The following is a 72,089-nucleotide window of genomic DNA, read 5'->3' on the forward strand; positions in this document are numbered from 1 at the left end:
CAATTTTCTCTTCTTCTAGTTTAGTTCTTGATTTTGGTTCAAGTGCTCATTTGTGTACTTTAATACAGGATCTTAAAGAAGTTAGGAGGCTAAGGGAAGACAAGATCACTCTTCGAGTTTATAATGGAGCAAGGGCTGCTGCTGTGGCCGTCGAAACCTATCCTATGCGACTACCATTAGAATTTAATTTATTTTTAAAAAACTGTTACTATGTACCTGTAGCCAGTAGAAATTTGATTTCTATCTCTGTACTGGCACAGGATAATTATAATTTTTATTTCAATAAAGACATATGTTCTATTTATTTTGAAAATAATCTTGTAACATGTGCTTTCTTGATTGACGATCTTTACCATTTGCATATCGATACAAGTATAAACATTAACGAATAAATAGTGAATGCCATAGGGTCTAAGAGACCTAGAGATAGGATCAGCCAAAAGTATCTATGGCATCTTAAGCTAGGCTATATTGGAGAAGACAAACTCAACAAACTGAAGAAAGATGATCTTCTTGGACCATTGACTTCCGAGTCTTATCTAGTCTATGAATCATGTCTTCAAAAAAAAAAGCCAAGCTACTCTTTGTGAGACAAGGAGAAAGAGCCACTGAGATATTAGCTCTGGTACATACTGATGAGTGTGGTCTATTCAATATACAAGCCAGGGGTGGCTATATCTACTTCATAACTTTTATCGATGATTTTTCATAATATGGATTTGTATATTTGATGCATCGAAAGTCTGAAGCCTTTGAAAAATTCATAGAATTCAGATATGAAGTAGAAAAATAGATCAAAAAATTTATAAAGATTTTTCGATCAGATCGAGGAAGAAAATACCTTAGTGAAGAATTTCGGACCTATCTCAAAGATAATGGCATAGTCTCATAATGGACACCTCTAGAGATACCTCAGCTTAACGAAATATCCGAAATGAGGAATCAGATCCTATTAGATATGATCCGATCTATGATGAGCTTTACAGATCTTTCTAGCTTCCTTTGGGACATGCTTTGCTTACTGTGATTCATCTTTTGAATCGAATTTTCTCTAAATTTGTTTCTACCATACCATATGAATTATGGTACGATAAAAAATCAACTCTTGGATATCTCAAGATTTGGGGATGTTCAGCCCATGTCAAGTAACAGCAGGCGGACAAGTTAGAGGATAGGTCCTTTAGGATTCGTTTTATAGGGTATCCAAAGGAAATCATGAGATACTACTTATATCTTTCTAAAGATCACAATATGATTGTGAGCCATCATGCCATATTCTTGAAAAAAAAGTTTATCCAAGATAGAGGCAGTTGGAGGAAGATTGAGCTCGAAGAGAAAGTCTCTAAAGAGCATCAAGTTCAAGAACCTAAACCCAGTAATGAGCCAATAGATGCGATACCTCCTCCACCTCATAGATCAAATAGGGTCTTCCGTCCTCCTAAAAGATACTTAGGTATTCTTACAGAGGATTTAGAGGAAGCATTCTTTGTGGGAGATATGGACATTAAGAATGATTCCAAAATCTACGATGAGACAATGTTAGATGTAGACTCCGAGAAATGAATAGAAGTGATGAAGTTAGAAATTGACTCCATACATTCTAATCAGATTTGGTCTTTAGTAGATCCACCTGAAGGTATTGTACCTATTGGGTGTAAATAGATTTACAAAAAGAAGATTGGGTCGGATGGTAAGGTACAGACTTATAAGGTAAAGCTAGTCGTGAAAGATTATAGTCCATGCGAAGGCATCGACTATCATAAAATTTTTTCGTCCGTAGCCATACTGAAATCCATCCATACTCTGCTTGTCATAGCAGCATTTCATTCATGATTATAAAATTTGGCAGATGAATGTAAAAACTATCTTCCTAAATGGATATCTTAAGGAAGATATCTATATGGAGTAGCCTCTGAATTTCACGTTCAGTGATAGTGATCACAAGGTCTGTAAGCTACAAAGATCCATATATGGACTTAAGCAAGCATCTTGAAGTTGGAACACTCACTTCAATGATGTAATCAAAATATTTAATTTCATCAAAAATAAGGAGGAGTCATGTGTGTATAAAAAGATCAATGAGAGCGCTGTCACATTTCTCGTATTATACATGGATGACATCCTCCTGATTAAGAATGATATTTCCATGCTGATGTCGATCAAAGTATGGTTGTCGAAAGAGTTTGCCATGAAAGATCTAGGAGAAGCTTTCTACATTCTTGGTATAAAAGTCTATAGAGATAGATCTAAGAGAATTATAGGACTCTCACAGCATATGTATATAGAAGAGGTGCTGAAAGGATCAACATGAAAAACTCCAAGAGGGGTCTTTTGCCCCTTAGACATGACATTCATCTCTCCAAGAAGATGTGCCCTGACACACCTGAGGAGATCCAGCTCATAAGCAAGATCCTTTATGCTTCGGTAATAGGAAGCCTCATGTATGCTATCTTGTACACACATCCTGATATAGCACTTGCCGTGAGTGTCACGTGTGCCCTGATATACACATCCTGATTATTGTTAAAAATATCCTTAAGTACTTAAGAAGGACTAAAGATTTGATGTTAGTCTTTGATGGAGGATCAGAGTTGAAAGTTGAGAGATATACTGATTCAGACTTTATGACTGATGTTGATGATAGAAAGTCTACATCAAGGTATATCTTCTTATATGATGGTGGTACAATTAGCTGAAAAAATTTTAACCAGCCGATCATTGCAGACTCGACCATAGAAGCTGAGTACATCACTGCCTCTAAAGCTATTAAGAAAGCTTTTTGATTCAAAAAGTTCATTGCGGAGCTGGATGTGATGCCATCAGAAGCCATTGCACTATACTGCGACAACAACAGCACCATAGCCCTCGCTAAGGAGTCAAGGTCTCATCAGAAGTCCAAGCACATAGAGTGATGGTTTCACATCAAATGCGAATACCTCAAGAAGAAGTTCGTTGAGGTGCAAAGAGTCGACTCCGCGTTGAATGTGGCGGACCCGCTGACTAAGCCTCTGAGCTCGCAGAAGATCGAAGCTTATCTTGAGAAGATAGGTCTTAGGTATATGGCTAATTGACTTTAGATCAAATGGGAGTTTATTGGATTTATGCCTTAGAAGCTAATTGTTGGCTGACACACTATGTAATTATAAGGCCTAAACTTGTACTTGTAATCTTTTTATTATCAATAAAGGGCTTTTTCATTTCAATTATGTTTGTGTCCATGATTTATCTTAGAAATTAACTAAGAAGATTTTTATATATTCTTAAAGAGTTAAGAATTTGAGACATACATTAATTAATGGTTAATTTCTAAATGCTCCCAATCAAAAAATCATCACGGAGGACAGTGATCAATCAATTTGAGATCGGTGCACGGTTCACCTCTCTTGTGGGCAGATAAGTCTCAGGTCTGCGGTGTAGAGATACTGGGATGAAGGTGCAGGTAGTTGTTAGAGAACAACTTACACTGAGCGTGACCAACATGAGAACCATATGGATGTCTACTCACTCATCAGTGGTTTTCTCGATGCTGCAGTAGTGTGAGTGATCTTTTGACCTGCGGTGCTATTGACTATTCGCAGCGAGGCTACTGGGTTTGACTACATATTTTCTTAGTCCCTAGCCATTCGGATCCTTACTGTGTATGTTAGCTTTAGTAGGTTCAAGGTTGTTGTTTGAAGTAGGATGCATCTAGATGGAATCCATCGATCTTGGTAGAAAAGAAGAAGTCCTATATGATTTGCAAGACTGTGTTCAGAAGTCTTTGGTCAAAGCAAGTATGAATACTGAAAAAAATTTTCACGAAATTCATAAATGAACTCGAGTCGAGCCAATCTAGCATATGATTGACAATGGAGTTTGATGAGTTCTCCATAACCTCTATCAAGTTGGGACTCACGATAGAAGGACTAAATCATACGATAACTATACTTAGGAGTTCGTATTTTTATTCTACTGGATTACCACTACATACTGCTAGATGTCATTGATGAATTTTGAGACTCATCGGATGTCATCTTGATGATCGATGACTCTCGAAGGATAGAATTAGAAATATTCTAATCCATCAAAATAAATTTCGATGATATTGTGATGGAGATCATAATATATCTCACTACCAGATAGAATGAAATATATGGGATCACATATTAAGAAATTTAATCTCGAATTTGTCAATTGGGCTTATGAAGTTTCAATTGGGTTAGGATTTATTGAAATCCTATTAGATTTATGAGAATCATGCTAGCACGTGGTTAAACCTAGTTCTTCTCGAGACTTTGATTTGATCAAGTCTATAGTCTTGAACCTAACCTAAATCCATTTAGGTTTAATTGGACTCTTAATTATGAAACCATGAGGATTTGATTAAGTCAATTAGTTGACATAATTATCCTAATATTATCTCTTCTTTATCTCCTAATTATCTCTAAGTGTACATGTGGAATAGATGGAAGATTGGGTAGTGCCTTCCATCTCTTTTGGCAAGAATTGGGCATCAAATCCTAAAGGGGCCTGTCCCCTCTCATGTGGCATGGTGTGGAGGAGAGAGAGGTGGGGCCACATCTCTTCTTATTTGGATAGAAACCTTATTATGGGGTGCCAAGAGATGGCGCCCCAACTACCTGACATGTAATCCTAGTGTGCCTCTTGTATATGCTTAAAGGGGCTGATCATATATCATTTATATCTGATTTTAATTAAAATAAATCATATTAAAAAGGTAGAAGATTTTTATTAGATAAGGATCTACCTTTTTAAGATAATTAGGTTCCTATTATATGTCAGGATAGTGCCTATATAAAGGGTATATCTCTAGAATTTCTAGGTAATTGATTTTTGATGAAAAATCTCTCTCTCTTCCTTCTCTACGCCTTCTCTCCTCCCTCTTTTCTCTTCCATGCCCAAGAGTTGGGCATCCCCTTTTTCACACGCCAAGAAGTGCTGCTTTGTCTTCAAGATTGAAGATCAAGGAGAAGAAGAAAGCTACTGTCAAGGAGTTGATCCTGCAGTCCAGATCAAGGTGTTGATCAAAGTGTTCAAGGTTAAAATTCTTCTTGAAAAGAAGAATCTTCTACGAGAAAAAATCAGTTTGAGGTCGATTCCAATGGATACCCATAGAGGCCGGATGCATGTGTGGCTCGAGCATCTACGAATCCGTGATCATCAAAAGCGGTGAACATCTACCTGTGCCAAGATAAAAGATCTAATTTCATATTTATTTCTAAATTTCAGATTGTATATATGTGTTTTCTCTTGGGCTTGGGTAGGATTAGATTTGATCTATTGCATGTGGAGGTTAAAGGGTTTAACCCATTTGTTTCCACTACAGTTTTCAAAGTTTTTGAAATCTACACATGCTACCTATCCAATTTTCTAACATTATTTCAGATCTGAAATAATTTTAAATCCAAAACAATCCATGATGAGGTTTGATGATTCATCCATGACCTGTCATATGGTCGGGACTCACGATAGAGGGACTATATTATATGTTAACTGCACCAAGAGATTTATCATATTTTATTCTACTGAGTTGTCACTACATACTGCTAGATGTCACTGGTAGATTGTGAGACCCATGAGCATCATCTCGATGATTGATGATCCTTGATGGGCAAAGTTGGAATTATTCCAATCCATTGAAAAGAGTTTGGATGATATTGTGATAGGAATCATAATATATCTCACTAACAGATAGAATAAAACCTATGGAGACACACACAAAGAGATTTTTGATTATCAGATGATTGAATTATGATTATGAATCATGATAGAATTTAATTATCAATTTGATTAATGATTAATTTAATGCAAAAGTTACAATTAAGTAACTTACTAAAGAGTTAGTGAGTTATAGGAGGATTAATTAGCAATTTGAGTACTAATTGGCTCAATTTGATTGAGCAATGGAGCTTGTATCAAGTCTAATTAAATTAGATTTAATTGGACTTGACATTGGTTTGATTCGATCAAGCTTAATTAGGTTATGAGATAACCAAATCGCATAGGACAATAATTTCTTGTTTGATTAGGATTTGGGTTTGGCTTAATTTCTAATTAGATTAAGATCTAATAAAGAGTGTTTGAGTTTCTATTTGGACTAAAAAATTTTTTCTTCATGGGTGCACTAAATCCTAATTAGATTATGATTAAATTGAGTTTGACTCAAGCACCAAGAGAGAGTCCAAAAAGACTAGGACTCCTTCTCTAATTAGGTGATATCTAATCTAAATAGTTTGAGCTCCTAATTAGATTTTGATTCTAATCTATTTGGGTCTAATCAATTTTTAATATGATTAGAATTGATTAGAATTTAAATTGATTTAAATCAGCCATCAAAAGAGGAGTCCCATATGGATTAAACTCTCCCACCATGCACCATAAATCAGCCCATGCCTAATCAGATTTTGCATGCCAACAAATATGCCATGCCCCACTCCTTTTTGCATGAGTTACTAGCATGTAAGAAGCTCTCCTAAACTCCTATTTCCATGAGAAACATGGGTGCAAAAGGAGAAGATATTGAGTGGCATAAAAAATATAGAGTTCAAGAGAGTTTGAACTCTTATCTTCTCACCTAAACCCTCTCCTCTCTTCCTATTTAAACAAGGGATCTTATGAGGTGTTAGATGGCTGATGATGATGAGATTTTGATGCCAAAAAATTAGAGGATGTATGTGTGAAAAAATCATAGGGAGAGGGCGCGGCATGGAGGTGGAGGGCATGAGGTAAGGTGGTTGCTTCTATCCCTTCTTTCTTACCAACAACCAAAGGTTGGTTGTTAGCTCCTCTTCTCTCTCTTTTGTCCTAATTTGGATATGAGTTTTTTCTTTCCACTTTGTCCAAAAGTTGGACAAAAATTCCTATATCTCTAGCATAGAGATTTGATGCATGGGTTTTAGGAAGAAAAGAAAAGAAATGATTCTTCTCATGATCTCTAGCATAGAGATCATCATCCTCCTATTTTTTTCTTCTTCTCTAAGATTATCTTGAGAGAAAAAAAAAAAATTCAACCATCAAGATGTGATCTCTGCAAGAGAGCTAACACCCCAATGAGATCAAGAAGCTTCTGATCAGATCGAAATCTCATGTGGATACCCATAAAGGTCAAATACTGTGCAGTTTCAAGAGACCTTCGAAAGACATCCATGATCATCAGTTCATGGTGTAGATTAATCCACGCCAAGGTATGAAGTTTACTTATTTTTTCTCTATTTGATTTATGTATCTAAATCTTATCTTATATATATAAATTTGTTTATGATTTTAAGATTTGATCTTATGCATGTTTAGATTAAATTAGATTTAATCTAAAATTTTTAAAATTTCTACTGCATACTTGTTTTAAAAAATTTTACATGCATGAAATCATAAAATTTCAACAGTGATATTAGAGCCACGTCATATGCATGAAATTAAGATTTAGATTTGAAATCTATAGAGAAAAATTTCAGATCTAAAAATTTTTAATATCGTTCTGACATAAAGTTGTCCTGGTATAACTTATTATGCTGAATGATTATCCTAAAATGATATTAAAATTTTTAATTAAATAAAATTTTAGATCTAATTTTTAGCATATAAAGATGTTTTATTGTTTAGATCTAAAAAAAAATTTGAGATCTATTTTGATTTGTATATATAATATATGAAAGCATGTTTACAACTAAAATTAGTTTCTATGACATGAATTTTATTCATGTATATGATATATATTTGTATGTATGATCTGAAAATTATTTTGAGATCAAAATTTATTTTTCATGCAAAAAATTTAGATCTAAAAATTTAAATTTAAAACCTGAAATTAGTGTTGGTGTATGAGGGATTGGTCATGGGTAGATCAAATTAGGTCATATAATTGGATTACATCTAGGATTTCTGAATTGATCATAATGGTCTAAATTGATTTAGCAGTTGATCAAATCGAGTCAAATATTGATTAGGATTGGATCAATAGAGCTTAAGATCATTCAATTGTTGTTGATCGAATCGATTGATACCCATATGTAGAATCGATTAACCTAAAGACCTAATTCGGCTCTATAGCTCAAATCTGATTCACCTAAGCTAACCTATTCGAACCAATTAACCAATTAATGTCTAAGATAAGTAATTGAAATATGATTATTTAATTGATTTCGTTCACTGATCTAGTCAATTTATTGGTGTCTAAAAAAAGCAACAAGGGGACCCCCATCAATCTGTACTTATCTGATCAATTTGAAAGATTGAGTCTCAAATATGGTTGCTTGACGATTTGGTTTAGTCCATGCCAATTAGATCAATTATGTGATGATTGATTAGATGAGATTTAAACTCAAATCTCTCCATAAATATTAAGTCCAATAGTCTTCCGCCGTTGTAGATGTGTGGGAGTGCTATCGATGTTGATTGTTTTCGACTGATCACAGTGGTTCAGTTGCATCAGAAACATGCAACCACTCTATTAGCAAAGAGTTGCTTCAATGTAAAGATGGGATTGGACCCAATAATTATTGGGTGAGGGACCCAATGATGACTTTGCACTTATTTGTGAATGATGGGTCTGACTTAACTAAAGAATGTAGACAATAACTATTAGGTGAGCCCACATGACTTAAAGATCAAGTAGCTGCAACATACTTAGAGAAGCATCTGAGCAAAAAGTTGCCCACGCATCGATGTTCATATTATCAATAACTATTAGGTAAGGTGCATGGCATTGGTGGGACTGCAGCACCCACTAAAAATCTAGTTGTCATGTTAGAATTTTTGTTTCTCCATTCGGAGAGCATGGGAGATCTGATAAAATAGTGAGAGTCTTTTTACATCTAAAAATTTTTAGAATAAATTATAAAAAAAAGTACAAACATCTAATTACAATCTTTGCTCTCTGATGTTTATTGTGTCAGCTTTCAATCCTCTAGCTTAAATCTTAGATATCAACCATTTAACCAAAACTAATTACATAGACTGGCTCACAAACCTAAAAATTATTTTTAATTTTAAAAAATTAAGCAATATTCTCTATCAGGTTATTCTAATGTTAACAAACTATCCAACACAAGTCAATGAGCTATACTTGATGAGTGGATGGACAATGACAATAAAGATACGTGATATATGTTGAAGTCCATGAACTTCAACGTATGCATGAAATATATATTTACTGCCAACGATATATTGATTCATCTACAAGTGTTGTGAGGTGATTAGAGTTGCACAGCGCATGAGATGCATGATGGACAGTCAATCTATGATCGTTATTTGATAATGATCAAAGATATTAAGGAGCTTAAAAGGCTCGACATGACCATGTATGATGAATTACTCATGAATTTGATCGTGCAATCCTTGTTTAGTTTATATAGATAGTTTATGGTAAACTACCATATGAATAATCATCATGGCACCTTATCTAAATTGATTAAAATATTGACAACTAAGGAACCTAGAAAGAGTTCAGAGGTAAATACCTGGAGAGCCTAAAAAAATAAAGACACGCCTTGAGTAGGCATGTCGAAATTGCTCAATACTATCCTTACAATTTTTTCTTCTTCCAATTGAGTTTTAGACTCTAATATTTTTATATAGAATCTATGAGAAGATAGAGGACTAAAGAAGTAATCTTTAAAATTGGTAATAGGACAAGAGTTGCTGCTGTGGCCATAGACATCTATCCTTTGTGATTATCGTTTAGATTTAGTTCTTAGAGACAATCTCTATCATTTGCATGATGATGCATCTGTAAACTTAATTGAGCAAGCAGTGAATACCATTGGATCTGAGAGATCCAGAATTGAGATAAACCATAAGTATATGTGAAACTTTAGGCTAAGTCATATAGGAGAAGAAATGATTAACAAACTGAAGAAATATGAGCTTTTGAGCTCATTGACTACTGAGTCATATCTAGTTTGTGCATCATCTCTTGGATAAAATATAACCAAGCAATTCTTGTAAGACAAGAGGAAAGGGACCACTGAGATACTTATCTTGGTACATATTTGATGTGTATAGCCCATTTGATGTGCTAACAAAAGAATTTATCTCTACTTCGTTACCTTTATCGATGATCGATCATGGTATGGATAAGTATATGAGATATAAATTTAAAAATTTGAAAGGTTCAAATAATTCAGATGTAAAGTAGAAAAGTAAATCGAAAAATTTTTAAAGGTACTTTGATTAGATCGAGGATGCAATATCTAAGAAAAAAAATTTTTGGTTACCTCATAAAATGATATAGATTCATATTGGACCCCTCTTAGTATATCTCAGCTCAACGAGATAATTAAGAAGAGTCATGAGACTGTATGAGATATAGTCTGATCCATGATGGATTTCATTGATTTATCTTGTTTCTTTAGGGACATGCTTTATTTTTATAGAATTGGATTCTCTCTAAATCTGTTCCTACCACACTGTATGAGATATGGCATAGTGAGAACTGAATCTTGGTTATTTCAAGATTCAATGATGTCCAACTTGTGTCAAGGATAGCAGGTGGATATGTTAGAGGATAAATCTATAAAGCTCATCCTAAAAGAGTTTGGAATACTATTTTTTTCTGAAAAGATCACAATGTGATTGTGACCCGACATGCTACCTTCTTGAAAAATTATTTAACCAAGTGAAGCAATGGGAGAAAAGTTAAGCTCGAAAAGAGTATCTCTGAAGAGCAGCGAGCCATAAGACCTAAAGAACCTATTTATGATGAGCCAGTATAGTATGTTCCTCCTCCACTTCATACATACAGTAGAATCTCCCATCCTCTCGAAAGGTACTTGGGTATGCTTAACAGAGGATGTAGAGAAAAATCATTTCTCATGAAAGATAGGAAACATAGAGATGATCCCAAAACCTACAATGAGGCGATGTTAGACATCGACTCCAAGAAAGAGATGTGAAATAGCTTTCCTGATTAGATATCTTTTGAAAATTTCTATTTGGAGTAGCTTATGAATTTTATTTCTTGTGATCGGAGATCACAAAGTCTATAATAATCTTAGAGTTGAAACTTTCATTTTGATGATATGATCAAATTGTTTGATCAGAAATAAGGAATTATATATTTTCAAAAAAATTAGTGGGAGTATCCAATACTGACATCAGTTAAAATATGGTTGTATATAAAATTCTCCATGAAAGACATAAAGCAAACGTCCTATGTTCTGACAATATAAAGATCTAAAGAAGAACTAAAGATTTGTTCTTATTTTTGAAGAAAGATCATAGCTAGGAGTGAGAGGATACACCAATTCAGATTAATATCTGATGTTAAATGATAGAATGTCTACATCATCGGTGTATTCCTGTGTAATCATGGTTCGATATCTTGAAAGAATTCCAAGCAATCGATCGATGGAAGCTGAGTACACTGTAGATGTGTAGGATGCATTCTGATTCTAATATTAGTTACAAAACTAAATGTCATACCATCAGATACCATGATACTATATTGTAAAGACAATGACACCATAGTCCTTGCTAAAGAGCCTAGATCTCATCAGATATCCAAGCATATAGAGCAATAGAATATGTGACTACCTTAAGTAGAAACACATAGAGGTGCAGAGAGCAATCTCTACATAAGATGTGGTTAATACACTGGTAAGTCACTTAGCTAGCCAAAGACTAAAGTCTATCTTGTGAAGATGGGGCTTAGTACATAACAGATTGACTTTAGTGTAAGTGAAAGATTGTTGGATGTATGTCCTAAAAGTTAATCTTGACTGATGCATATCATATTACTGGGACATGATTTTATACTTTATGGATATTTATATTACTATTCATGTTTTATATGTCCATGAATCATCCAAGAGATTAATAAAATGATGACACATATTCTCAAAGAGTTGAGAATTTGAGACATGTGTCATTGATGGTTAATTCCTAAATTGCTCATGATCACGGGATTATTATGGAGATGATGATTGATCCAGATAGACCAGTGCATGAATTGCTTCCTTCAGACTGATGAGTCTCGAATTTGTGATGTAGTGATACTGGAGTGAGAGTGCAGGTGGTTGTCAGAGAATAACTAGCACTGAGCGTGACCAACACGAGAAGTCACATGGATGTCTGCTCACTCGTTAGTGACTTCCTCGATACTGCAGTGATGTGACTGGTCCTTTGATCTACAGTGCTACAACTACTCGCAGTGTGGCTGTTGGAGTTTGACTACATATAAATATTGACTCAATGAATCTTTGTAGTGGATGTTGGCGACAGTTGGTCCACTGTAATAGGATGTGCACTTAGATAGAATCTATCGATCCTAGCAGAAGGGAGTAGTCCTATGAGATTTAAGAAGCTGAGTCCTTAAGTCTATGGCCATAGCAGTATGATTAATAAAAAAATTTTATAAGAATCATATATGGACTTGAGCTGATTGAATCTATCATATGATCGATGATAAAGTTTGAAGATTCATCCATGACTTACCATATAGTCAGCACTCACGATAAAGGGACTGTATCATATGTTAACTACACCTAAAGGTTCATCACTTTTTATTCTACTGGATTGCCACTATATACTGCTAGGTGTCACTGATGAATTGTGAGATCCATAAGCATAATCTCGATGATCGATGATCCTTGATGGGCAGAGTTAGAATTATTCCAACCCATTGAAAGGAGTTTTGATGATATTGTGATAGGGATCACAATATATCTCACTACCAGATAGAATAGAACCTATGGGATCACACATAAAGAGACTTTTGACTGATCAGATAGTTGAATTACGATTATGAATCATGATAGGATTTAATTATCAATTTGATTAATGATTAATCTAATGCAAAAGTTGCAATTAAGTAACTCGCTAAAGAGTTAGTGAGTTATAGAAGGTTTATTTAGCAATTGAATTGTTAATTAGATTGAGCAATGAGACTTGCATCAAGTCTAATTAAATTAGATTTAATTTGAGTTGACATAGGCTTGGTTCAATTTATAAGCCTAATTGGGTTATGAGATAACCAAATCGTATGGGAGAATTATTTCTTGTTTGATTAGGATTTAGGTTTGACTTAATTTTTAATTAGATTAGGATCTAATAAAGAGTGTTTGAGTTCCTATTTGGACTAAGAATTCTCCTCTTCAGGATTAGGATTAAATTAAGTTTGACTCAAGCACCAAGAGAGTCCAAAAAAACTAGGACTCCTCTAATTAGGTGACATCTAATCTAAATAGTTTGGGTTCCTAATCAGATTTGAATTCTAATCTACTTAGATCTAATCAATTTCTAATATGATTAAAATTGATTAGAGTTTAAATTGATTTAAATTAGCCACCTAAAGAGGAGTCCCATATAGATTAAACTCTCTCACCATGCGCCATAAATCAGCTCATGCCCAACCAGATTTTGGACGCCAACAAATATGCCACACCCCATTCTTTTTTACATGAGTTATTAGTGTGTAAGAAGCTCTCCTAAACTCCTATTTCCATGAGAAACCTGGGTGAAAAAGGAGAAGATATTGGGCGGCATAAAAAATATAGAGTCCAAGGGAGTTTGGACTCTTATCTTCTCACCTAAACCCTATCCTCTCTTTCTATTTAAACAAGGGACCTTATGAGGCATTAGATGGCTGATGATGATCAAATTTTGATGCTAAAAAATTAGAGGATGTATGCATGAAAAAATTAAAGGGAGAGGGCGCGGCATGGAGGTGGAGGGCATGAGGTAAGGTGGTTGCTTCTATCCCTTCTTTCTTACCAACAACCAAAGGTTGGTTGTTAGGTCCTCTTCTTTCTCTTTTGTTATAGTTTGGACATGAATTTTTTCTCTTCTCTTTATCTAAAAGTTGGACAAAAATTTTTACATCTCTAGCGTAGAGATTTGGTGCATAAATTTTAGGAAGAAAAGAGAAAGGGTTCTTCTTATGATCTCTAACGTAGAGATCATCATCCTCCTATTTTTTTTTCTTCTCTAAGATTGTCTTGAGAGAAAAGAAGATTTTTCAACCGTCAAGATATGATCTCTGCAAGGGAGCTAGCACCCCAGTGAAATCAAAAAGCTTCTGATCAGATCGAAGTCTCATGTGGATATCCATAGAGATCGGACACTTATACTATTTCAAGAGACCTTCAGAAGATATCCATGATCATCAATTCACAGTGTAGATCGGCCCATGCCAAGGTATGAAGTTTATTTATTTTTTTTTTATTTGATTTCTGTATCTGAATCCTATCTCACGTATGTAGATCCTATTTATGATTTTAAGATTTGATCTTAAGCATGCTTAGATTAAATTAGATTTAATCTAAAATTTTTAAAATTTCTGTTGTGTACTTATTTTGAAAAATTTTGCATACATGAAATCCTGAAATCCCAATATGAGGAATGGAGAGAAACCTAAAAGGACCTTAGGAAGGCTAATCTATAGGACCCTCAACCCACCATACAATGACCTTTGATCGGCTGGTCAGTTGAAAACCATATGACGGCCTTTGATCAGTCGGTCAATTGAAGACCATACGATGACCTTTGATCGACCAATCAGTTGAAGACCATACGACGGCCTTTGATCGGCCAATCAGTTGAAGACCATATGACGACCTTTGATTGGCCCTGTCATTGAAGACTTCGATGACTAAGAGGTGGGGGTTAACCTACGGGACCCCCGAAGGTCGAACTCCACTCTTCAGCGAGTCAACGCCCTTTAAGACCTTAGCCATACAAGATGCGGGGGAAAGCCTAAAAGGGCCTCCAGAGGGCTAACCTACAAGACCCTTAGCTTACAATACGACAGCCTTCGATCAGCCAAGTCAGTTGGAAAGAAGACAGCCTATGATCGGCCAGTCACTAAAGACAATGATGATCTCTGATCGGCCAAAAAAAAAGAAATTGATAAATCCAAAAGTATGCATCCATGATACACAGAGATACTAGAAAAAGAAAGATAACCTTTTTCATTCAAGTATTTACAAGAAAAAAGGTAATGCCTAAAGCATCACCTTACAAAAAAAAAGAAAAAGAAGAAAAAAGAAGAAGCAAAAGAAAGGATGAGGGAGCTCAGTCCTCATCTGACGAGAAGGCCTCCACCTCCTCATCGCTGTTTCCCAGCTGAAGGTGGTGGAGATCCAACTGCAGCATCATCTGCTATAAGCGGGCCTTACAATCCTCGAAGTCAAGGATAAAGGCAATGGTGGCGATATCGGTGGCCTCCCTTTCGAATGCTACAGAGGCCCAAAAGTCCTAGATGCAGCATGCCCAGACTCCGAGAGGAATCCACTCAAATTGGAGGGCACCCTCACCCCTAGAGGATGGTGAGGACAGAGAGGTGGAGGGTGCCTTGTGAGAGGATGGATCGACATGCTTGACCCTCTTTTAAGCCGCTTTTTTGATGGCCCTCCTCTCCTTCACCTTGTCTTTGATGGCTTTCAGAGTTGGCATCATAGAGGCAGAGGGGAGAAGAAGTTTTTTGTAGAAATAGAGGGAAGAAAGGCAAAAGATGGAGTTCAACCAACCTTTGATCTCTATTTATATGCACTAGCACCCATACTAACCGCCAATTACCAGCCTAAAAAATGCAACCGCCCATCGAGCCATAAATAGCATATCTTTCCAACTCTAGAAATTAATTCAAATGATGCTTTGTGAATAAGAATATGACCATGTGGTGTGCTCTCACAAGTCTGACATTCTTCCCCAAGCATTATTCCATCGGATGGGACAATAGCCGTCATTCCCCATAGCCACCATGTGCTCTAGTCAAATCCAACTTAAATACATAGGAATCACGAAACATCAGAAGGTCGTCCACAATTAATGCATAAAAGACCCAATGAAAAAGGAATCGAGGAGTCCTTGTCCCAAAATGGAAGGTCTTCCGAGCAAAAGAACGTCGACCTCAAAAATTTTTATATTCAATCGCGATCAGCTCCAGTCTCCAAAGTTTCATCGGGAGCCTCCTCACAGACTTTCTCACCAATAGGACCAAGTTCGCGGGTCTCTACACCTCCGAACCTATCTCGAGTGGTAGGGGGCTCGGTGTCGTTCAGGAGAAATATTGGAGAGATTGAGTCTCAAAACACCATCCTAATCTGATTCTGGCACATCCAAAAGCCCGTCATATACCCCGCATCAAACATATGCCTGACGGTGTTGTTTGGAGACATGAGATCGGGTGATTCATGCCCGACCAGACCTCGGTATCTTCTGGTTGTTCGCAGACTCTTTCATGGATCATATTCGATGACCGCATTCCGCAAATGCTCAAGTTTTGAAATTTTCTCCTGGGCAGTGTGGAGGTCCTTCGGAAGCTATGCCACATGATCGGTAGAATGTCTCCTTGCCCTGCTGGTAGCAGCCTCCAACGACTTCAACTCCAAAATTCTATTTTCAGACTAACGAAGTCAAACACAAAGATCTTGTTCCTGAATAGCGGTGTCCCCAGTGGCATCCTCGACAAGTTTTGATAGTTGTGCAGATTGAGTGGCAAGTCAGACCTTCTCGATGGAGTATGCCACGATGCTTTGGTGATTGATCGTCCTTAGTCGATCGGCTTCTACCAAGACCTTGTCTAGAACTTTTCTAGTCTTTGACAGCTCCTTCTGAGCAGAAGCTTTTTTATTTAGCTTCTTAACAGTATTTTCAAGGTCACCCATATGAAACCTGATCCTTGCTGCAAATGCCACCGATAAAGGATCCATCGATAAAGGCTCAGCAATAGGAGTTGCAGGAGTATATTCAATGAGAGTGCATGGATAAAACAAGACAAGCAAAGGGAAGCATAAAAAGGATGAAATATCATTTCATTAATATAACTTCTGCACAAAATAAAGAAGAAGAAAGTACATGCCTTATTTTCTGACCTCATTTTGAAAATCGAAGGAATCAGACATGACTTCTGGGGGACCCGAAGATGCTCCTGATGGACCGACCACAGAAGGGGGAGGAGCTGCCTCCTCCACAATCTCCTCGTCATCCTCATCCTCATCCAAGAAGGAGAGATCGATATCAGAAAATCGGACGACAACCTGACGGCGACAATCTTCAAACCCGATCTCATGTCCCTCATTGAAGGAATCCTGACCGAATGCAATCTGGGCATCGTAATACTCTTCTAATACCATGAAGCTGTCAATTGCTTGAGCTAGATCCAGCTTGAAATCCTTCGAAGCCTTGAAAGATTCCATGATAAAGCGGTGGGCCTCATCAATCTTTTTATTGGCCTCCCACCTAACCTCAATGATCTGATCCCTAACCTCCGTCACTCACTCTTCAGTCTCCTGCTCGGCCTCGACAAGCTTCGCATTGGCCAACTAAAGCTCCTCCCCTCATCGTGTGAGATTCGTAGAAGTCTTTTTGAGGGACTCCCTCAGCCTATCGGCCTCTGCCTTGGCCGCTTTGGATTGTTTGTGCACCCCCGTCGTGCCAGATTTGGCTTCTTTGAGCAAAACCCTATTCATCTCCTCCCTATGCGAACGGTCCAAGACATCGATCGAAAAATGGAGAACCTACGGAGAAGTTATTATCAGCAAGAGGATGAGAAGAGAAATCTAGGAAGGAGACTAAAGATAAAAATGGCACCTGATGAACGGCAGTCATGGAGAATCACTGTCGAGTGCTAAACAACATATGGTCGATGACACTCAGCTCCACAGAAAGCATCACCCTTTCAATCAACTCCTTGACAACTCTCTAGTCATCAAAGGTCATATTCTCAGGAATAGAGATGAGGCAAGCATCTGAATCCATCTCATCGGGAGGAGAAGCACGCTGCTTGGGCCAGCAACAGTGGAAGGCTAAGCGGGAGAAGCCTCACCCCCAATCTTTTGAGGGGGCGTCGGAGCAGCAAATGAAGAAACTATGGGTGGAAGAGATGTCAGTGATTGGGAGATTGTAGAAATCAGAGCCGCAACTAAAGGAGTCGATCTTGTAGGAGTTGCCAAGATGTTAGTGGCCTCGCTCGATGAGCCATGCTCGTCTGCATCTTTTTCTTGGTGGGTCACCGACTTCTTGGAGGCACCTTCGACTGCGGGAGTCTTCCTTTTCTTTGAAAGGTTCTGCTTCATCTTAACAATATCTTCCGACCTCATTTCTGCAATCAGCTAACCTTAGTCAGTAGCACTAAACTTAGAGACAGTAAAAAGGATAGATACAACACTCACCCCTGGGATCAGCCTAGCTAAGTTCAGTGTTGAAAAGTATCTCATTGAATATCAATTCATCGATCAAGGGAGCCTCGAAGTCTCTAAAGACCTTGAAGCGACCTTCTTCCTTGGCCCCTAGCTTTGGGATCTTAAATGCTGAAGCCTGTGGCTGATCCTAGCTTGGCAAGTTTCACTCCTCGATCGTGGAGCTAGAAACAAACAAAAATTGCTCCTTCCAATCATGAATGGAAGATGAAGTACTCTTAATCAAAGAAGAAATTCCCCTCTGGGATGAAAAATATCATAAATCCTTAGAGTGAGGATGCCTTTTGATAGTGAAGGAGCGGAAGAGATCGACAAATGGTTGGATGCTAGCCATAAAACAAAGAACCAAAAAGCTTATGATAAATCTAAAAGAGTTTGGGGCAATAGCACAAAAAGATAAACCATAAAAATGAAAAAGATCAAAGATAAAATAGATGAATAGAAAACCTTAAACCTATCCGAAGCGCTTCCTTGTATACGACAAACTGACCGAGGGGTGGGTTGTTGACATGCTTATCGACCCCAAAAAGTCTAATATCGAAAGCTGAGGGGATCCCATATCTGATCGAATTCGACTCAAGTCATCTAGGTTCAGTATGGAGTGATAGTCACCGAGACCTAGCTCGCTCTGCTCATTCATTTTCAAGAAAAAAGACTGGAAGGATACTTAAAGAAAAAATGGAAGAATGGAGGAATAGATGAGTGAAAAAGAAAACCCACCTGGAAGCAAAGGAAGGAGACAGAAAAAATGAAGCAATCACTAAAAAGCCTTCGAAAAACCTTCGGAAAGGGTTGCATCACGGAAGAAGAAGCACCCTTTGCTTCAAAAAGCTACCATAATGGACAAGAGAAAGAGAGAATAGAAGACTCTAGCAACAATCAGAGAAATCAAGGACAAGCTCTTCTTCTATTTATAGCCAGAAGAAGATAATCTTCAGATATCGAATCATTTCTTATCCAACAAGTCGAAGAATGTGACATATATGCCATTCTCCTATTCGGTCAGTCACTGTCGTCAGTTATGCTAATCGGTGCCACAATTCAAAAGCAGATAGTGAAGTGACGGACATTTAATTCCATCATGATGACTTAAATCGTGCCGCCTCAAGACTGCCTCGAAAAGTCATGCACGTCCCATCAATCATAAAGCCCTTTTCACATCATCGGCCTAAAAAATGACAGGTGTACTCTCTTCGCCCAACTGAAGTCGGACTCAAGAGTAGAGGGTATATGTTGAAGAAAATTTTGTATGGATCAAATTTATGAAAAGATCCAGAGCCCCAAATAACTATATCCAGTAGGCCCATCAATAGAGATCTCCGATGATCCAAGGTTGGCCACCATCTTCTCTGATGATTCAAGATTGGCAACTACTTTCATCGATTAGTCCTCTGCAATCGTTTGACTAGAAGCTTTACTCATCGACAGCGGCTTGGCGACCTTTGCACATCATCACTGATGACTCCTCGTCGGCCGACAACTCATGCATTATGGAGGATGATGGCACAAGGTGATCAAACTCTAATCATCACCGATCAGTCCACACCTCTACAGTACTCAGATTAGTAGTTTCACTTAAAATATGGCACTCGCCAGGCAACAGCTATCGTTGAACTGATAAGGCAACCATAAATGCCACATCCTAAAAATATCAAATGACAATCTTGTATCCAACGAATCACATTCTGATCGTGCAGGATCGTGCCAACTAACTTACCAACTGAAGCTCCAACTCTCCACCATAAAAGATGACCCTTGAAAAAGGTACGCAAGAATTCTGCCTCTCATGCTCCTTCTATTGAACAAGATTTTGACTTGAACATCGGAGGATCTTCGTCAGAGCCATCTCCGATTTGGACTTTCTTGTAGGTCGCACGCCCAAGAGGCCCACCTTATCATCAACTTCAGTGCCCCGACATCGATCGATTTCTCATATCAATAGGTACTGTTATGGATAGAAAATTCTTTCCTCAGATAAAGTCAATGCATATGGAAGCTAGGCTCGATTCAATCTTGATGATGGTCGATGTCTGCTAATATTTTAAAAAAATATTGTATCTAATTTACTCTAGCTGGAGAAAATCTTAGAATCTGCGTGACAACCTATCGTGAACAAATAAAAAAGAAGATAACAAGAATATCTTATCCAATAAAGCAGGGCTAACCATCAATTCTCCTTTCCAAGCCAGCATTCCTGATGAGATAGGAAATTACAAATATCGCTACTACAGGACAGGACTACGGCAGTGGTTCGAAATCGTTGCTATAGCTCAAAAAATCATTGCCATAGCCTACGACAGCGATTTCACAATCATTGCCACTATCGCCGTCACTGTAAGTCTATGGCAGTGGTTGTTGCAATGGTTACTGCAATCACTATCGTATATGGGTACAACAGTGTTATTAAACCACTACTAAAATCGATCTATCGCAATGGTATATAGCAGCGGTTGGTAAACCGCTGCTATAGCATCTATAGCAGCGGTTCCTAAACCGCTGCTATAGCTTTTATTAAACTACTGCTAAAATCAATCTATCATAGTGGTATATAGCAGCAGTTGGTAAACCGCTGCTATAGCTTCTAAACCGCTACTATAGCTTCTTTAGTAGCAGTTAGAAAATTGCTACTATATCTTCTACAATAGTGATTTTGTAATTGCTATCATAGATTATGGCAGCAGTTATTAAACCGCCGCCATAGATTATAGCAGCGATTGGCACGGATATATGTCGGCGATTGACACGGATATAGCAGTGGTTCGCAACCACTGCCATGAACTGTTGGACAGCAAAAAATATATAATTTATCTTTTTTTTGCCTTTTCTTTGTCTGATAAAAGCAGTTCAATATATAATTGCTCAAGTTAAAACTTGAAAGAACCAAAAGTTTCATATAAAACTCAATAATAATGCAGGAATATGTCTCAAATACTCAAATTTTATTACTGAGCAAATTATATTATAATATTTTTTAAATAAAAATAAAATATATCAAAAATCTGCTAAATCTAAATCTTCCTCTCCAAGTATCTCGTCATCACTAGGAGTAGAGATGACAAAATCGATCTAACCCGATGCGTATGCACCCTACCCAAACTCAGTCAAATCTGAAAAATAAGATTTGACTGGGTTTGGATTTGGGTTTGGATTTGGGTAAAACTCGAAAACTATAGCACGGATATGGATAGGGTATGGGTAGTGTTGTTTTCTACCCAAACTCGAATCCGAATCCAAACCTACGGATATGAGTAATATCCCAACCCTGAATATATATATTTATAATTCTGATAATTTTGTTTTAATTGATAATATGCATAAAATTATTTTGATTATTTATATGTTCTACATTGAATTGTAATTCTATTTCTATGTTTGATTTCTATAAATCTGAACTTATAAATTATATTCTATGTTGAATTGATAATTTTGTTTTGATTGATAATATGCATAAAATTATTTTGATTATTTATTTTTTTTGGATATGGGATAGGCATGAGGTGAGTATGGATTGGGTATGAAAAAATGGGTTATTCGTAAGTATCTCTAAACCCGTTAAGTATGAGGATGGGTATCTCTTTTCTTATCCAATCAGATATCGAGTAGGATTTCGATATAGGATATTAAGTTCGAATTTGAGGATGGGTAGTACAATATCCGATCCAAATCCTACCCATTGCCATCCCTAATCGAGAGGTGCTAGAGCAAGAGCTGGAGGGGCTGGAGTTGAAATACTGGTCAACATATCCTGAATGCTCGAAAAATCAACATCAAGATGAGCAGAGGGCTGTGTCACCATAGTAGACATGACGCTCTGTAGCTGAGATGCGCGCTCCTCAGCCTGAGCTGCTTGCACCAAAATCTCGTCAAGCTGCTTTCGACTGACGACCCTGGAAGCGTGTGAGAAGATGCTTGCCTCAGACCAATAGCTCATCGATGTATGTCCGAGCCTGCAACAAATCCTCTCAGAGTACTCAAGTCCCAAGACCTAAGACAGATGGTCATGAAGGTCAGAGGTGTCCGAGCCCTCGCTCGCAAGCGCGTCTAACTACTCCTGTAATTATAAATTCAAATAAAATCTCTAAGAAATGCTATAATACTAATTATACTAATCATACTCTTGTTATTACTTACAAAAATCTTTTCGATCACAGCACTCATCAGTCTGCCCTTCTTGTCCGTACGACTGGATTGGAAGATGGCACTATGAGTGGGCATCATCCCCTCTCATCAGCTATAACAATCGATCAGTTTGTTAAAAACACATAAAAAAATAACAATTCAATAACTTATAAACTAAGAGTCAGAATTCATTATCTCTCTATGCACTAGACTGGCCATAGACTCATGGCCGAGAGTATGCGTATACTCCTGAGCAGCCTGATTCTTCCAGTTCTGATGAGAGACAGCCTAAAAAATATTTAAATCACATAAGTTAAAATTAAATATAATTATCAGTGTAATGAAAAAGTCATAAGTTACAAATTAAACCTAAAACTCCTAGCTCCTCCAATGCTTGACCATCCCCTCCCATTGACTCAAGGGACAGTCCTAGATCTAAGGAACAAGCTCCTCCTCAATATCCCTACAATGCTCTAGCCACCTTTTATGGAGCTTGATCTTATAGTTCCGATACAACTTCTCAATCTTCTACAGTCGGACATCTCGAGCCCTCTCATGATTTGAAAAGTCATACTCCTCTACACAAAGTTATCAAAAGTCAGTTATGAAATTATTCTAATCAAATATAGTGTAAACATATCACATGCATATATATAATTAAGATACACTTATCTAAATCTCTTCCCACATACGGTCCTTAACACCAGCGTCCATCTATCGTCAGTCTACAGGCAGTACGGGAATAATGTCGGACTGCCTCACAAGCACTCTGAAAAAGGAAAGCATTTCCCATATGGTCTCTCCTACTGACCTCCTCTCCTTATCGTACTCCACCATGACCTGATGCTGGCAGTTCCACACAGGCGGCATTCGTGTAGGACCATAAAATATTCTATTAGATGATGCATCTACAATGAAAATATATTACGAGTATATAAGTGTGTAATAACTATACAAATAAATAAATAAATAAATAATTGACACAATAAAAATCTACTCTCATTGGGATCATGCAATGTAGATGTCGATGAAGCCTCATCGATAGGTGGAGTATGTGCCGGAGATATGGTTACCAGTGGAGACTCAGATGCCGGTGGTGCCTACAAAACTGAAGCCAATATGGAGGTGGATGGAGTATACTCTGACAGTGGCTCAGATGCAGAGCTCTGCATAGCCCACCGAGGGGCAGGGGTGAAAGCTAGTTGGCATTTTGGTGCCATCATGACCTGCAACATTAATGAACATTAATCAATATAACATGTTTTTGAACAATAATATTAGTAAAGCATTAATAAATAAATACTGACATTTATACTAGGATATTGAACTCATCGCCTAATGGCATTTATAATATGGACATCACCATCGCTCTTGACAAATGTATCTAGGACCTCGACAACACCAGATAAATTTATCCTAGAGGAACACTTTATATACATGGTTCAACATCGTCATCGATCTCGGTATCATCAAAGATATGCCTAGGCACCATCCTCACAACAACACCCCATTACAATAATTAAACGATATGCAATAGAGACCGAAAGAAATTTTAGCAGTATTTCTCCTTAGTTCTTTCATGTAGGAAGAATAAAAAAAAATACTGTCTGAAATTTTTTTCAAACCCTCAGTATATCATTTAATTATTGTAATTACCTATAAAATTATTTATAATTTCTAAACTATCTAAATTGGACAATCAATTGATCATTCTATATAATTCTTCCAACCGTACAAAAATATATAAATATACAGATACCATAGATTATGTACACTAATCAATTGACAGGTTTATCATTATGTAATGCAACAAGCAAAAGCAATAGGAACTAATAGTAATTCAAAAAATTTTATGCAATAAATTTCATAATAAGAATTACATTAATTCTAAAGTAAAAAATTCACTATTTAATGATGCATTGTAATATTACTTTTGGTATCTACTCCAAGTAAACCAAATCAATTGCGAATGGTTGCCCACTAAATAGCCGCAAGCCATCCAAGATCGCCATGCCATTCAGAATTATTAAAATATTTGTAGAAGAAGAGAAAAACAAGAGAAAAATATCATTAAAATCATGCTAAGAATTAACCATTTTTCATCCAAAATCATCACTAAAAGAAAACACTTTTCATAAAGTGGCACGGTCCAAAACCCACCGGCACGGCCCAGAATCCACTGACACAACCCAGAATTCGATGGCCTAAAATCCACCGGCATGGCCCAAAACCCACCAACACAACCCAGAACTCGACGATCCAAAACCCGCCAGCCCGACCCAGAACCCGCCGGCCCAACCCAGAACCCGACGATCTGGAACCCACCGGCACGGTCTAAAACCCACCGGCATTGCCCAGAACTCGCAGGCCCAGCCTAGAACCCATCGGTCTTGCTCAGAATTCGACGGTCCAAAACTCGCTGGCATGACCCAGAACCCGACGGCACGGCCCACAGCCACCGACAAGGCCTAGAACCCGTCGATGGTGATTTTCTTTAAATATTATGATGATATAATTATTGTGACATAATTATTATTAAATATTATTATGATAAATTATAAATATAATTATAAAAATAATATAAAATAAAATAAAATAAATAAAAGTCAACTTGCAGCTGCAAGGAGGGGGGTCGCACAGAGCTGTGGGAGTCACCGACAGCAGTGCTAGAGGAAGGGGGTGGCGGCAGGGTGCGATGCAGGGCCAAAGGGGGCCAGGGCCAAAGGTGGCCGAGGCCAAGGGAGGGGGGCATGGGGCCAAAGGGGGCCGATGGTAGGGCCGAGGGAAGAGGGAGGTGGGGCAGGGGAAGAGGAAGGCAGGGTCGAGGAAGGCCGAGGTCGAGGGAAGAGGGAGGCAAGGCCAGGGAAGAGGGAGGTGGGGCTAGGGAAGGCCGGGGCCGAGGGAGGTAGGGTCAGGGGAAGAGGGAGGTGGGGCTGGGGAAAGAGAGAGGTGGGGAAGAGGGAGGCGGGGTGCAGGGTCGAGGGAGGCTGGGGAAGAGGGAGGCGGGGCGCAGGGTCGAGGGAGATCAGAGAAAAGGGAGTCGATGGTGGCGCTAGAGGGAGGGGGCAATGGCAAGGCGTGCCGGTGACGGAGAGAGTAGGGCTCGGGTAGAGAGGAGAGAGAGAGGAGGGAAACCAAAACGCCGGTGTGAAATGAAGAAAAGTGGGCGGGTTGGGAAAAAACCTAACCTATGGCAACGGATTTTAAAACCGCTGCCATACATAACCTATGATAGCGGTTATGCATAATCACTGCAATAGGTATGTATGGCAGTGGTTATGAATAAGCGCTGCCATAGGTAGAATATAAATTTTATATTTTTTTTTGAATATGGTGTACTTTTAAAATTTAAAATCTATCTTTATCATTCATTATCTAAGTAATTATCGTTAAAGTGTCATCACAAAAGATCGTCTCAATCCAATAGCCCTAACTATGTCGATCAATAAAATTCGATTTCGATGGCCACGAACGACCGCATGATGATCTTATAGATAGAGATCACCGATGGATCCAAAAATTTATAATGATGATCTTAGTGATGTTTGTAGCACACTATCAAAATTTTACTTCAATCGGACATCATTATCATGATCAATTTAGTATAAAATGATTTTGACCATTAAATAAAAAATGAGTGATCAAAAGGCCAAACGGCATCCGATTATAAGATAATTTTTTAGATAAATGATCGTTGCTACTACTTTAATCATTTATATGATGGTGATTGTAAAATTCAAACTGCGCATATATAAATGATCCAAAATTATATGTCTCTTGATACTCATTCTTAAAGTCTTCAAATAATTATGCTTGTGCTTTTGTAAGATCTGCTTAACGTGGATGGTTCATATAGGCACAATTTAAATTTTATGATCATCAACGTATAAATAATTAAAGTGATTACAAAGATCATTTATCTAAAAAATCGTCTTATAATTGAATGCCATTTGGCCTTTTCATCACTCATTTTTTATTTAATGGTCAAAATAATTCTATGCTAAATTGACTATAATAATGATGTCCGATTGAAGTGAAATTTTAATAGTATGCTACAAACATCATCGAGATTATTATTGTAAATTTTTGAATCCATTGGTAATCTCTATTTATCAGATCATCATGCGACCATTCGTAACTGTTGAAATCGAATTTTATTGATTGACATAGCTAAGACTATCGGATCGAGATGGTCTTTTATGACCACATTCTAATAATAATTATTTAGATAATAAACAGTGAAGATGAATTTTAAATTTTAAAATTATACTATATTCAAAGAAAATATTGGCCAGATTTGACCATCTGCAGATCGGCCAATATCGATCAAATCCGACTGCCTCCAAATCAATCAGATCCAATCATCTTCGGATCGAGACATCCCCCACTTCCAAGGCTTTTTTTCTCTTCCCATGGCTTCCTTCCAATAAAATAAAGTCCTCCATAGGCCAATGGGGAAAGAGAGAACAAGAAGATAGAGAAGGATGCACGAAGTCTTCAAACTAATCCCAAACGATAAAGAGATCTTCTCAAAAAAAGTCCTATAGGCGATCCTTGAGTTCGTGAATGATGCCAACTTCAACTGCTTGGCCATTGACCTTTGATCATCTCTACCTCGATTAGGCATCAACTAGATCAGAGGTATATATCTTCGATCATCTCCAAAATAGCCAGACTGAGGCATCTATGCTTCCTCTTCTATGGCCGTGAGTCAAGCCGATCGATTGATGCCCTCCAGGCTATTCTAGTTGGACTTGAAATTGGAGAGTATGTGATCCAAATGAGAAAGGAGATCGTAACGTCCAAATAAAGATGGAGGCTATGAAAATCCTCCTGACTCTCGAATCATGACAAATTCGCACTCTCTCATCTATATTTCAAAATTTAAATTCCTAACAGGATCCAAATGAGGAAGAAGATCACAGCATTCAAATAAGGAGATTACATCATCCAAATAAGGAAGAAGATCACAACATCCAGATAAAAGATGTTATAGGAATTCTCCGATTTCTAAATCATGACAAATCCATACTTCCTCGTCCATATTTCAAAATTTAAATTCTTGACAGGATTCAAATAGGAAAGAAGATCGTGACAGATTAAAATCCAAATAAGAAAAGAAATCATTACATATTAAAATCCAAATAAGAAAGAAGATTACGGAAATCCCTTGAACTCTGCCCCCTAAATCATGATGGATCTATACTTCCTCATCTATCTGAATAGAATCAAGGATATTCCAAGAGAACAGGCTCTAAAAGAGAGAAATTCTCATAAAATTTTGATGGTAAGATGCTCTCAAGCCCTCATCCATCATTTCATTTTCTTTCTTTCTTGCAGGACTATAGATCTTTAAGCACCCGAGTTAAAGCAAAGGCCAAAACCGAATTAAGACAAAGGCCAAGATCGAGTTGAGGCAAAAGCCAAGACCAAACTGAGGCAAAGATCAAGATCAAGTCGAGGCAAAGATCAAAACTGAGCTAAGATAAATCAAAACTGAAACCAAGCTATCAAGACCAAAATTGTTTAAAGAAAAAGATCAAGATCGAGTCGAGGCAAAGATCAAGATCGAGGATGAGCTATCAAGCCCAAGATAAGTCGAGACAAAAATCGAGATCGATGTGAGAAAAATATTAAAATCGAGGCCGAGCTATCAAACCAAAGGCTAAGATCAAGACTGAGCCAGGATAAAAGAGCAAGGTTGAAGTGAATCCCGATGCCAAGATGAAACCCAAGATCGATCTAAGAAAGTGGACCTCCATAAGATCGAGCTCCTAAAAGTCGACCTTTAAAGACCAACCCCACAAAAGTGAGCTCCTGAAAATCGAGCTCCCAAAGATCGATCTCTCGAAGCCAAGCTCTCGGAAGCCAAGATAAAAAAATTGATTAAAGAACGCCAACCAAAGAAGACCGACTAGAGGCAAACTAACTAAAATAAGATAACATAGCTCTAATCATCTATTATTTTCTTTATTGTTATTCTAAAATCCAACCTGACTTAAAAATTGAAAGGCCTGGCCAGAGCTAATCCGACGAGTCCTCTCATTCTTTATATGCAAATTCACAACTCAACGGCCTAATGGCACTCCTTGTCCACAAGCAAGTAGAGTGAAAGCCACAACGACAACCGTCAGGCAATCAGAGTGGATGCCATGACGACAATGACCCTATGGTTCTCCTTGTCCACAGGCAAGCAGAGTGGAAGCCACGACAATAATGGCCCATAGTGCTCCTTGCCCATGGGCAAGTGGAGCAAAGGCCATGTCGATAATAGCTCTATGGTGCTCCTTACCTGCGGACAAATCGAGTAGAGCCCATGACGACATCGGCCCATGGTGCTCCTTGCCCACAGACAAGTCGAGTAGAGGCTACGATAACATCGGCCCTATGGTGCTCGTTATCCATAGACAAGTGGAGTAGAGGCCACGACGATACCGATTTAATGGCACTCCTTGCCCAGGGACAAGTCGAGTAGAAGCCACGACAATATCGACCAAATGGCATTTCTCATACTAGTTGAGCAAAGGACCCTCACAGCCCACAAATACAAGTCATCCGAGCTGAAGACCTCGAACGACCATGAGCAAAGGCAGCCTCTAAGACGAGCCAAGCTACAAGCTACACACAACAGTGGTAAAAAAAAAATCCTTGAAGGCTTAAAACATCAATAATGCCGATTTGAGCCGAGATTCTCGAAGAAATTATTGTACATACTTAGCGCCACTTCGAAGATGAGCCAAAAAATATGTTACCTTCTAGAGACCATTTAAAGATGCCTGAACACCTCGGCTTATATTATCCAACTTGAGATAGGTTAAGTCAACTATCCAAAAGCAGCTTGCTTAAAATAATGCTACAATCTCCACACGCTGGACGTCTGAATCAAGATTGGCGACGGCTACAACTTAAAGCTCATATATGATATACTCTCTTTATCCAATTTAATTCTAGTTCGGACTTGAGAGTAGAAGGACATATATTATGGATAGAAAATTCTTTCCTTAAATAAAGCCGACGCACAAGGAAGCTGAACCCGATCCAACTTTGATGATGGCCAACGTCTGCTGATATTTCAAAAAAAATATTATACCTGATTTACACCAACTGAAAAAAATCTCAGAATCCACATGACAACCTACCATGAGCAGATAAGAAAGCAACTAACAAGAATATCTCACCCAATAAAGCTGAACTAACTGTCGATTCTCCTTCTCGAGTCAACATTCCCCTTGAGGCAGGAGATAACAAGTATATCTCTCCAAATAAAGCAAACAATAACGAACATATCTCACCCAATAAGCCAAAGCTAACCACATGATTCTCCTTATTTCTCATACCTCTTCAATCTCTACCTATAAATAAAGGCCAACAGAGGACCCCTAAAGTATGAAATCACTTCTCTCCCAACACGCTCACTCATTCACATCTGTTTCAAAATTTTGACTTGAACATTGAAAGATCTCCATCAGAACCAACTCCGATCAGTGACTTACCTTACAATCCTATCATCGCTGTCTTGCCGTCATGATCCTACGATTGCCGCTCAACTCCAACCAACCCAAGATGCCGCTCAACTCCAACCAACCCAAGATGATTTTCTACGGCAATAGGTACAAATATAATCCATTTTACTTGTGTTGAAGTCTTCCTACCACTAGTTGATCCAGTTGCTGAGGCAAATTATGCTCTCCTTGTTGATCGAATTCCAAGAAAAGAGAAAATTTCCTATTGGATTTTCTGAATTCTTCGGCATTGTATTCAAATCTCAGCAGTACAGAAAAACCTGTATCTGAACTGTTTAATTCTTTCTCCAGCTATAGTAAGATTTATGATCTATGATCAATACAACTCCACTGGAGTTGTACCTAGACAGCTCATAGGACGAGTAACCGAATTGAAACACAGAATTCTTATGATGGTTTGGTTTCATGGGCTTCAAATTCTATTACGTTCCTAAAACTATTTAAAAAGCTTGAAAATTACTTCAAAAACATCAAACTAGTGTGCCAATTGGCTGCATTTGGATATATAGTAGAACGCAAATAAATCATGAACCTGCTTTGCTGGAAAGGTTGTGGGTGAAGGAAGGTGGCACTGGGTGGACTGCCGACCACCAACTTATTTCCTTGAGATGTTCGCTGGCTTTAATCCCCTTTGAAATTTCATAGCTCTAAATGGTGCTATCACTTGCGATCTACTAACACAAAAATATACTCAGAAACCATATATTCACAACCTATCTTAGTCCACACAAAGCAAACCTCAACTTAGAATAAAGTACAATTTACGAGTTAAAAAACCAACCCAGCTTTATTGAGGACAGCTGATAGCTGGGAACTGAAACAATAGCTTTCACCTACAGACCGACCAGCTTGAGGGAATCAAGCTTCTTTTGCAGGCTAACAAGCAAGCTATCGAAACTCTTCCTGAAAGAGTCAACACCTTCAGCTTCAAGCTGAGACCCAACCTTGTTCCAGTCGATGCCCAACTTCTCGAGCGCACTATAGATACCCTCAGCCTCTGACAGATTTGAACCGATGGTCCTTGAAACAGTGCCGTGGTCGATGAAGGCTTGCAGAGCTTGATCAGGCATGGTCAAAACCTGAAAGCATAGAAGATCAAACATGCACACAATTTAGTAAGCCCTGCTCTATGGGGTCTATAACCTTTTTGAGGAGATCTGAAGTCCATAACTACCAGATTGAATTAACTAGGATCTGAACGTACCAGACTGTGAAACCTGCCTGCTCAAAATACTAGCATTTTACATGATCTTTGACAAAAAAATTAGAATTATAATATTCTATCAAAAATTAAAATAATGATATGATAGCATATAGTTTTGGTCGCAAAACCATATTGGGACCCAACTTATCCACATTTTGCATAAAAGTCAGACATAGGTGGAACCTGAGTACCATCATACCATCACCTATGCAGCTCAAAGAACTACTAAATAGTTAGCAGATGTGATACCACAAATTGGTACTGCTTTGCCTGAATTCCTTTAGCAAAGAGATGGGTTCCATGGAAATTACTTATTTGCTACTGGTTCCTTTCCAACTCAATAATATTCAATTCTCTAAGTTTGGTTACTGTTCATAACATTCAGGTGCACCATAAAAAAAATGATTTTTTTATATGTATACCCTCCCAAACATTCAAATTTGCATAAATACCCTTTCAAAATTGGTATCTATATGTATACCCTCATAAAATATCTTTTTTTGCATAAGTACCCATATCATCTAACACCATTAAAAATTAACAGTTTAAAATTAAAATGACTAAAATATCCTTATGAATAGATGTGCAAAAAAAAAAATTATAAGGATATATATGCAAATAGTAATTTATGAGGATATTCATGTAAATTTAGATATTTGGATGGATATACATGCAAAAAACCCTTAATATAAATACACATCTCTTGGTTTGTTAATTCTTTTCTTATTCTAATAGAAAAAAATTAATATATACAACTAAAATACTAAATTTATTTTATTTATTAATTTATATAGATAAAATAATTTTTTTATCAAATAATAGATTAAAATTATTTTATTTAAATAAACAAATCATAACCATCCATGTTTCCTCTAATGTATGATAATATGCTTCTAAGAAAAATATCTAAACCTGATATTAGATGAATAACTTATACATTTGCATAGAATGGACATAGTTGTGGATTTAGACATTATGTAATAATAAAAATTTATAATCTTATTATATTTTATTTTATAAATTTTTTATCAAAAATATCTTTGTGAAGTGTATAAGGTATATCATGTTGTTATAAGATGGATATAATCGTCCCATCTTACATAAAAATAAAATATAATATAGTATTCTAATATATATATATATATAATATTATATAATATCATCGTGTTGTTATATTATGCAATATATTACTATATTGTAGCGTAAGAGGGCCTGAATCCATTTAGATGAAATAGATAAAAATTAAATTAGAATTTTTTTGTGTATATATCCTTCTAAATATTCAAATTTGCATGAATATCCTCTTTTTGAACATCTATCCATAAGAATATTTTAGTCATTTAAATTTTAAACCATTAATCTTTAACAGCGTTAAATGATGTGGGCACATATGCAAAAAAATAAGAAAAAAGAAGGATATACATGCAAAATAAGTATTTTATGAGGATATATATACAAATATTAATTTTGAAAGGATATTCATACAAATTTGAATGTTTAGGAGGGTATACACGCAAAAAATCCTAAAAAAATATGAGTACTCATGTGATAAGTATATTTGGATTTTTTGAATCATACTAGAATGCGGATTATAACACTTACAAAAAAAAAAAAGAAAAGAAAAGAAAAAAAATAGTCTATATATAAAACAGCCTCCTTTTTTCTAGCATGCATATTCTGAAACTTCTATGAGAAATTATAATCAGAGTAATAAGAAATATTGAGGCTCACCGTGTCAGGTCCAATGAGAGGATCCACATACAAAGTGTCAGGATATGCAGGATTCTTAACACTGGTTGATGCCCACAACAATCTTTGCTTCTTCGCACCTTTCTTTACCAAGGCCTCCCATCTTGGACCAGAAAATTTCTTTTGATAGAGACTATATGCCAAAGCTGCTTGAGCCACTGCAGCCTAAAGAAGTTTTAAAATAAAACCATGATTAACTTCTAGCATTTCCATGTTTCCAAATGAACAGAGGTCATAAGGCATTTTATATTTTTACCTTGCCTCGGAGATCAAGAGCTTCAGTTGTCCCAATTTCTTCAAGCATCTTGTCTATAAGGGTGTCTACACGGCTGACAAAAAAAGAAGCTACACTGGTAAGCCTAGACAGGTCATCCAAACCAGAAGACTCAAGGCCATCCAAATAAGCATCAATGACTGCTTCATATCTTGATAGTGAGAAGATCAGCTGTCATCAGTAATACATACCAATCAATCGTTTGAACAACATATGACTTTATGGTTGAATGCAAACGAGATTGCAAATAAATCAAAATAGAATAACTAGATTTCTACTGGGACATGACATTTAGATAAAAATCAAAGGAAAAAACAATTGAAAAACATTACATTAAGCACATCAATAGAAAGAACATGAACACCAATTAAAAATAAAAAACGTGCACCATTGATGCGTGATTAGAACTTCCAGCAAGAGAGAAGGCAGAGTGAAGATAGGCAAGGAAATGGAAGTTCTCTTAGTGACACTGGTAGAAAACTTTCTCTATTAAGTCTCATCATACCATATCCATTTCCTCTTAGAAAGAATCATCTGTCTTGCAGATTTAAACATCAGATCAATACAAATGAAGATGATCTTGATACAAAGATAAAATCAGATAGACATACAATTACCAAATAGGGCATGAATCAGCTATGTATTCTACAAGTGCACAAAACACATTCTGAAATTTTAATCCTAATCTCCAATAAGCAGGCAAGAGAAGAGTGAGTAATGGAACTTACTGTAACATTGACACATATACCATTTGAGATTACTTCTTTAATTGAAGGAACACATTCTGCAGTAGCTGGGATCTTTATGTAGACATTGGGACGATTAACCACTTGGTGCAACCATTTTGCAGCTTCAATAGTTCCATTGGTATCATTTGCAAGTCTAGGAGAGACTTCAACAGATACATAACCATCACCACCATCTGTTTGATCATAAATAGGTTCAAAAAGTTTGCATGCATCTTGAATATCGTTTATAACAAGTTCCCAGTAAATGCTTTCTATGTCTTTTCCAGCTGACACAAGCTGCCTGAAATCATCATGAATTCAGAGATTATCACATAGTACATAACTTGAAGACATTACTTTAAACTGACTAAGACATATTGTTCCAAAAAAAAAAAAAATTAATACCTGAGAAGGTCTCAAGTGGCAAACTTTTTACTAAAGATTTGAAAGTATAGGAATAAAAATGATAAAAGTTCACCAATAACCTATGTTTTATCAAAAGTATTTTCTTCCCCGGTTCCCAAATCTTATGCAGCAGTTTTGTATGGACATTTCCAAGAGAAGACACCTTTTTTCTTTTGCTTTTTTTTTTTTTTTTTTTTGTGTGCGTGCGTGCGTGCGTGTGCGTGTGTGTGAAGGTAGGTTTGTGTGTGAAGGTAGGTTTGTGTCCTTTCTTGTGTAGATATTACACTGTTAGGGAGGCATGCAGAATTATCCAAAAAAGCAAAGAAACAGCTGACCTAAGATAAAATGCATTCATCAAATTATGTTTGCAATATCCAACATTTGTTGTGTAGCACCTTCATTGAGAGAAATCTATCAGATTGGGCATGAAGGGTTGCATCCTAAAAGCAAGAAGGCTGATGTTGGTATGCACCAATGATATGGAAAAGGGTTAGACTACGTTAATTATGAAATGTGGCTAATTTAATTGGAGGATGTCTTTTATTTTTTTCTTGCGATATGTTTTCACAATAACTGACTTTCAAGAAAGCCAATCCTATTCTTTTAAGATATTGTCTCCTGGGTCCAGACTACCAATTAATAGAAATCAAAAGTACTCGCGAATCATGATAAAATACATGATGGCCAATAACTAAATTATTCTCACAACATCCAACATACGTCATCCAACACCTTCATTGAGAGACATCCATCACATTAGGCATGAATGATTGCATTCTAAAAGCAAGATGGCTAATGTTGGTTTGAAACAATGAGATGCAGAAGGCTTAGACTACAACAACTGAGAAATGCGACTAATTCCAATAGAGGATGTCTTTCATCCTTTTCTTGTGCAGCGGTTTCACATTGACCGACTTTCAAGAAATCCAATCTCATTTTTTAAAATTAAATCCTCTGAGCCCAACTAGCAATTGATAGAAAACCAAAAGTATATGCCAAGCATGATATAATATATGATGGCCAAAAAATAAATCTTTTGACCATAACATTCCATCCCAAGTGCAGCCTAGCATCATCCGCACATCTCCTAACTGCCACTAATTGAATGATAAGACAAGCATGATAGGCAAAGTGAGAAATAATTTTAGTACCAATGAGATATCACAAATAATATCTACATCTTTGTACGAAATAACAATGTTATTGTACTCATTATCTGGTGTTTTTTATTAGTCAATCTTCACTGGAGGGAAATGAGAAATTCTTAGAGAAAAACAATTGCTATGCAGCACTTTTGCATGGTAAATGATTTCTAGAGAATATTCTGCACAATTAAGCACTATGAAGAGGGATATTCTGCCAATTAATCAAATAAAAAATTGCCATGTTTTCCACAGAGTACAAGGGATGCTGAAAATCCAGCAATTGCTGCTGACTGTCCTAAAGATATTATACATGTGCCCGTTATTTCTGCAGCAGTGTTCAGTTTAGCATTAAAAATCAAAACTGAAAGCGTGAGGTAACAAGACATCTAAGACTGATTCATAAAGAAAAGTAGAAAATCTACACCAGACAATATGGATGAATGGAGAATTAACAAAGTGGAGTTAGATAGATAATAGCTACCTAAATTGTTCATCATAGGCACTGGATGATGAAATTGCTTTCTGGAAAATCTGCAACAGCATTACAGAGCAGATAATCAGATATGAAAGCTAAAAGATTAAAAATATTGAAAAAAAAGCCTTTTTTTTTTGCTTTCAACATATAAGTAAAAGTTACCGTTGGATTGCTCGTAACTCCCCGTACTCCACTTGCAATGAGTGGAAGCAGATCTGTTACTGGGCGGCAAAGATTATCATACCATGGAGATTGGCCTTGTTGCTCATAAAGGTCATGGAGTGTTGTTCTCTTTGCTGGAGCACCATTTCCGTCTTGTTGGGAACATCTCACACTGGAATATAGAGTCGATAGAAAAAAATCTCCATAAAGTACCAACTCAGAAAATCAGGATAAAAGTAAACAATTAGACAACAGAAAACTTCACGGATATTATGGTGCAGACACATGCACTCATACACAGGCATGCTGTTGCAGATGTATCTGTATACATACACATATGCACTCATAGGATGCATGCATCGATGCTTGTATTACTAACACAAGATTTCAAACACTTTCTGGTCTTCTGGAAACCTTGAACTCTTCTAGGTGTTGAATTGAGTCTTGTATGGCTCCAAATATCTTAAAATGCCGTTGTCATTAGATAGCTCTTTCTCTCAACATCCTTTCACCTATTAGACCATTCTACATCTATATAAGCAGATTAATCCTTTTAAGAGTTCTAGAACCAATGCAATACCTCTGCTTTTACTTTTTAATAATAACAAATGAGAGCTCTTCCATGCTAATTTTTGAATAGTTTGTCTCCTTGTGTTTCTAAAGCCTTTTCCGTTATGGGAGTCACGTTTAGTCTCTTACTGCGACCCCCGATGTGGGGATCAAGTTTTAATGATCATATTCTAGAACATAGGGAAAAAGAAAAGGAAAGCTCAAATCTCTGTGTGTGTGTGTGTGTGTGTGTGTGTGTGTGAGAGAGAGAGAGAGAGAGAGAGAGAGAGAGATCAGAATTGAAGACAAGAAACGAAGAACCAAAAAAAAAAAAAAAAAGCTCTGTTAACAACTTACCAACATAGATTAGGTTAATTCAGATTCCTTTGACAGAACCATGCCGTAAAATGAAACTTTCAGCCAAGCTATATATATGCTATTTAAATTTTAAATGGTCTAGTTGCAAGCCCAAACCTAATCCAAGTCTATTACAAAAAAGAAATCAAACCAAACCAACTCAAGCTCTTCACAATAAAATAGCAATCAGAAGAACAAAATAGCAAAAGCAAATCAACACTAGAAATAAAAAAAAACAATTTTCTAACAAAAAAGAATCGACTTTTCAGAATCTTTTTAACTGTTCTGCTGGTCAATTAATGAATTGAAACCCACAGATTAGAAACTAAAAAAAAATCAAACATAAAGGGAGAAAGAACTGAGAAAGATGGAAGGGAGAATCGAAGCATACACCAATGAGCTCCTCTCGACGCGATCTCTTCGAACCGATAGGCGGAGAGACGAGAGTTGCTTCTGAATTGGAGCTCCTGTGAGGAACTTGAGTGAGAATGTCGGCTCGGATCGGAGGGCGGAAGAGGAGCGGGATGAAGCGGCGGCGAGGTTAGGATTTGAGAGCTTAGAAATCGAAGCCATGGAAGCAAAAAGAGGGAAACAGAGAGAGAGGATCGAGGGATTATAATTACATTATTTGAAGTAAAGATAAATTTTTAAAATGGGGAACGAAAGAAGGTTGGTTTTTTTTTTTTTTTTTTGGTAAGACGAAAGAAGAAAGTTGGTTACAAGGATGCTACAAGGGTGAAAGTGACCAGATATAAATTTGGGCATCCGAACGATGTGAATAGGTAACCATTTGATTTGATAAGTATCCGAATATTTAATATCATTTATCATTTTATTTAATTTTATATAATAATTATATATTTTTTAGAAAAAAATAATTTATTAATATATTATTAATTTAATTAGCTATCTATTTGATAATTTTTTTAATTCTATGATTATAAAAATTAATTAACTGATTTATATTTATATTTATATTATATTTTTAATATCTAAATTATATTTATATATATTTAAAATAAATATAATTATAAATTTTTACATCCAACCGACACCCCGTATTCATAGTTTTATTCACCAAACAAAGCAAACATGGATATAGATATAGATCCATACCTAGTTCGGTTCTAAAGATAAAATTAAAAAAAATAATTTAATAAATGAATGATGAACCAATAAATTATATGAGAATATTTTTTTAATTAATATGATAAAATGACCTACAACTCTCCATCAATCTACAATATTTTTTGATTTATGTGGAAAATATTTTCATGGTGGCCAGGTATGCTTTACGTGTGCAGCTTCCCATAGAAGATTGTTTAAATACCATAGTTTGACTATTTAAAGTATTAGCAAAAATCAATTCTATTTAATAACAAATTATTGTATGTTAAATTTTTTGAAAGATGTTAAACTGGATGAGAGAAACCACCTAATAGTTACCCTCCATAAAAAACGCAGGTTCTGCACAGATAATAGTGTCGCTTGTTTTTTACTTCAAAAAATTATACATGGCGATTAGTTTTAGAAGAGAGGTATGTTTGACTGTGTCTGAGTATACTCATCAAAAAAATAATAATAACTTTTATGTTAGAATAGTATTTGCTACATTAACAGGATCTGTAATTTGTAAATGATGATAAGTGATATTCTAAGAAGTTGTTTTAAAAAAAACAAAAAAGGAAAGATGGATTTGAATACTTGGAAATGATTTTTTTTCTTTGCCTAATTTAATATCTTAAAATTTTAAACTTTTATTTAAATTATATAACATTATGCATCAATCAAATTAACAGTAGCCATCACAGGGAAGTCAGATTCAAATTTAAGCATCCTGGGTTGGTGACTTGGTGGTGTTAAAGATGCAAATTGCGAAGCCTGTAAATTAGTAATAGGATTGAGCTGTCCTTTTGAGCCTGGACTTGGGGAACATCGAGGTCTAGAACTGTCTTTTGAGCCACGCAGCAGCGGAATAAAAAGTTGGTGACGGCACGGCACCAGCGTCCGGTGAGAAACAGTGTCACGCGTCTCTCAAAGCGGAGCTCCGGAATGTCGCTTTCGCAGGAAATCCCAGCCAATTCAGAGGCGGCAACTTTACGCTCACGGACTACGTCACGGCGCTGAGTACGACCACTCTTCATCTCGGGGAGAGACCACTTCCCAACCTCCAGCGACGAAAGGAGCTTTTTTTTTCCTTTTATTTTATTTTTTTTATTTTTAAGAAACTGGGAATTCAACGATGAATACACCCAATAAAAATAGAAAATAAAATATTATAAAAAACAATAGATTTCCAATATACCCCACTTGGAAAGAGGCAATCCGGTCCATAATGTCCTGAAGCCAAGGGTGCCCAATTGAAAACTCTGAAGAAGTTTTGACCCATTGGGAAGTCTAATGGAATTTGTAGTCTAAAATGTGTTTTCTTTTTGCAAAGACTAAATTTAGAGAGGAGCTTGGTAATACCCTTTGCACGAAAGAAAGGTCCACCTTCCTTCGCGCCCATCCCCTGATTACTTTGAGAGCTGGGCGGTGGATGGGAGCGAAGCTATCGCGCTAACGTCTATTTATTTATTTGAGCCCATGTATTTCACGCATACACGTACTTTAGTAAACACACGTAACTCCAAACAATAACTTAGGTAGAAAAAGTATATAACTTGAATCAAAGAGTTCATCTATCAAGTTTAATCCCAATGATTATAAAATTGATGCATTACTTCCCAAAAGAAGAAAAAATCATCAGTCTTCCCAACCAAAACCGATAACTACCAATTAAAGAGCCAGTGCCGAGCGGAAAAGAAGAATAGTATAAAGATAAATCAAAACCTACAAGAACAAAATTGAAGCCTTGTACATCCATGCACTTATACTGACAAAAATGCACGAGCATGCAAATAACATATTCCAATTTGACAACCATATGCTATGTATATTGAGCTCTCGTACCATGCTCTCCAAGCATAACAAAAACCATGAGGTTCGTAAATCTACAATGCCTTCTCAGTTATGAGGAGACCATCATTGGCCAGAACTCACACAATTCCTTGCTGAACAGAGCAAGAAGCTAATAGGGCATATTTCCAATAAATTTACACCTTGAAAACCCAGAGGTGCAGTACGCATGTTCCACCTTAATAATGTGCTCACCAAGGTGATCATAATTATTCATGATACAGTACCAGAAAACTGGTTGTAACATCCAACAGACACTAGTGATAGACAAATATTTATATAAAGAACCATATCACAACATTCAAAACACAGAATTCAACCTATCAGCAACTTATTCTCATCCATGAAAGTATACTGAGGCACCTCCAGGTTGAACGGAGCTGGTCCTTTGCGAATCCTACCAGAGATATCATAATGTGACCCATGACACGGGCAAAACCAGCCACCATAATCTCCAGCATTGGGCAGAGGAATGCAACCCAGATGGGTGCAGACCCCAACCACCACGAGCCACTCTGGGTTCTTCACTCTAGCTGCATCTTCCTGAGGATCACGAAGGGATGCCACATCCACAATGTTTGCCAACTTGATATCATCCTCAGTCCGGCGCCTTATAAACACTGGCTTCCCACGCCACTTCACCGTAACTGTGCTCCCAGGCTCAATGCTGGAGAGATCAACCTCCAGTGAAGCTAGAGCAAGGACATCCTTAGTAGCAGACATGCTTAGCACAAACTTAAGGATCAGGAGACGAAGCAAAGAAGCATACACAAACCGTCCCCCACTCAAAACAAAGTAAGCAAATGCCCGCTTGCTGGGATCACCTGGGGGGAATCGCTCATGGTTGTGTTCATCATAGACTATTTTTGAGGTTGGGTTCTTCATAGCTGCCACTGTTGGAGGAAGGTCAGCCAACCCCATGTCCTGATGTCTAGGAATGAGGGATTCAGAAGAAAATCCTGCAGGTTAAAAAATCACACAAGAAAAAAACTTTCAGTATCATAAGTTATCTCTGGGAATCTTCGGAGGTTCTGGATTATTTTAATGCATGCTTTCCAGGATTGAACATCAACCTATACAATTCCTAGACATAGAATCTAAAATTGTAGATAGAAGAGTTTATCCATGGAAAGCAAAAGAAGCATTTTAGAACACAGACATAGCTAGCACAGAGAAGTATATAAACCCATTTAACTTTAAAATGGCCCGATGTTGCATTTTCGTATCTGGATATAGGAAAACAGAATATTTGCATAGAGGCATAACATGTTACTGATTTTAGTGATATCCTGATTTTGCATTTATCTGTTGGATCACACCTATCACAAGAATAATGACTAATGCTGCACCACCAATCTTCATTAGAGCCACTTGAACCACCATCTTTTTTCCTGAAGTGTTTGTGCTCACGGGCAAATGGGCATGCCATACACAAATAACATCTCCAGTCCTGATTTAAATGGAAAAAATTGGAATACAAATGCCAAGATCTTTCTACAAGGTTGACCTAGCATCCCATATTTCTTAGGGTAGCAGGTAGGACCTACGGCTGCTTGGTTTGCACTAGCTCATCCACCATCTCCTCCAACATCCAAACCACCAAACAACTAGTAGCATGGAATGCCGAACTGCCCCAAATCAGGCAGTTCGGGTCATGCCGAACCATACCAACGGCCAACCGATATAGTTCGGGCATTCGATTTGGAACACCAGCGAAAATAGAGTGAAGGAGAAGGAAAGAGAAGAAGAGAGAGAGATGAGGAAAGAAAAGGAGAGGGAAAGACCAACAGTTACCCACCAAGGCTTCCGGTGCTTCCTGGTCCTCCATGAGAGGAGATTAGAGAAAAAGAGAAAAAGGAGGGAGGGGGAGAAATGGAGAGAGAAAAAGGTGGTGGGGAAGCTACCGAAGGGCCATCGTGGCTGCTGGATGGCCGAAATCAATCCTACGGATATCGCGGATTCGAAATAGAGGTAGCAAACCCATTGCCGGCTTCAATGTGCATCATGTAAAAAAAAAAAAAAAACACCGATGAATAAGAGCAGATCGCGCCTATTTTGAATCCACGGCATCCGTGGAGTCGATTTCGGCCATCCAGTGGCCACAGCAGCCTCCCCGCTGCCTTCCCCTCCCTCTATTTCTCTCCATCCCCCTCTCTTGCAACATCCTCTCGTGGAGGATCGCGAAGCCTCGAGGGCCGTCCAACGACCACCATCGGTATGTTCGCCGGCCTCCCTCTCCCTCCCTCCCCCTCTCTCTTTTTCCCTCTGGTTCTCTCTCGTTTTTATATCGATTCAGGCCCAATACAGTCCAGTACAAGAACATACCGACTAGTACCGCCGACTGACTGGCATAGGATCTAATTCCGAATCGATGAACCTTGGCTAGTAATGTAAGAAATGATACCTCCAGCATGCTATCATGGTATTATCGTACATGATGGAACATAGAGCTAATTCTAGTGGTCACAAGAAAAGGTATTACACAAGCTAGGCCATAGGCATAAGTGATCATGCAGACTGACCACAGTATCGATATGGTAGGCACCATAAATTTGTTTCATGGCATGGTGGGAAAGCATTCTTTTTTCCATGCTTACAAAATACAACAATAAGGGGATGTGTCTATAAATGTGTTGCTAACATGCTAATTAAATCAAAGAACTTAAATTTATACATATCCATGCAAACCAAGCTCAATATTGCCGTTTAGAATATGATATGAAACAAATATTACTTCTTTTAATATTTGCTAAATATAGGTATAACATTAAATGATGTGGCCAAAATGAATCAAGCAATCAAGAAGCAACACATGGCACAACAGAGATTTGATTTAATTGGGATTCAAATTCATAGGCTGATCAGATAAGGAAGTCATAGCTTTCCATAAAACCTGGGACTCTAGAGCCCAAATCCAGTGGAACAATGACTCTTCATCTATAAAATATGGCTCAGGTACCAGGAAGGTGGAGGATTTGAAAGTCCATGAGAGGAATTCAAGTTGACACACTAAGTGACTAGGCTTGCCAGGGTGTCTAAGAATTATATCAAATGGATGAGAGTTATGACATGGAAAAAGAGAACCTTTCTAAAATGAAAAGGCCATGCATGCGACATTTAACCAGCACAAGACTGTTGCTGAAAGCACATTAAAAATTAGTCGATCCAAAAGCTTGCAATGGCTGCTTTGAGCATTACAAGACTATCAAGACTACTGAAAACCTTCTACCCTGTGAAACTTGAAGGCAGGAATTTGTTTTTGTTTTTGAGATGAAGGGAAGCATTAAGCCACCCAGATTTTATCGAAGGACAAAGATTAAAGAATGTATGTGAGGAGATCAGCTCTTTTGCGAGAGCTGAAATCATTCACAGAATTCCAGCTCCGAACAAACAGAAACACCAGGACTAGAAACAGAAATATAGTGGAGTACAATATCGAAGAGCATAAGGTTTCAGAGTAGTACTTTTCAGAAACTATATTGTATCTATTTGAAACATGTTTAATAGTCATTTAAATCACAAAGCCAGATGAAATTTCTCATATACGAGCAATCCAGAATGGCAACAAAAAAGACCTATGTTTTCTCAATCTTTCATCAATAAACAAAACATGCAATGTTCAATAACTGTAATAAATTTATTAGAGACATCTGCAGAATTCTTTGAAGGGAAGAGGGGCTATCAAAATCTTTGGAGCAATAGAATGCAAAGGGTTTTAGGTGGATGGTGTTACTTTTCTTGCAGGCCTATCTGCATTAGCCTCGAGGTCATGTGGTACTTCAATAGAACGGAAGTTTAAATGCATCAAATTCATGACCTTTTTCTCTCAGGTCTGCAGAGAAAACAGAGCATCAACCAATAATGTACCAGAAGGATCCCTCAAGGTATCACTGGAGAGGATATGTGGTGCGGACACCAGAGCCATCAAAAATCGACAACATGATTTAAGTTCGATTTGGATCGAAGAAGCATCATTAAATTGATTCTACTTCAGTTATTTATTTTCAGTCAATAAATTTTAATGCATTTGGCTTTGGGTCCATAGGGCCATACTTGGATTTGTCCACGTCACCTTTGGAGCCACCACTCTCCACATGCCAAGAGAAGAAATATGCATGCCAGCATGTGCCGTGCTCATGCCAAGTTGTGTCAAGCATCAAGCACCCACATGGAGTTCCATTTCTTCCTTAGAATTCCTTAAGAGTTCTTGGCTACTTACTTATTTTGTTGAAGGTTGATTTCTTTCCTATGGTAGATTATAATGCTTTACTTTTTTGTGGAGGGTTGATTTCTTCCTTGTAAAGATAAGAGATTCCTAAACAAACAGGACCCTTAGAGTCCTATATAAATCCTTGTATCTTTCATGAAAAAAGACAATGAATGATTTTACAAACTCCACAAATACTTGTGTCAATCGCTCCGAGAGGGAGAGGGTGTGAGACCCAAAATCGCCCCACAAGGAGAGGGTGTGAGACCCACTTTCTATCCTATTCCTTCTACTTAAGATTCAGTGTTCCTACGACTTTGATCGACTCCACCATCTACCCACGCAAGCCTATTCCGTCAAGAGAAGATCTGTCTCCTCCAGAATTTTCATCTGTCGTGCTGAGAGAAGGAGTGATTTCTTATTCTACAGATCATATGCTGTCAAGGACCTTCGTTCCTTAACAGTTGATCTTTGATTTTTTTTTTAATCCGATGTTGGTAAAGACCTAGTTCTTTATCGATGGATCTGTTTGGTTAAAAGATTAAGAGCCCTAATCAGAGTAATTTCTTAACTACCACGATCCGGATTCTTATCATCTTCTTGGATTTTCTCACGGGTTTAATGTTTTATTTTCTCTCGTTCCATTCTTATTTCTTTTTTTGCATTTACTCGTGAGCATGTTTAATTTCTGCTATCTGTTTATGAAATTTTCTATTGCTAATTGTTTACTGATCTCTCGAATGGCATTCGTCTGTATCATTTAGATTGATCTCGCTTTAGTCTCGTATCAATCAATCACGCCTCCTGAGCAGAGTATAGGCAACTATACTGTCTGTCCTGGGAATAATGAGCCCCTGGCCGGACGTGATTTGTTGTTGATGAACAGAAGAGAGCTTGATTATTAGGATTGATTTTCTTTTTAGGATTGTCCCGCATCAATTTGGTATCAGAGCAGGTTGATTAGGGCTTTAGTTTAAATTCAGCAATTTAAATTTTCGCAAGTTAAATTTTCGCACTCTAAATTTCGTACTTTACTTTCAAGCATTTTAATTTTTTATTGCACCTTATTTCTGCATCTTAGAGTTGCATGACCACTAGATCAGGTACCTGGTACCAACGTCCTACTTTCCCACCCAATACCAATATGGATCCCAATATAGCAGCCATCATTAATGCTCTGACTGAAAAATTTGATGACATGAAAAATTTTATGAAAGCCATGGATGAGAGAATAGTGGTATTAGAAGAAGCTAGGCAGAAACAACCTGAACCTGAGTCTCCCCGACTACCTATAGGACAAAGAGGTAGGAATCTAGAACTTGATCGACCTATAGGGGCACGCCCGCACCATAACCAGTTCGATCAAGATGAGCATATTCTTAGGAATGTGAAAGTCGAAGCCCCAAGTTTTGATGGTTGTCTAGATCCGAGAGAGTACCTAGATTGGGAATCAGGTATGGACCACTATTTTGGATGGTACGAAATGTCTGAAGCAAGGAGAGTTAGGTTTGCTAGGATGAAATTGGTGAGGCAAGCCCGACTTTATTGGGAAAGTGTTGAGCGTCTTCTCAATCAGAGAAGACAAGATCCGATAAAAACCTGGGATGAGATGAAAGAAAAACTCAGAGAGAAGTACCTCCCCACCTCTTACCAACAAAGACTTTTAGATCAATGGCAGAGGCTTACTCAAGGGAATAGATCAGTCACCGAGTATATCACGAGATTTGATGAATACCTCATGAGATGTGGAGTAGCCGAAGATAGAGTTGTTACCTTATCTAGATTTAGAGCTGGATTACGAGAGGATATTCAGCGTGAGCTCTTTTTACGAGAGGTAACCACGTTGGAACAAGCTTATCAACTTGCCTTAAATTTTGAAAGATTTTCTAGATATTCGACTCCCCGTCGTCCTGAACCCAACCGAGTAACCCCTTTTGGATCGAGACCTAATATTAATCAAACTCCTAGTAACAGACCTCCACTTACAAATCCTATTGGGAGAAAAGAAGATAAAGGAAAAGGAGCTATAGGAGAGTTATCAAAAGGAAGTAGTTCTCGATCTCATTGCTTCAAGTGCCATGGTTACGGTCACTTTGCTGCACAATGCCCCAACCGATCATTATTCGTAGAAGAATTAGAAGGAGAAACTCTAGAAAATATTGAGGAGGAAGTTTATGAAGCTGATCCAGATTTAGCCGAGCAATTTGAGAGTACTGAGGACATCCTAGGTTATGCCACACCTGAGTCAGACCTTAGGCTTGGAGTCGTTAGGTATGTCCTAGCCCAAACTAAGTGAAGACTGCGTAGGACCTCTATTTTTCATACCTTCATAAAATTTGGCGATAAAATTTGTAAGGTGATCATTGATAGCGGTAGCTGTATCAACGCCATCTCCACCGACACGGTTAAGCGATTAGGATTAACTCCTGTAGATCATCCTAGTCCATACCGTATCTTGGATTGATTCCTCCTCTATTCCCATCAAATTTAGATGCCGTGTGCCCATCCAGCTTCATTCCTATCAGGATCATGTGTGGTGCGATGTCTTACCCATGGAAGTCGGAAGTATCATATTAGGTCGGCCTTGGCTATTCGACAATGATGTTACGATTTATGGCCGTACCCACTCCTGCAGCTTTACTCATCAGGGTAAGAAGATCACGATTAATCCTTCTCCACCTAAGGCTACTAATAGAAAGATAGGTGATGGACCAAAAAAAAATCTTAAGAAGAAAAGCCTCAATCTGATAGGTGCTAAAGAATTAGAGACGATCATGAGTGAAGGATCATCAGTTTGGATGCTTGTTGCTAGAGAAGTTCGTGAGGATTCTAAGGTGGATTATCCTAAGGAAGTAGCTAGCCTTCTTACTGAGTTTCATAATGTCTTTCCTGAGGATCTTCCAGATTACTTACCGCCTATGAGAAACATTCAACATGCCATTGATTTAGTTCCTGGATCTACCCTACCCAACTTGCCCCACTATAGGTTGAACCCTAATGAGCATGCCGAGCTACAAAGACAAGTTGGAGAGCTGATAAAAAAAAAATTTGTGAGGGAGAGTTTGAGTCCTTGCGCAGTTCCTGCACTACTGACTCCAAAGAAGGATGGTACATGGAGGATGTGCATAGATAGCCGTGCCATTAATAAGATCACCATTAAGTACCGCTTTCCCATCCCTAGGTTAGATGACATGTTAGATATGATGGCCAGATCCACTATCTTTTCTAAGATCGATCTTAAGAGTGGTTACCATCAAGTAAGGATTAGACCGGGAGATGAGTGGAAAACTACTTTCAAGACAAAAAATGGTTTATATGAGTGGATGGTGATGCCATTTGGATTATCTAATGCCCCTAGTACCTTCATGAGGTTGATGACCCAAGTACTACGACCATTTATAGGAGTATTTGTAGTCGTATATTTTGATGACATTTTGATCTATAGTCGAACTAGGGAAGACCATTTAGATCACCTCCAAAGAGTGTGTCAAGTTCTTAAAGCAGAAAACTTGTATGCTAATCCTAAGAAGTGCGCTTTTATGACAGACCATATCATCTTTTTAGGTTTTGTTGTTACCCCCAATGGTGTATCTGCTGATCCTGAAAAGATTAGAGCAATAGTTGAGTGGCCGGTGCCCAAGAGTGTGCATGACGTGCGGAGTTTTCATGGATTAGCAACCTTTTATCGTAGGTTCATAAAAGGGTTTAGCACCATAGTCGCTCCTATCACTGACTGCATTAGAAAGAAAAATTTCGAATGGACTAGGGCAGCCAATAGAGCCTTTCTAGACATTAAGGACAAGATGACTCATGCCCCAATCTTACGTCTCCCTGATTTTTCTAAGGTTTTTGAAGTAGCGTGCGATGCGTCTGGAGTTGGGATTGGTGGTGTCCTTAGTCAAGAAGGTCATCCGATAGCATACTTTAGCGAGAAACTTAACGATTCTAAACTCAAGTATTCTACCTATGATAAGGAGTTTTATGCGGTAATTCAAGCTTTAAGATATTGGAGGCATTACCTACTACCGCAAGAATTTGTTTTGTACTCTGATCATGAGGCCCTTAGATTCCTGAATTCTCAAAAGAAATTGAATCATAGACACGGTAGGTGGGTCGAGTTTTTGCAAGCCTATACTTTTGTTTTGAAACACCGTGCAGGTGTAGAGAATCGTGCTGCTGATGCCCTGAGTCGTCGTCATACTTTGCTGTCCACCGTTAGTATAGAAGTTGTTGGTTTTGATAAGGTTAAAAAAAATTATGAGTGTCCAGATTTTGGTGACATACTTACCGCTTTACGTAAGGGGCCATCTAGAGAACGTAGTGAATATACCCTTCAGGATGGTTACCTATTTAGAGAAACTAGGCTGTGTATCCCCCGTACATCTTTAAGAGATTTTTTAGTTTGGGAATTACATGCTGGAGGATTAGCTGGACACTTTGGCAGGAATAAAACTATAGAGTTGGTAGAAGCCCAGTTCTTTTGGCCAAGCTTGAAAAGAGATGTCGCCCGAATTGTTGCCCAATGTAGAACATGTGCCGTGGCCAAGCAGAGAAAACAAAACACCGGCTTATATACACCCTTACCTATACCAGACTGTCCTTGGCAAGATGTTAGTATGGATTTTATTTTGGGATTACCTAGGACAGCTAGGAAGCATGATTCTATTCTAGTGGTTGTAGATAGATTTTCAAAAATGGCCCATTTCTTGCCCTGTTGCCAAACGTCTGATGCGTCGAAAGTTGCAAGGATATACTTTGATGAGATTGTTAGACTACATGAATTGCCTAAAACCATTGTTTCTGATAGGGATGTTAGATTTATGAGCTACTTTTGGAAAACCCTATGGCATCTTTTAGGCACAAAACTAAAGTTTTCTTCTGCCTATCATCCGCAAACAGACGGTCAGACCGAAGTGGTTAACAGAAGTCTTGAAAATCTTTTGCGTTGCTTGATTGGGGAACATATGGGTAACTGGGATCTTTTGTTGCCCCGAGCCGAATTTGCATATAATAGCTCTGTTAATAGGTCCATTGGCATGAGTCCTTTTGAAGTAGTTCATGGATATCAACCTAGAAAACCAATAGACCTCATCCCACTACCCATGCATGCTAGGATTTCCGAATCTGCAGAGTCATTTGCACAGCATGTCAAGAGTCTGCATAAAGAGATCAGTAAAAAAATTAGTATGAGTAATAAAGTTTATAAACAGAATGCAGATTCTCATCGACGTGTTCAAGAGTTTGCAGAGGGAGACTATGTGATGGTTCGATTGAGGCCTGAACAGTTTCCCCCCGAAACCGTGAAGAAATTACATGCCCGAGGAGCAGGTCCGTTTAAGATCATAAAAAAAATCGGATCAAATGCGTATGTTGTGGACCTACCTTCTGATTTTGGAATTAGCTCTACTTTTAACATTACAGATCTTGTCGCCTATAAAAAACCAACTTGGATACCTAGTGAGCCATTTGAGCCTGAACCAACCTTTGAGAGCGAACCTATCCCTGAGTGTCCACCAGCCAAAATGTCAGCAAAACACGATCAGATTGAGAGAATTTTGGATGAGCAGATCCTTTCCACCCGGAGTCGAGGCTATCAGCGGTATCTGATCAGATGGCGAGGTCGACCGGAGTCTGAAGATACCTGGATCACTCGAGAAGAGCTGCAACGCATTGATCCCGATTTACTTGAGCGTCACCAGAGCGGAATCGACCCACACTCGACAGGATCGAGTTCTTCCCACCCCGGGAGAATTGGTGCGGACACCAGAGCCATCAAAAATCGACAACATGATTTAAGTTCGATTTGGATCGAAGAAGCATCATTAAATTGATTCTACTTCAGTTATTTATTTTCAGTCAATAAATTTTAATGCATTTGGCTTTGGGTCCATAGGGCCATACTTGGATTTGTCCACGTCACCTTTGGAGCCACCACTCTCCACATGCCAAGAGAAGAAATATGCATGCCAGCATGTGCCGTGCTCATGCCAAGTTGTGTCAAGCATCAAGCACCCACATGGAGTTCTATTTCTTCCTTAGAATTCCTTAAGAGTTCTTGGCTACTTACTTATTTTGTTGAAGGTTGATTTCTTTCCTATGGTAGATTATAATGCTTTACTTTTTTGTGGAGGGTTGATTTCTTCCTTGTAAAGATAAGAGATTCCTAAACAAACAGGACCCTTAGAGTCCTATATAAATCCTTGTATCTTTCATGAAAAAAGACAATGAATGATTTTACAAACTCCACAAATACTTGTGTCAATCGCTCCGAGAGGGAGAGGGTGTGAGACCCAAAATCGCCCCACAAGGGGAGGGTGTGAGGCCCACTTTCTATCCTATTCCTTCTACTTAAGATTCAGTGTTCCTACGACTTTGATCGACTCCACCATCTACCCAGCAAGCCAATTCCGTCAAGAGAAGATCTGTCTCCTCCAGAATTTTCATCTGTCGTGCTGAGAGAAGGAGTGATTTCTTATTCTACAGATCATATACTGTCAAGGACCTTCGTTCCTTAACAGTTGATCTTTGATTTTTTTTTTTAATCCGATGTTGGTAAAGATCTAGTTCTTTATCGATGGATCTGTTTGGTTAAAAGATTAAGAGCCCTAATCAGAGTAGTTTCTTAACTACCACGATCCGGATTCTTATCATCTTCTTGGATTTTCTCACGGGTTTAATGTTTTATTTTCTCTCGTTCCATTCTTATTTCTTTTTTTGCATTTACTCGTGAGCATGTTTAATTTCTGCTATCTGTTTATGAAATTTTCTATTGCTAATTGTTTACTGATCTCTCGAATGGCATTCGTCTGTATCATTTAGATTGATCTCGCTTTAGTCTCGTATCAATCAATCACGCCTCCTGAGCAGAGTATAGGCAACTATACTGTCTGTCCTGGGAATAATGAGCCCCTGACCGGACGTGATTTGTTGTTGATGAACAGAAGAGAGCTTGATTATTAGGATTGATTTTCTTTTTAGGATTATCCCGCATCAATATGGGGTTTGAGTCCCTTGTAGAATAGGAACGAATGATGTGATCTATGGCTCCACCACCACCATGATCCCTGTTCCCTGACAATGCCCTCCCTCTTTCCTTGTTAGTGGATCCTTCATGGAGAAACAGAGAATGCGGACCATGGAGTTCTTCAAGGAGATTATAGTTAGGGTTTCTGGACGAGGGAGAGGAGGAGAATTGATCATTCCTTGCCTTCTAGTCTTCAGAGATTGATAATCTTCGTAAGAAGGGGAAAGTCCTAATATGTTCGGGAGTCGGGAAAAAAGTGGACATGAGAGGGGTATCAAGGGCCTGCACAATTTTTCAAAAACTAAATTCCTGCAAATGCAATATTTAGCTTGGCGGGCTGCATCTATAGGAAGTGGGAGAGGGCCAGCTTTACGTAAACCACGTTTTGGAGGGTCTTAAATACAGTCCAAAATTACTTTTGTGTTGTAACCAAACACTCAAAGTTCTGCTTTTGGACCAAGAATCAATTTTGGCAAGTGCAAACACACTTCCAAACATGTACTAAATCTAACGAGATGCCCAAAATTTAAAATCATTTTAACTAACAGTCATGTCCTTTTCAGCTGGGAAAAGCTATCGGGTATATATATTGACAGCTTGTGCTCTAGATGAAACTCTGAGACACAATTACATCTGGTGCTTCAGAACGATAAACCAAAAGGCTTTCCCCCAATAAAACTACTTCTATTAACCAATCCACCAAGCCATATATACGATGAACCATTCAACAACAACACAAAAGATCATAAATTACGAAAAATCGTGTTTAAACGATGCCTAAATTAAGGAGAAAAATTATATTTAATATGATAATCTACATTAAACTGAAAATATTCTCCATATATTGCACAAAGGCTGCATACATTAAGACAAGCAGCAAAAGGGTCTAATTTAGAGATTAGATAGATGATTTTGATGCAAAAATTAAATAAACCGCCTATCCTGGGATAAGAAAAGATGAAAGGAACAAATCCATCTCCAAATAATTAGCTAAATCCAATCAGCACGGCATGAAATCATATTATTATGAAAGAGGTAGCTCTTAGATCGTACAAGCACAAGAAACTAAATCTAGTGGAGAGAAACAAAATCAGGAGCATCTCTAACCTCTTGTCGTGCCGGGGAGGCCCGATTCGAGGACGAATCGAGCGGGAGAGATCGATCTGGAGTCATCGGTCGACGAATGTCCGGCTCCGTCGATGAGGTTCCTGGAGACGACAGAGGCGGAGGGACTTGAACTCCATGAGAGAGAGGCCAGCCTTCTTCCCGCAATCCTCAGCATCTTCTATTCTCTCTCTATCTCCTTCTCCTCCTCCTATTTTTAGTTCTGGGTCGAGGTTATATGGGATCTCTGGGAAGGAGGAGAATGGTACCAGGAAATTGGGCTCGCCAAGGGTCAGCAATGTTGTTTGGACCATGAATTCTTATAATTGACAGAGCAATTAAGCTCCTAAGCCGTCTTAGCTCAGTCGGTAGAGCGCATGGCTTTTAACCATGTGGTCGTGGGTTCGAATCCCACAGACGGCGTTCTTTTAAACTCTGTTGTTTTGTAATTTAATTATTTCCTTTGCATGCAAATCCTTATAATATATAAAATTATACTTATTCCATGGGCTTGGAACAAACTGGAGGAAAACCTTTCGGAATGCTCGTGTGTGATCTTAACGACAATCACCATCTTATCTTTTCCAACCAGCAAATTATCGCTATCGTTCAAAACTATAATATCAAAAATGTTTTATTGGACCGCTTGGCATACACGTAGCGGATCTTCTTGGAGCCATCATAATTCATAAATCTATATGGTAATGGCTTGATAAAATTGAAAATATCACTATCTAGATGATCCTTTGAGTTAGGAAAGAACTTTAAGCCTATGAACTTTGCACTTTTATCCTTTTGCCTCAAAACTAGGAGTGCAAATATATCGGATTAGATTGAGTGTGTGATCTTAATGACAATCACCATCTTATCTTTTCCAACCAGCAAAATATCATCATCATTCAAAACTACAATATCAAAAATGTTTTATTGGACCGCTTGGCATACACGTAGTGGATTTTCTGGAGCCATCACAATTCATAAACCTATATGGTATTGACTTGATAAAATGGAAAATATCACTGTCTAGATGATCCTTTGAGTTATAAAAGAACTTTAAGCCTATGAACTTTCCATTGTTGTCCTTCTGCCTCAAAACTAGGGGCGCAAATAGATTGGATTAAATTGAGTCATGAGTGATCCTTATTCGACTCGATTCTTTAATTAGATGCTAATGTTGGGCTCAAATCCAATCAATAAAAGATTGGGTTACATAAGATCAGATCAAAAATTTTGGTCCAAAGGGTCATTTAAGTTGGTCAAATCCATGTATACTTGGCCCCAATCCTAACATTTGGATCTGGATTGGATCCGATTCATATCCGAGAAATATACATAATTCACACAAAGCTTTTTATAGTTGATAGTTATCTACATTTTTAGTGGAATAATATGAAAGAATAATGCCCTACAAGTCAATCGCATGTGTAATATAATAGGATATTTTTTTTTATTTTATCTTCCAAACTCATGTATTTGACATTTATTATTAATAAAGTTAGGCATTTTGATTCATTATATACTGTATCTTATCCTTGTTTAAAGTTATAATAAACCCTATAAGTTAGGACAATGGGTTTAGAGACATGATGAGATCATGTCAGTAAGATCTAAATCCTTATAGTGCTAATCTAAAATATTTTCAGTTGTTGGTTCATTGAGTCGGAGATCAATGATATCGATAAAGACTGGCACATCCTATGTATGCTCGATGGAGAGGATGGTTGATCTCACAACCACTTGTGTAGTAACACTAATACAAGAATATGGGTGCTCATTAAAGAATGAGTTCGCTGAATTGACCTACGAATGAACATTTGATGGAGCTTTATTTGTACGTCAGCTGGTTGCTCTCTAGTGGGAGTTGTGCAAATGATCTTCAGATCTGAGATTACCATAATTTTTTTGTATATATGAATCCATATTTTGGTTTATTTTCTACTTTTATTCTTTGATCTTTATGTGGGGTGTTCTACATATGATGTAGTGTGCATGAAGATTGTGAATGGTTAATAAGGCATCTTAATAAAGGGAGTAAACATCCTATGTGATATCATAGGTTGATGATTTGAAAAGTTTTTGATCAAAGCAGGATGATAATTAAAAAAAAAATTAATGTATCATCAACTGAATCATCACTATCTGATTGAGATACATATAGATAATCATTTCGGCTTGACATGATTTCATGCCCATTATTCATCTGGGGTGTTGTATGACTGAATGATTGAATTGTACGGTAACTTATCACTGAAAAGTAATTTTGATATTTTCATCAAATTCTGTCTTTCAAATAGTCATGACACATTACTAGACGTTAATCTTGACTTGTGGACTCGCAAGAATTAAAGGAGTTTAATTCAAAAATTAATTAGAAAGAGTTCTGATTAACTGGTGCATTTGGGCTGACCTAATTCAATCGAAATGGTTTAGGTCATGATCCTGAGTCCACTATCGGCTAGATATGGAATCCAATAGATTACACACTTTAAAATTTGATCTTGATCTGATCTAATTAGTGTTTATTGTAAATTCTATAGGTTAATTTGATATGCTAGCATATTGTATTAATCCAAGTTCTCAATTAGGTTAGTTCAAAGGAGTTTGAACTAGACCTAACCTGTTGCCTTGAATCTAATTGGATTAGGTTGAATTTTTACTTATCATAGAAGAGTTCCATGTGAGAAAAGAGTCCTCCATGCCACCTATCTGATTTTCATGCCAATTAATTAAGAGCGCTTTATTTATTTGTGTTGAAAGAAGGAAGAGTCCTTCTTCATTAAGACTCTTAACAACCTTCCTTATTCCACATTTATTCCATGCCAATTTCCTATGGGATGCGACATTTGATGTTGCTTTGGGAAGTGCATGCAGAGGAAGAGTCCTTCTGCTTATTAACTTCTTAACAAATTCCCACACCATGAATTAAATCACCGTAGAATTCAAGGAGTTGGCATCCCTTGGTAGCATCTCTTCATACTTTATAAAAGGGGATGCCCCTTATGTGATAAGGCCTTAATACTCTGGTTGTTAGGCATGGGATAAGTGAGAAAAAGACAGAAAAATTCTAAGAAAAAATAAAAAAAAAATAGAGAGGAAAAATGGTAAAAAAGGCAAGAGAGAAAAGGAAAGCAAGGAGTTGCTTGTCCTAGAGTTCAGTTCTTTCAAGTGTTAAGAGTTCTAAACCAGATTTGGGTGGTGAGATCTCTTGAGAAGAGGTTCTTGGTGTGGTCCTAGTGGAGGATTCAAAGGCATACATATTGTGGTGCAATCGGTTCTTGAGAAGGAAAGCCGGTGGTGTTCTTGTGAAGAAAGGCTGCAGCACTACTTTGGTTGGGAAAGATCCTTATGGATCACCAGTGGAGGGCTTCTATTTTGAAGTCTTATGGAGACTATTCTGTTACCAGATCATCGTCTTCAGAAAGAATAACTTCTACCTAATTGCATGCTTGTTGTGGTTTGATTGAAGGCTGCAAGAAGATTCTAGAGTTTGCATTCTGATTGGTTGGTTTTAAATGTTAAAACTTTTTCTATGCATATTAAAAATTTTTGAAATTTATATTCTGCTGCGTGATCGGAACCCAACATAATAAACTGTTATCTTCTTCCTTGCATTAGAACTGTTCCAATATAACACACAAATGATGTAACAAAAGGTAAGACAACTTAACATATAAATGAATCTTAGGACTACAATGAGGCCATATGGTATTTCAAAAGAAAAGCTAAGGAAAAGATTTCTTCATAACAAAATATAGAAGCACACGTAACAACCAAGTTATGGAGAAAAAACTTCAATGTAGTTGCAAAGGCAAATGTACAGCTGTTGCAATTAAGGAGCTTTTTCTAAGTTCAATGGTTCTACACTATCTTTACTAATTCCCAACACCAAACACTCAGAGCAAACTGCGTTGCAGAGCAGAGAAACAGAGACGTGGCTAGTAACTTTGCAAGCCATTCATCAAAAAAAGACAACTAGTCTGGATTCAGCACAACCATTCAAAGCATTTGCTCCCAAGAGTTGTCATACACCAGAATGACCCATCCATCACAATATAATTCATCATTCAACATACCACAAACAAAACAAGCATCAACTATGATGACATCACCCTATGAATACCAGTTGTTCAATATTAGAACCACCTGTAGAGCATGCAGGAATACTACCAAAAGCTTTATCCAGGATTTTGACATGTTGATACCACGTAAATAGAAAATGAAGGTACCGTAACAACCACTAGAAAATAGCTCCACGGTGATATTACCATATTAGCTTGTCCATCTTTATTGGAACACAATCAACCTACAAGAATGAGGTTTTTTTTAGCAATACCATGCTATGTGTATTCCGTGGCATTTCCATTGCAGACCCAATAACAACCTGGAGGAGGACCTGGGGCAAATGATCTAAAGGTCATCCTAGCCTTTTTTTTTCTCGAAGAGAGTGATTTGGTAATCATGAAGTCAAGGTCTTATGGAGTTGGGCACTTGGATTGGGACCGAGAGAACTGTATATTGGATTCAGATCAGGTCAGATCATTGAGCAGAAGATCCAAATCGAACCAAACATCAAATGGCTCAATCAGATCAAAATTTAGTAAACGCGGACTGATCTAAAACATAGAATGAATCCAATTTTTAGAATCCAACCTTATCCCATCCTTTAAGATGATTTGGATCGGGTCTAAGTTGGTCGGATCATGGGTCAACTAGATCCATTGGCACCCCCCCTCAAAATCTATAGATTGATCCATATAAATCTCCTTATCTGAGTCTTAATATCCATTAGTAAATTCAAGATCCAAATGTACCATGGTTAGATGGAGGTGAGTTGAAGGTAGCCTCACCCCCAGGAGAATGTTTCTGAATAGTACATCCTCCACATGGGTGTAGCCTTTCACCAACAATCAGTTATGCTCTCCAATGCTTCCATCAGTCTTTTGCTTGACCTATAAATCCCATATGCTACCAGTGGTTTTGTGCCCGACAAAAAGATACATGAGCTCTCAAACCTAGTTCCTTATCATAGACTCAATCTTATCATTCATTGGAACTTTCCATTCCTCACAAGTGGGTGATATGATCACCTCATAATAGGAATTAGGCTCATCATAATCAATGGAAAGTAAACATGAATGCCTTCCCCCAGAATCTCAAAATGACAAAATGGAATATTTTCATGTTTGCCTCTATATAAACAAAGCTTGGAGAATCATTTTCTAGTGGCCTTTTAATTGTTATACCTTCTTAGGAGGAAGTTACTTCCACATCATTTTCCAAATTCCACGTAACTCGAAATCAGATTAGAGCCAACTCCACTATTTACATTCTTGCTATCACCATGATCAATTGGTTCTTCATGTATAGATGAATTGATGGTACCAATGTTTTAACTTTTATTTGGGATTGGAAGTGATCCATGGAGTATGGAATCTTAAAATTTCTAAATCATTAATGAGCAAGTATATTTTGGAATTCAAAAGGTAATATTGAGATATTAGACTTTATGGGGTAATAAAACTTCTTTGAAGAAGCCATCAATACCATCCATGATCTCTGGAATTAGCCTGCCTACAATCACAACAAGAAATCCAACTGGATGTGCTCCTTATTGTCTGTGAGTAGTATCTTGATTTTCTAATTCCATCTGAATATTTCTGATGGAAAGAATCTCAAAAGCTCTCTCGGATGAGTTGGGAAGCAAGTTTGTATGGAATGTCCTTTTATAATGTGGCTCACCAGATCTATCCATGAAATCTTAATATGGACATAAGAAGACTTTAATCTTCAAGCCAAATAATCTGTATGATTTTGACACCCCAATATTGGACTTTATGGGACAATAGAATTACTTAAAGAACAAGCCATCGAAGCTATCCGTGATCTCTAGAATCAACCTGTCTACAATCAGAAGAAAAAATCGAAGTGAATATGCCCCGTGTTGTCTATGAGTAGCACCTCGATTTTTCAATGCCAACTCTGAGTATTCTTGATATGGAGGATCTCACAAGCTCCCTTGGGTCTGTAGGGGATATCTTTTTATAATGTATCTCATTCATTAGAGATAGTATCTGAATCAATTATAAAGATTGCGATGAATATTATTCACATTGATTATATAGAATTTAATTTTATCATAATAAATATCAAATATATCCTTATTGCTTTATCGGAAGCTTATCTTTAATCAGAGTCTGGAGCAAATTAAAATACTTGAAATAAATCCCGATGCATATTAGTGTATGGACTATATTTGGATGGTGCTTAATCGAATAAATTCCAATAAAACAAAATTCATGGTACCAAGCACTTATGTTAAAATAAAGATAAACAGGTGCTATTGGAAGGATGGATTAGACCTCTTGCCTTCTTTAATTGGACAGAATCCCAACCGTGGGCATGCTTCCCTCTAGAGCCATCATAGGAAGTGTTCCCTCACTATCCACTACGATACAAATCTGATCTCTTTTCATTATTGCAACCCTTAATCCCATAGCCATCATCTATCTTTCGAAAGAAATGATGAGATCTCATTAGCTTATTTATTATTGAGAGAGTGAAAGAAAGCCAAGAAATTCTTCTTAAAAAAGCTAATAAAGAAGATATCTGACTCAAATTAAGCATAAAAGGCTCCTTAACTACTAAAGAACTGGATCCGCAAAATAGGGAATTCAATTGTTCTTTGACCTCATCCAAACCCATGTCATAAGCATGGAAAGGAGAAGAAAGAGCTATACTGGATAATGCCTACTTGATGTCTTTTTTCTTCTTCCTTTTCTCTTGATTACAAAAGCTTCAATTGTAAAACAAACTTTATACAGTCTCTACCCATAAAAACTTTAAAATCTTGGTGCACACCACATCCTTTTCTAGGAGGTCGGAGCATGATTTGAAAATCTCTACTATGATATACAATGGACCTCTTTTGATTTTTGAAGGCAAAAAAAGATTGAGTGAAAACTTACCTATAGCTTTGCAAATGATTAACCCTCCCAATACACCTTGTTGTAGAGGTTATCCGTCATCCGACCCAACCTTACCTCCTCAAATTACAATCGAGCACATACTAATAACCCAACCCAATGAGACTATCTTAGACATCAAAGAGAGATCCAGGAGGTTGAGGCAAAATGATGTTGTGTCATCGGCTTTTATCTAACCCTCAGATCGGCATTTACGAATCCCAAGGTCAGGATTCAACCGACGACAAAAAATGAAGCTCCATGACTTGCATGGGCGCTGATACACTTAAGACAAAGCCTCGACTCAATCCTGATCTCAAGTCACTAGCCTATTCGGCCACATAAACGACTCCTGAAACCTCCTAGCAATTGTTAGAATGAAGGCATGATCCACAACTGACATCCACAACTAACATTCTTGAATCTTGATTCCTGAATTAGTAGTTGGATTCCCTATCCTAATAGTCTATTAGATCATGGCCTAATAGGCCCTAACGGCCTATCAAATTCTGAAGTAATGGCCTAGGGCTCCATTTTTATGTAAAGAGATAACAAGGAGACTCTTAGATAAGCTTGACTCCAAGGAGAAAAAATCTCACTTTTGTTTGTCTCATTTTTCTTCTTCAACTGTTTCCTAAACTCTGACTGATTTAATCATCGGAGGATCTCCCGCTAGATACATTCCAGCAAGTAGATATTTTTTTACAGGTTCGATGGCCATCACAAGCAATCTGTACCTTTTGAGGTATCTGATTGTTCTCCGGACCTACCATCCATCGAGGTCTAGCGGCAAAACACCCAGTATTGGTTTGTAATTTACAACTGCTCCTTCGTTACGAATGAATTTATAGTACATTACGGTTTGCAGGTTCTATTGGTCATAACGAAGTAAAATAATGAGGAAGAAAGAACTAAGTCAATAAGAGAATAATTAGGATTTTTTTTTTTTTTTTTGGGTAGAAGAGAGGAGCAACAGCTTCATTAAAAAACATAGGAAGTACACAGTCAGAAGATGTAACAAAGTACAGAAGAACAGATATAACCCCTCGAGCTAGGAAACTTACAAAACCTGCAACAAAATGATATATAGGAGTGACTTAGAACAGCCGAGGGTATTAAAATGAACAAGCCTGTAGCAGAGCCTAGAAAGAAAGCAACTGAAAATAGTGTTATAACCATAGTGCTATTGAAGTCATCCAACATCTGAGATAGATGGCAAAACATTTGCAACACTGCAAAGCAACAGGTATGCATCAATGAAGCAGCCTGACAACTGAACCTAAGAATTGATATATGGATAAGAAAAGTTCTAAAAAATCCAGGTGCACAAAAACAGCAAGTGGATGCAGAAGCAAGCCGGTTGAAGTGGATGATGCATTTCACCACATCCTTGTAATTTTTTTTTTTTTTTTGATGAAAAGAAGGGCAGGCCTCCATTATTATTAGTAGTAGAATGTAGAGAAGTTCATAGTTGCAGAGATAGGCAATTGCAAAAATACAGTAAAGTTTAAGAAGGAAACTCAGTAGTTTCCCTGTGAAACAACCTGTGGTGCCCCACTATGGCAAAGTTAACGCATGCATGTTTGCCAGCTAAGCTAAAGTGAGGGTTTCATTAAGAAAAATGGGTGGGATAGCTTAGCAGCAGTAGGATTTGTCTGAACTCTTCTTGTTTCAGTTATAGAAGTTGTGTTGGGTGTATTGAAGTTGCTGTTCTCTGATAACTTCGGAGTTTCAGACTCTGAAACTAAGTACTCCAGATTGAACTGCAGCTTCTAATGAATTTCTGATGTTTTAAATTCTAGATCTCTGACCAGGAGCTTTGGGGAGAGAGTTTGTTATCCATAAAATTCCTGTTTTCCTTCATCTTCTTCGATGGGAAACTTAGTTGAATTTTCCATATGTTTACATTGCTAATTGCTGTTAACTTGTTTGTCCAATAACTCCTTGACTGCATTCCTGATTTGTTGGATTTGGTCTATTTCTTCACTTTTAATATGAGCTGTTCACAACAGAAACACTTTTCCAACTTGCTGCATCAAAACTCTGGAAAGATAGGCATGGAACTCAAAGCATCGTTTGTTGCGCTCTCTCCATAAACACCAGAATCCTGCTGCCATTAGAACGTCTAACCCCTTCCTAAGAGTATGCATCGGTTCTTCTGATCTCCAACTGTTCCATAACATGACTTGAGTTTGAGGTAGTGTCTTCAGATTCAGGGTAGATTGGAAAGGTGACCAAACCTTCCTAGAAAATGAACATTGAAGAAATAAGTGGTTAGCGGTCTCCGGAATGGCGTCACAAAGCGTGCAACTCAGGTTGCCCTGCCAGCCTCTCCTGGCAAGATTTGATCGAGTGAGGATTTTGTCAAGATAGCTCAAATATAAGAGATATTTGACTCTTGGTGGAATACGCATTTTCCAAACAATTTTGCAGAAGAACAGTCGTACTTCCCTATCAAGAAGGAACTGATAGCAGCTTTTTGTTGAGAATTGCTTTTGTCGGAACCATTTCCATTCTATGATATCTGAAGTATTTTTGAGTTGGACATTTGACAAACTCTATTTTAGTGCAAGGAAGTCTGGGTGATTTACCATCGTTTCTGGGACCAATCGGCTAACCGAACTTGATGAGTGATTGAGGGCCTCAACAATAGAAATCTCTTTACTTGGTGAGGTGATGTATAGCCAAGTAAATCTATCTTTGAGCGGTTGATCTAACAGCCATGTATCACTCCAGAATGATATTTGGGTTCCATTTCCCACCCGAAACCTAACCAGAGTTTGAAATAGTTTTATGCTCTTCTGGGCATTCCTCCAAAAGTCAGATAGGTTTTTTCTGGTTGAAGGCTTTAATGATATTGGCTGGTTCTTAAAGTAATGCTGTTTGATGGCCATCTTCCATGGCTTAGGGACTGTTGAATAAATCCCACCACCATCTGAAGAAAAGGATCTGATTAAGTACTTTGATGTTTGTGATTCCCGGACCTCCTGATTGTTTTGATCTGCAGATCGACAACCAGTTGAGTAGACTTTTGCCTTTTTTCCACTTCTCGTTTCCGCACCAAAGAGATGCTCGTCGATTTTTGTCTATAGCTTTAATTGTATCAGAGGGTAGGATGAAATTAGTCAGCCAAAACATAACTGTAGGTGAGATCACTGCATTAAGGAGTGTAACTCTAGCCTGCAAATGAGAGGAGTTTACCCTTCCAACCTACCAATTTTTTAGTGATCTTCTCAATAATGGGGTTCCAATCTTTCTTCTTAAGTTTACTGTGGTGTAGCGCCCAACCTAAGTAACAGAGGGGGAACTGCTGTTTTGCTTCTAAGGATCCTTGCAATCTGGTTTTTAGGAGTTCAATGATGTTGTTTTTCCTTCATCTGTTGCTAGCCCATGCATGGAAGAACTGAGTGTTTCTGTCCCCGTTTTTGAGCCACTGCACTCTGGCCCGTTATTTCCACAGCACTTCCTCATGCTCTAATAGCCTTTCTAGGTTTTGTTTCAAGCAGGACCTCTCTTGCCGTTCAGAGTCAAGCAGGCTTCCATCTTCCTCTTTGGTATCTAGGAGGTCAATTTTTTCAAGCTGGTGGTTTTTCATCTAAGTTATGTTTCCAACCTCTGTGCGGTTCCAAGTCCTTAGCTTTGCTCTGAGAGATCAGAGTTTCATAACTAAAACTGTGACTACATTTGTGGAATTGATCTTCTGATTCCACCAAGCTCTAATTTTGCCTTCACACCCTACAATCATTAGCCAGAAGTTTTCAAAGCGAAAAGGTTTTTGAGGAGAGAGTTTATCGTGAGGAGGAGGATTTGATTGTAAGAGAAGCGGTGTGTGATCAGATGTTGCTCTTGTGATGTTGTGAGAATGGCTAGTGGGAACTACTGAAACAACTCCATAGAGACAAAACAGTGATCAAGGTTAGCTAAAGAAGGTTCATCTCTATAATTTGACTATGTAACTCAAAGCCAAGTCGACTCACTGTGATGAGTCAACTCAATCCAGGATGAATTAACTCTATTTAATAGATAGAAAATTTTCATAAAATTCTTTGTAAAATAATTTTACATTTGAAATTGTTTCAACATCTAAACCAAACGCATGTGTTCATGATGCACTTAATTAAGAATTAAGATATGCAATTAAGTGATCTAAAATTGAGAATTTTAAGATCTAAAATCATTGCATAATACATGGAGTTTTGGGAATGGGTTAACTTGAAACTGATCTATTTGACTAGGTTAGACCTAGGGTTAAAATCAAATAGAATGTGGACTAAATTAAAAATTGATTAAATTTAACCAAGAGTTAAATTAGATTAGGTCAAAATTTTCTAAATTAAACTCAATAGTTGTAGTTGGTCAAGTCCATGTCTTTGATTAGACCAAATGGACTTGATTGTTAGCTCAATGGTCAAACTCGAGTCCTAAGATTGATCAAATCAGAACTGATCAACCAATTGGTGTCTAAGGCAAGTGGTTGAAAGAGATTTTTAATTAGGATTGTTCTCTTTCTTGACCAATTACATTGGTATTTAAGGAAAAAAATGAGGATCCTCTCGCCGATCTCCATTTACCTGGCCAATGTGGTCTATCTGATTTTGATTAGGTCGCTTAGTGATTCGGGTTCATCCATGCTACCTAGGTAAATCAGTTTGACTGATTTAGGTATCTCTGGACTAGCTTGTCTTTAGTCCTCTTCAAAGATTTGGTGAAGTCAGTGGGAGGATTGTTGATTGCTGGTTAATTTTTTATCTTGATTCTAAAATATATAATTAAATTTTTTAAATTATTAGATCCTTAAAATAAAATTGTTATGGGAATAACGACTTCATAGCCTCCCATTAAGGTGGATAGTAAATAATCTAGATTATCATTGGAGGTGCCACATGCCTAGTGTTTATCTGGCTGTTGAAATCATCATTCATAATATAATGACTCAGTTGTGACTTTTTGATGGGTGCTCAGGTTGGCCAAACCACACTCAGACCTAATCATTTGTTAGTTAGTTGCACTGAACAAGTTCATGTTAATGATTGGACCTAACTAAGATTTTCAGTGGAGGCACCACATACCTGCTGAAGAGAAGTCTGGGGCAAAATATATTACTAAAAATTATTTAAAAAAATAATTGATTAAAAAGGATTGGCCAAGCCATATTCGGATCCGTGTGCAGTCTGTGTGAATTCTAGTATATACTTAGGAATTAATTCTTTGAATTGCAGGTAGAGGCTACCAATTCATATAAAATAGTGAGAGAACCTTTAGACTAAAGTTCAAGTCTTTAGGATTAAATAATTCATATACTAATAGGTCTTATACTTTCTTTTTCAGTAATGGCTAACATATTGTCACTCTGCTCACTGTTGGATATTGACAAGCTTATGGGACCCAACTTCGATAGCTGGTATCAGATATTGAAGATTGTTCTCGAGCATGAAAAGATTTTTTATATCCTTACAGAGCCTGCACCTGAAGAATCCGCACCCAATGAATATTGTATGGTCAGAGATACTTATCAAAAGTGGCTAAATGATGAACTATATATAGTGCAGTACATAATGAGGGCAGTGATGAACAATGAATTTAGTCATAAATTCGAGGATACATAATATGAGAAAATACTTCAAATATTGAATGAATCTTTCGACATCCCTGATGATGTTGAGAGATACAAAACCTCATGTGTAGTATTCAATGCTTGGATGCGAGAAGGGGCATCGATCACGGATCATGTATAATGTATTATACATGATCGAATAGATCAAACATCTCAGTAAATTTAGCTTTTCATTACATAAACAATTAGCCAAGGATGCTATTCTGAACTCGCTCCCTAAGTTCTACCTCTCCTTTTTGAGTCATTACAGAATGACCAAGTCTACAGTGAACTACCATAGTTTGCTAGGATTACTACAAACTTATGAGAAAGACAATTAGCTCCACAAGGAGCTAGTTAATCTAGTAGGAAGTTCCTCAGTAGGGCATCGATCTTCTAAGAGAGGAAAGAAGAAGGTACAGAAGAAGAAGAATCATGTAAGGGCTGGAAAGCTCAAACTGACCAAGAAGTCCAAGACAGACCCAAGTCAGACAAAATGCTTCTTTTGTAAGAAGCTTAGTCATTGGAAGAGAAATTATCCTCAATATCTTGCTTCTTTTGACCCCAACAGGTCTAAGAAGAGAAAGTAAACAGTTGCTGGTTAAGATACTTATATGATAATATCTTGTAATTTCTCTATTTGTAATACTACTACCTAGATATTGGATACTGAATGTCTAATTAACATTTACAATTCGTTGTAGAGACTTTAAGTCAGCAGAAGATTTGAAGCTTGTGAGAGATTCTTGAATGTTGGAGATGAAAATCATGTTCCAGTTCTAGCTTTATGAATTATCCAACTTATCTTCGAATCTGAAGTTGTCATTTTGAATGAGTGTCACTATTGTCCATCATTTCTAATAAATATAATCTCTGTAGGCTTTTTGGCCAAACATGATTATATTTTTTCAAAAAAGAAAAATATTTATGATATCATTATGAATAGTATTACAGTAATGCATAGATAATTGACAAATGGTATTTATATTTTATCACAACTTGTTACTGTAATATACACGTCTAACAAATACCCTAGATTAGATGATATCACTGATGTTTATCTTTGGCATTGTAGGCTAGATCATATTAATAAGAACAGGATAAACAGGTTAACCAAAGAGAGAATTCTCGATGTCAATGATTGTGAATCATTGGTGACCTATAAATCTTATTTATTTGGAAAGATGACTAAGTCACCCTTTACTGAAAAGGATGAACGAGCTAGTGATGTTCTGAGTCTAATACAAACTGATGTATATAGATCAATGAATACGAGTGCCCGAGGTGGATATTATTATTTCGTTACTTTCACTGACGATCTATCTAGGTATGATACATCTGTCTTATAAAACATAAGTCTAAATCATTTGAAATGTTCAAATGATTCCATAATGAGGTAGAAAAGCAAATTAAAAAGAGCATTAAAACTCTTCAATCAAACAAAGGAGGTGAATATCTTTCTAATAAATTTTTGATATATCTAGAAGAGAATAAAATTCTCTCACAATGGACACCTCTTGGGATACCACAATATAATGGTGTGTCAGAAAGAAGGAATCAAACATTATTAGACATGGTTCAATCCATGATGGGGTTTGCAAGTCTATCAATTTATTTTTGGGATTATGCTTTTGAGACTGCTTATTATGTTCTGAATAAGAGTCCGAACAAATCTATTAACAAAACTCCATAAAAGATATGGGCTGAGCATAGGTCGACACTCTCTCACTTTAGGATTTGGGATTGTCCGACTCATGTCAAACGGTTACAGATCGATAAGCTTGGATCGAGGTCCGATAAGTGTTCTTTTGTTGGATACATAAGCTTGGATCGAGGTCCGATAAGTGTTCTTTTGTTAGATACACCAAGAAAATAAGAGGACATTATTTCTATCATACTAACGAACAAACAATGTTCGTAAGTAATAGGATAATCTTTTTAGAAAAGAAGTTCCTTATGGAAGGAACTTATACTACTAAGATTGAACTTGATGAAGTTCAATGGTAGAAGAACTGACACAGACAAGTAGAAATATAGAACCAAATTTGATTAGATCAAACTTGAAACCCATTGTAGAGGTACCTTTGAGGAGATCCGATAGAGTGCCGCATCAGCCAGACAGATACCACAGTTTCTTAATCTAGGATGGTGATCCTATTGAACTGGATGAAAACAACAAAGATCCGATCACCTATACGGATGCCATGTAGAGATTTTACTCTGATAAGTGGCTCAAAGCCATGAAGTTTGAAATAAAATCTATGAAAATCAATGATATATGGACACTCATTAATCCATCTGAAGAAACAAAATTTATAGGGTGTAAATAGATTTTCAAAAAGAAAAGAGGTGCAGACAAAAAAGTAGAGACCTATAAAGTCTGTTTGGTTGTCAAGAGATATCGTCAACTTTATGGTATAGACTATAACGAGATATTTTTTTTTTGTGGCAATACTTAAATCTATTCAGATTATACTTGCAATAGAAGCATACCTAGATTATGAAATCTAAAAAATAGATGTCAAGATAGCTTTCCTTAATAGAGAGCTGGAAGAAGAAGTGTATATGATACAATCTGAAGGATTTACATCCATAGATGAATCTAAAGTGTGTAAGATAAACAGATCTATTTATAAATTGAAGCAGACATCTTAGAGTTAGAACATGCATTTTGATAAAATAATCAAAACGTATGGCTTCATTAAGAATGGAGTGGAATCCTATGTTTATAAATGGGCTAATGGTTCTATAATTATTTTTTTTGTATTTTATATGGATGACATCCTCTTAATTGGGAATGATATTCCTGCTTTACAAAGTGTAAAGCTTTGCTATTTTCACAGTTCTCCATGAAGGATTTGGTAGAAGTATCCTATATCCTGGGGATAAAGATCTATAGAGATAGATCTAAAAGGTCACTTAGATTATCTCAATCCATGTATATTGATACCGTACTGAAATGATTCAGCATAACAAATTTCAAGAAGGGCTTTCTATTGATAGATCAGAGAATAACTCTTTCAAAGAAGAATTGTTTGACAACTTTACAAGAGAGAAAGCATATGAGTAAAATCTCATATACCTCGATAGTGAGATCTATCATGTATACCATGACATGTACAAAATTGGATATAGCCTACTCACTAAGGATAGCGAATAGGTATCAATCTGATCCGGATGAGAATCATTGAAAAGTTGTAAAGACAATCCGTAAGTATTTAAAAAATACTTAGGATCAATGGCTCATTTATGGAGATACTGACTTAAAACTTATGGGATATACAGATTTTAATTTTTAGTCAGACCATGATGATAGCAAAAGTATGTCAGGTTATGTATTTACCCTAAATGATAGGATGATAAACTGAAAAAATTTCAAACAGTATACTGTGGCTGATTCTGTTTGTAAGATAGAGTATATTGTGGCATCCAATACTGCCAAGAAAGCTATTTGGTTAAAAAAGTTCATCAGCGAGCTTGGAGTGACATTCTTCGTTGATGGTTTTGTTCAACTGTATTGTAACAGTACTGGAGCCATAGCTCAACCTAAAGAATCAAAGTTTTATCAAAGGACCAAATATATTCTGCATTGCTATCACTTTGTTTGAGAGATCATTGATCGAGGTGACATTGAGCTTCAGAAGATTGATGGAAAAGAAAATTTGACCAACTTATTTACTAAAGCCCTTAGAATTAAGTGAAGAGAAGCATGGTGGGTGATGTGCATACATTTTTAAAATTTTATAGTGGACCATATATAGATTAAATAATTTAATCTATAATGCATGCTTAGATCAAATCTAAATCACCATATAGGATCTATGACACGAACTAATATGCATGTATGTATATCTGAAATCTAAAATCAGCATATACTGAACATATCTAAGTGTAATTAGATCATATCTAATTCATATTTAGATTACATCTAAAAATTAATTTAGATTAAAATCTCATATCTGAGTGTGGGTAGCAGATCACCGCATCCAAAATCCATGGTAGATGATTCTTCATGATGCTTGGCAGCCACGCACACATCTAGTCTTTACGGATATCCACACGAAGTCCTCGTGCTGATCGATCTCTCCGAAAGTGCTAGCTCACAAAGACACCATCCATTGACTGATTTAAAAGAAACATGACATAATTAAAGAATAAGGAGACCCTCTCCTTTTCTTCCTGGATCCATGCATCTGATCTCTACAGTAGAGATCAAGAGAAGAATCATTTCTTCTCAATTTTCTATGTATAAGAGAGAATATTTTTCTCTTTTTTTCATGCCCTTGAGAAGAACTTTTCTTCTCTAATTTTTTATGATAAAAATTAGATCTAATCTAAATTTTCATATTAAAAATCACATAAAATTTTGAGATCCAAAAAAATCCAAAACAAGAATCCAAGAGAAGAATCGTTCTTCTCTCTTCTTCTCCCTTTTTCTTCTTGATCAAGAACTCAAAAAAGCCCCAAATGCCCAAACAAATTTTTTTGATATTTTTTCTCCAAATTTTTATGTTAAAAATTAGATCTAATCTAATTTTTATTTTTAAAAAAAATAGAAGAAAAATCTAGAAGAAGAACTCCTTCTTCAAGGCTGCGCGCAAGAAAAAAGACCCATCTTCTTTCTTGATCTAAAACTTCAAGAAGTCTCAAAATCAAATCAAATTTTTTTTGATATTTTTTTTCTAAATCTATATATTAAAAATTAGATCAAATCTAATTTTTATCTAAAAAAATAAAAAAAAATCTTGAAGAAGAACTCCTTCTTCTTCAAGGCTACACGCAAGAAAGAAAACCCTTCTTCTTTCTTGATCTTTCTCTCATTAGGAAGAACTTTTTTTCTCTAATTTTTTACTGTATAACTAGCAGAAAAGTCTCTCTTTGATATCTAAAAATTAGTAAGAAAAAAAATTAGAAAACATACCAAGAAGAAGAGGAGAAACAGGATCTTGGCGTGTGGAATGTTGGGGCGTCACTATAGGAAGAAGGGCATCTAGCGACCCTTTTTTGCCGACGCTTTTGGAAAGCATCGACAGGTTGCGCTGACCTGCCGACGCTTTTAAAAAGTATCATCTTTTAACGATGCTTAAAAGCATCGTAAAATTTGAGCATTGTCAACGCCGACGCTTTTGCTAAAAGCATCGTTAAATAAAGCAAATGCCGATGCTTTTTTACGTCATTATGTAACGACGCTAAAAAGCATCGTTAGGTTCGTTTAATACCCTCCCGTGCCCTAATCCATCTACCGCTGCCCCTTTCCATCCATTCCTCCGCCGACCCCATCTCTGCCGCCGGCAGCGCACCCGCCGTCCACGCCGCACCACCGTCCGTTGCTCCCCTCTGCTGCCGCGTCCGTCGATGCTGCACCCGCACGGTCCAAGCCGTACACCATCCGTCCTCCCGAAAGCAGCCTCCCACTGGCCCTCCTCCCCTCCCCCCTCCCGACGATCGAACGGGCTTCCAAATTCTTCTTTTCTGGCGGAGTTGTTCGCCGTTTGTCGGAGAAAGAAAGGTGAGAAAACTTTGATCAATCTTTGATTCTATTCAGTTTTCCTCCCTAATTTCCATTGAAGATGATTTGGTCTCTCTCCCGTGGGCTATAAAATTATTTTTAGACTGATCATTGATTGTGTGGCTTGACTGTTAGCGCATCATGATTTTGATAGTTTATTTGGTTATAAAAGAAAAATATTTATTTTGATTGTGCATTGATAGTTCGTAGTTATTTTGATAGCCATGCTTATGATATAGAAAATGCCGACTTGGTAGGAAGAGCAGGGGAAGGTATGTTATTAAGAATGTCTACATAACAGATAGCCAACATGTATTTTTAAGAGGTTTGACAAGGTAAATTTTAAATACATGAAAGGAGATAATCAAAGGGATCATTGATTCAATGTTTGAATATATGCAAAAAAATGGGGCTGTGCTGGTGAGAGCATAGGTCATTATGTCTACAGTAGCTTTTGCTGCATCAAAAGTAGGATTCAGGTGTGATTTATATTTAATTATGGGATATATTAATTTTTGATACATATTTAATATCAAATAACTCAACAGCACTTCGTCATATCATTTTTTTTATGTATCAAAGATGATGGAGACAAATAATTCAGATGAACTAATAGCTCTTACTCGAGGACCTAACAAGATTATGAATAGATATAATGGTTTCATAATTAATGGCTTTAAATTTCATACTAGAGAATGGAAGAAATTTAGAAAAATATAGAATAGCGGTGTTATGGTGGAAGCGGATGGAAAATCCTATTATGGTGCACTTAAAGATATCTATGAGTTGGATTATTATGGAAAATTTAAAGTAGTATTATTTAGATGTGATTGGATAGACATAAACTCACCAAGGAGTTTGAAACAGGATGCAAATGGATTTACACTTGTAAATTTTTCAAGGTTGATACACACTGGTGTGTTATTGAAGGATGACCCATTCATTTTTTCATCTCAAGCTTGTCAAATATTTTATGTACAAGACACAAAAGATAAAGATTGATTTACTGTCATCAAAACAAAACCTAGAGACTTATATGATATGGAAAATCAAGTGGAGGATGATGATGATGACACTTATACATAATGTATGCCCTATAATTTTGTGCCAGCTGATGATTTAAATGCTATGACGATGTTGGTTAGGATAGAATTTGAAGGAAACACTACTGCTTGATTGTTACTGATAATAATTATTTATGATATATATATTTTGTATTAATTATTGTGTTATTTTACTCCATATATTAACTGATTCTACCTTTTATTTATATAAATGCTAGGTGACATCATGCGTCGCAGGGGATGATATGCTGGTGTGCAGTTCCAGTTTTCACAGACAGAGGTCGGTACGTCTTCTTCAGCACAGCAGCCTGAGGCCAGTTCAGCTGCACAGCATTCTGAGCCCTGTCCTTCATCATCAGCACAACACGATCCTCCTGTTCATCAGTCAGATGATGAGATACATGTGCAGGGTATATATTGTCTTTCATGTAATTTTATTTTTATTTTATTTTATGTATATTTATGATATAGTTACTTTTATGTATTTTTTGCAGATGGATCCGAGAGAGTACGCCCCAGACGTGGACCCACAGTAGTACGAGATGTGTGGTAGATGCGTGAGGGCGAGAGAATTGTTGTGGAGTGCAATCAGCTAGGTCAGTCAATTAAGAAAGTTGCCTGCTTATTGACTTCATTTTTGGATACTGTTGCTCAGAGGCCTCAGCTATGTCCGTTAGGCTATGCAAAATGGAATGACATGCTTCCAACATACAAAGTTGAGCTCCTCCGAGTTATAGAGGTAATGAATTGATGTTCATACTGTATATTAATTGTTAATCACTTATATAATTTATTTCATTTAACTTTTTTTTTATAGAGCAAGTTTGTTCTCTCTCCATCCACT

General features: G+C 37.3%; 2 protein-coding genes and 1 non-coding gene across 9 annotated transcripts; 1 reads left to right on the forward strand and 2 right to left on the reverse strand.

Annotated features, from left to right (window-relative positions):
• Nucleotides 1-21,709: 21,709 nt before the first annotated feature.
• On the reverse strand, nt 21,710-37,524 carry LOC105037637 (uncharacterized). Of its 7 annotated transcripts, none has more exons than XR_012143381.1 (13): nt 37,216-37,524; nt 35,919-36,090; nt 35,763-35,812; nt 33,732-34,032; nt 32,986-33,174; nt 32,712-32,894; nt 30,558-30,855; nt 30,309-30,447; nt 23,327-23,479; nt 23,065-23,161; nt 22,623-22,831; nt 22,266-22,541; nt 21,710-22,185 (listed from the first exon to the last, which is right to left on the reverse strand). XR_012143381.1 is itself a non-coding variant. In XM_073261951.1 (7 exons), the coding sequence occupies exons 1-7, from the start codon at nt 37,395-37,397 to the stop codon at nt 30,610-30,612; spliced, it is 1,323 nt and encodes a 440-aa protein (XP_073118052.1). In that variant the 5' UTR covers nt 37,398-37,523; the 3' UTR covers nt 30,465-30,609. The 7 variants fall into 7 exon arrangements, 1 of the variants encoding a protein (XP_073118052.1); XR_012143379.1 differs by having other exon boundaries at nt 23,251-23,479; XR_012143377.1 differs by having other exon boundaries at nt 22,946-23,161; nt 23,251-23,479.
• A 2,350-nt stretch (nt 37,525-39,874) lies between these two features.
• Nucleotides 39,875-52,364, reverse strand: LOC105049748 (cytochrome b-c1 complex subunit Rieske-4, mitochondrial). Its single transcript, XM_010929492.4, has 2 exons — nt 52,121-52,364; nt 39,875-40,741 (listed from the first exon to the last, which is right to left on the reverse strand). The coding sequence occupies exons 1-2, from the start codon at nt 52,293-52,295 to the stop codon at nt 40,098-40,100; spliced, it is 819 nt and encodes a 272-aa protein (XP_010927794.1). The 5' UTR covers nt 52,296-52,364; the 3' UTR covers nt 39,875-40,097.
• Nucleotides 52,365-52,467: 103 nt separating this feature from the next.
• TRNAK-UUU (transfer RNA lysine (anticodon UUU)) lies at nt 52,468-52,540 on the forward strand. The gene has a single exon. It is a non-coding gene; the product is annotated as a tRNA-Lys (tRNA).
• Nucleotides 52,541-72,089: the final 19,549 nt, after the last annotated feature.

The sequence above is a fragment of the Elaeis guineensis genome, chromosome 8 (assembly GCF_000442705.2).
Source record: "Elaeis guineensis isolate ETL-2024a chromosome 8, EG11, whole genome shotgun sequence".
Lineage (NCBI taxonomy): Eukaryota > Viridiplantae > Streptophyta > Magnoliopsida > Arecales > Arecaceae > Elaeis > Elaeis guineensis.

What these genes read in the sequence shown, in the direction of transcription:
- LOC105037637 (XM_073261951.1), bottom strand. Translation starts at nt 37,397, where the DNA reads ATGGCTTCGATTTCTAAGCTCTCAAATCCTAACCTCGCCGCCGCTTCA. An exon ending in GTATATGTGTCAATGTTACA is followed by an intron (nt 33,175 to 33,731) that starts GTAAGTTCCATT and finishes TACTGATGACAG; the next exon opens with CTGATCTTCTCACTATCAAG. An exon ending in CTCTCATTGGACCTGACACG is followed by an intron (nt 30,856 to 32,711) that starts GTGAGCCTCAAT and finishes CTATGCTTTCAG; the next exon opens with GTTTTGACCATGCCTGATCA.
- LOC105049748 (XM_010929492.4), bottom strand. Translation starts at nt 52,295, where the DNA reads ATGCTGAGGATTGCGGGAAGAAGGCTGGCCTCTCTCTCATGGAGTTCA. An exon ending in CCTCCCCGGCACGACAAGAG is followed by an intron (nt 40,742 to 52,120) that starts GTTAGAGATGCT and finishes TTTAACCTGCAG; the next exon opens with GATTTTCTTCTGAATCCCTC.